This window comes from Chiloscyllium punctatum, chromosome 13 (genome assembly GCF_047496795.1).
Source record: "Chiloscyllium punctatum isolate Juve2018m chromosome 13, sChiPun1.3, whole genome shotgun sequence".
In the NCBI taxonomy this organism is placed as follows: Eukaryota; Metazoa; Chordata; class Chondrichthyes; order Orectolobiformes; family Hemiscylliidae; genus Chiloscyllium; species Chiloscyllium punctatum.
Window position 1 is genome coordinate 92,900,783 of NC_092751.1, and position 60,948 is coordinate 92,961,730.

Consider the following 60,948-nt stretch of genomic DNA (forward strand, 5'->3'; position numbering starts at 1 on the left):
TCCAGCAGTCAGCCTGCAAACCTGTCTGATCCAGCAGTAAACCTGCACTGCTGCCTGATCCAGCAGTGAAGCTGCACAGCTGTCTGATCCAGCAGTGAACCTGCAGAGTTGTCTGACCCCACAGTCAACTTGCACAGTTGCCTGACCCAGCAGTGAACCTGCACAGCTGCCTGATCCAGCAGTCAACTTGCACAGCTGCCTGACCCAGCAGTGAACCTGCACAGCTGCCTGATCCAGCAGTCACCCTGCACAGCTGCCTGATCCAGCAGTCAACTTGGACAGCTGCCTCACCCAGCAGTGAACCTGCACAGCTGTCTGACCTAGCAGTCATCCTGCACAGCTACCTGACCCAGAAGTAAACCCGTAATGCTGTCTGATCCAGCAGTAAACTTGCACAGCTGCCTGACCCAGCAGAAAAGCTGCACAGCTGCCTGACGCAGCAGTGAACCTGCACAGCTGTCTGATTCAGCAGTAAACCTGCACAGTTGCCTGACCAAGCACTAAACTGCGTAGCTGCATAATCCAGCAGTCAGCCTGCAAACCTGTCTGATGCAGCAGTCAGCCTGCACAGCTGCCTGACCCAGCAGTCAACTGGCAAAGCTGCCTGACCCAGCAGTGAACCTGCACAGCTGTCTGACCCAGCAGTGAACTTGCACAGCTGCCTGATCCAGCAGTCAACCTGCACAGCTGCCTGACCCAGCAGTCAACTTGCACAGCTGCCTGATCCAGCAGTAACCTTGCACAGCTGTCTGACCCAGCAGTGAGCCTAAACAGCTGCCTGACCCAGCAGGAAACCTGCACAGCTGCCTGTTCCAGCAGGAAACTTACACAGCTGCCTGATCAAGCACTAAACATGCACAGCTGCCTGATGCAGCAGTAAACCTGCACAGCTGCCTGATCCAGCAGTCAACCTGCACAGCTGCCTGATCCAGCACTAAACTGCATAGCTGCCTGATCCAGCAGTCAGCCTGCAAAGCTGTCTGATCCAGCAGAGAACCTGCACTGCTGCCTGATCCAGCAGTGAAGCTGCACAGCTGTCTGATCCAGCAGTGAAGCTGCACAGCTGCCTGATCCAGCAGTGAAGCTGCACAGCTGTCTGATCCAGCAGTAAACCTGCACAGCTGCCTGATCCGGCAGTGAAGCTGCACAGCTGTCTGATCCAGCAGTAAACCTGCACAGCTGTCTGACCCAGCAGTGAATTTGCACAGTTGTCTGACCTCACAGTAAACCTGCACAGCTGCCTGATCCAGCAGTCAACTTGCACAGCTGCCTGATCCAGCAGTGAACCTGGACAGCTGCCTGACCCAGCAGTAAACCTGCACAGCTGTCTGACCTAGCAGTCATCCTGCACAGCTACCTGACCCAGAAGTAAACCTGTAATGCTGTCTGATCCAGCAGTAAACATGCACAGCTGCCTGACCCAGCAGAAAAGCTGCACAGCTGCCTGATGCAGCAGTGAACCTGCACAGCTGTCTGATTCAGCAGTAAACCTGCACAGTTGCCTGACCCAGCACTAAACTGCGTAGCTGCATAATCCAGCAGTCAGCCTGCAAACCTGTCTGATGCAGCAGTCAGCCTGCACAGCTGCCTGACCCAGCAGTCAACTGGCAAAGCTGCCTGACCCAGCAGTGAACCTGCACAGCTGTCTGACCCAGCAGTGAACTTGCACAGCTGCCTGATCCAGCAGTCAACCTGCACAGCTTCCTGATCCAGCAGTCAGCCTGCAAACCTGTCTGATCCAGCAGTAAACCTGCACTGCTGCCTGATCCAGCAGTGAAGCTGCACAGCTGTCTGATCCAGCAGTGAACCTGCAGAGTTGTCTGACCCCGCAGTCAACTTGCACAGTTGCCTGACCCAGCAGTGAACCTGCACAGCTGCCTGATCCAGCAGTCAACTTGCACAGCTGCCTGACCCAGCAGTGAACCTGCACAGCTGTCTGACCTAGCAGTCATCCTGCACAGCTACCTGACCCAGAAGTAAACCTGTAATGCTGTCTGATCCAGCAGTAAACATGCACAGCTGCCTGACCCAGCAGAAAAGCTGCACAGCTGCCTGATCCAGCAGTGAAGCTGCACAGCTGTCTGATCCAGCAGTAAACCTGCACAGCTGCCTGATCCGGCAGTGAAGCTGCACAGCTGTCTGATCCAGCAGTAAACCTGCACAGCTGTCTGACCCAGCAGTGAACTTGCACAGTTGTCTGACCTCACAGTAAACCTGCACAGCTGCCTGATCCAGCAGTCAACTTGCACAGCTGCCTGATCCAGCAGTGAACCTGGACAGCTGCCTGACCCAGCAGTAAACCTGCACAGCTGCCTGACCCAGCACTAAACCTGCACAGCTGTCTGATCCAGCAGTGAGCCTAAACAGCTGCCTGACCCAGCAGGAAACCTGCACAGCTGCCTGTTCCAGCAGGAAACTTGCACAGCTGCCTGATCCAGCACTAAACATGCACAGCTGCCTGATGCAGCAGTAAACCTGCGCAGCTGCCTGATCCAGCAGTGAACCTGCACAGCTGTCTGATCCAGCAGTGAACCTGCACAGCTGCCTGACCCAGCAGTGAACCTGCACAGCTGTCTGATCCAGCAGTGAACCTGCACAGCTGCCTGATCCAGCACTAAACCTGCACAGCTGACTGCCTCTGCTGTTTGGTTTCAAGTATCAATAGACATCTGAGTTATCTAAGTAGAATAAATGAACTGAAATTCAGAGCTGACCTTGAAGAACCCTGTTTGGGGGAGCTCAGCGTAGGGGAGTGACTAGTTTTTAAAGGTAACCTTACTGTTTATGGAATGAGCTGCCAGAGGAAGTGTTGAGGCTGATACAATTCCAACATTTAAAAGGCATCTGGATTTGTGCTTGAATAGGAAGGGTTGAGATGGAAAAGGCCAAATGCTGGTGAATGGGACCAGATTAGTTTAGAATATCTGGTCAGCAATGAATGAATTGGACGAAAGGGCCTGTTGCCATGCTGCACAGCTCTATGATTCAATGACTGGCTATTTTTAACAATCTGACATGATTAACTTACTGGACAGCTCCTTCTGCCTCCCAATTCATATCCCACCCAAAAGAAGCACTCTTTGTTCGTATTCTGGGAGGACTGGAAGGTTAGTCAACTACGCTTGGTATCACCATAAAGTTCTATCTTTTCATCATCTTCAATGATGCAATCTTCCAACTGGAGTCAAAAAAATCAGCCAAGGTTTTGGCTCCTGACTGTCACTAATGCCCACTGCAGATGGATATCGGGAGGCAGCGAGGCAAGTCTTGACTCTAATGCCACCTGAACCAACAACAACTTATATGTAGTGCCTTTAAATGTCCATAGGCACATGACAGGAGTGTTATCACACAACCTTTGACACTGTGCCACATAAAGGAGAAGGATGGGTAGACATTAAGCAATGAATTAAAAAGAAAGAAAGAGTTGGAGAGTCTGAGAGGTTAGGGAAGAGAATTCCAGAGATATGAGACACGACAGTTGAAGGCTCAGCATCCATGGAAGAGGAAACAAGGGATATGTAACAAGCCATGTTCAGAGAGTTCAGAGATCTCCAAATGTTGCAGGGCTGGGGAAGCAGGATAGATCATTGTTACTTATTGTCTACAGCAATGTGTGCAGTTTGGTCACTTGGGTATTTGTGCTGGGATGCGTCAGAAAACATAAGAGAAATTTGTAGAGAAAGGAAAGGAATGGGCTATCTAAGCAAACAAACCAAAGGCAGAAGTTAACCTTTAGGATACATAATCATCAGCAAATAATGTAACTTTTAAAAGCTGAAAAGCCTAACTGAAATTATGGAATGCCTAGAGTCTATCTGGGAAATCCAAAGCCAGTATCACATATAATAAGAAGTAATGTATGGAAAGAATTAGGAAACTTATTATCATGCATTCTCAATGTTCTGACTTGTCAAAAGATCATATATCTTCAGGAAATCTCTCTAAGCAGCAGCAAAGAATTTGTACTGTCACTTCCTCCCTGGAAGTATCTGCTCCTCTGCTCTTAATAAATGTGTCAGAGGAGAATTTGGAACTTGCCACCAATATCCCCAGAGTTGAGCTGAAATGAAGCTGCCAGTGAGATTTATGGGCAACATGTCAAGGTCACTTTAATTAAGAAATGAATAATACTGTATGGTGAACAGAGGAAGGAGAGACACCCACCTGTGATAATATCGCAATATTCTTCTGTTAAATGTCTGTACATTCATAAATAATCATATCCTGGTGCAAAAGGTTCACAGTAATTATTGCTGGCCTTTGCCTTTGATTGTGGCAAAAAAGCAATATAAAGGGACAATTAAAATGAACAATTTGAAGAGGTTATGTGGTAATTAGTAGTTGAGATGAGCAGTTCATATGGCTTTGATCTGGATCCTCTGGGATAGAGGTCTTTGGATTTGAGTTGAACTTGCCATCATTAATAGTGCTGAGGAAAAGGCGTACAAAGCACTTTCTATTTGTTTGGCTATTTTCACAGAATCACAGAAAGATACAGCACAAAAACAAACCAATCAATTCATTAAGTCTGTCCTTTTTTTCTCTCTCCTGATTAATTTAATCCCATCAATTTAATCCCATTGCCCTACTCTTTCCCCACAAATTTAAAGATTCTTCTTTTTCAGTCAATGCTCTCGTTTCTTTTAAAGAAGTTTGAGGGACTGCGACTGATTTCGGGGTAGAGGGCATTTTTTTCAAGTTTTTGCTCACTTCCTCTCCCATGCACTCCTCTTGTGTCGGCTTTCCAGGTTCAACTGGGTTCCAATCTGGATACCACTTAATTCCCTCTGTGTCCAAAGCAGAGGAGACTTTTTAAAGCCAGTCATGTGGGAAGGTCTATATAAAAGCTATTCCTTGTTAACTGAAATCTGAGGAAATGTCACTCAATCAGAAATATTCACTCTGATTTCTCTCCACAGATGCTACCAGACCTACTGAGATTTTCCAGCAATTTCTATTTTTATCTTTGATTTACAGTGTCTGCAGTCCTTTCGGCTTTTATTCCAATAGAGTCTGGGTGTTGGTTAGTTTAGATGGCTGCTTTATAATATAGAGTGATACCAACAGCATGGGTTTAATTCCCTCACGTTAGCTGAGGTTACCATGAACGCTACTCTGTCTTAACCTTTCCCCTTACTTGAGGCTTGGTAATCCTCAGATTAAACCATCATCAGTTGTTCCTCTGTAATGAGAGAGCAGCTCTATGGTCTAATAGGACTAAGTGACTTTACCTTTAGAGACCTGTGTACCAAATCAATTGTTCACATAATGGGTGTAAAATCCCGTCACACTATTTGTTGCAGAGCAGTGGAGATCTCCCAAGTCTTTGAACTGGTATTCAATCTATAATCAATAACATGCAACAAGTTATTTAGCCATGACTCATAGCTGTTGGTGGGATCTTACTATGTGTGGTTGGCTGCTATGTTTCTCTGCATTCAAAAACACTCAATTATGCTGGATTCCAGCATTTGATTGCACTGAACGTCCTGTGATCATGAAAGCTGCTCTATAAATGCAGATCTTTGTTCCATCATTCAAAGACTGATCTGAGTTGAATGCTACACAGGATCAGGCGGCACGGTGGCGCAGTGGTTAGCACTGCTGCCTCACAGCGCCAGAGATCCGGGTTCAATTCCCGCCTCAGGCGAATCTCTGTGTGGAGTTTGCACATTCTCCCCGTGTCTGCGTGGGTTTCCTCCGGGTGCTCCGGTTTCCTCCCACAGTCACAAAGATGTGCAGGTCAGGTGAATTGGCCATGCAAAATTGCCCGTAGTGGTAGGTAAGGGGTAGATGTAGATGTAGGGGTATGGGTGGGTTGCGCTTCGGCGGGGCGGTGTGGACTTGTTGGGCCGAAGGGCCTGTTTCCACACTGTAAGTAATCTAATCTAATAGGAACTGCTCCTGTATGTTCTTGATGAGCCATGAATATAATCAAGAGATTCTTTAACAGGCCGCTTGGCAAATTTCCTTCAGGTACAGGAAAGCAATTGCCTGCTTCAGACAGAATACAACCATTAGATCCAAAGAATTTCTTCCAAAGGGTTTTCAACTATTTGCAAAAGCTGGTAACAGAGAGAAATATTGTTGGTGATGTGACAGAATCACCACTGTTAAATCCGTGCCAGCAGTTTTGTCATTTTTGTATGTACCTCATCATTTACATAGTGAAGGTTTGTCAATTGTCTGTTTGCATCCATGCATCGCACTTTAATACAAAGAGAAATTGAGGGAGGAGGAATTATAGAAAAGAGATATTCAGGCCATGTATTAATTGCCTGAGTTATACTATTAAAGAACAAAGAACAAAGAAAATTTACTGTCCAGGAACAGGCCCTTCGGCCCTCCAAGACTGAGCCGATCCAAATGTACTGTCTAAACCTGTCGGTCAATTCCTAAGCATTTGTATCCCTCTGCACCCCACCTATTCATTCATCTGTCCAGATGCATCTTAAATGAATCTACCTCTGCTAGCAATGCCTTCCAAACGCCCACTACTTGCCACGTGCACCCCCCTTAAACTTTCCACCTCTGACATTGAAAGCATGACCTCTCGTTATTGAATCCTTCACCCTGGGAAAAAGCTTGTTTCTATCCACCCTGTCTATACCCTTCACAATTTTGTAAACCTCAATCAAGAGCCCCTTCAATCTCCTTTTTTCTAGTGAAAATAAACCTAACCTACTCAACCTCTCTTCATAGCTAGCACCTTCCATACCAGGCAACATCCTCGTAAACTTTCCCTGCACCCTCTCCAAAGCGTCCACATCCTGTTGGTAATGTGGCGACCAGAACTGTACACAGTATTCTAAATGCGGCCGAACCAGTAAGTTGAGCAGTAATGAGAGGAGAAATGCTGGAAATCCTCAGTGGACCACTACCATCTGGAAGGACAAGGGCAGCAGATATATGGGAACAATATCACCTGCAAGTTCCCCTCCAAGCCATTCATATCCTGACTTGGAAATTTATCGCCATTCCCTCAGTGTCACTGGGTCAAAACCCTGAAACTTTGTCCCTAACACCATGTGGGATTACCTACACTAAATGGACTGGAATAGTTCAAGAAAGCCCCTCATCACCACCTTTTCAAAGGCAACTAGAGATGGGCAATAAATATTGGCCATGCCAGCGATATCCACACCTCATGAATTCATTAGGGAAATACTTGAGCACGTATCTAATTTATTCACATGGCCTGGCTCTGTTGCCATTAGCAACAACTTGGAATTATAGCACCCTTTTTTTAATGGAGTATAACATGCCAAGACATTTCACAGCAGCATTAACTGAAGTGGAGCCACATCTGGTGACATGGTGTTTTCTTCTATTCATTCATGTGATGTTGGCACCACTGCCAATCTCAAATTACCCAGAAAGCAGTTAAGAGTCAACCATATTTTTTTGGATCCAGTCACAGATAGGGCAGACCAGGTAAAGTCGGCAGATATTATTTTCCCTAAAGAACATGAATGAAGCAGATGAGGTTTTACAGCAATGACTATATGGTCAACATTAGACTAGCTTTTTAATCCCAGATTTGTTTAATTGAAATTTCACCGCCTGCCTCAGTGAGATTCAAACCACTTTCATGCCCCCATCGTGGGGTTCTCGATTACTGGTCCAGCTGACATTACCATTACATCGCCACCTCCCCTTTTAATAAAAGCTTCGTAATTGAAGTAGATTTGAAGGAGCATTTAAGGAAGAAGATAAGCGTAGAGAGGGAACACCAAAGCTTAGGGCTTAGGAAACTGAGAGCTTCCATTGGTACAGCCATTAAAATCAAGCAAGAGACTGGAAATGGTGGAGTGCTCAGATCTTTGAAAGCTGCAGGACTGGAGGAGGGAAGTGTGAGGCCCTGAAGGAATCAGAAGACAAGATTGAGAATTCCGAAGTTTGACAACAGGAACCCACTTGGGCCTGCGAACCTACAGGGTGGATGGTGAAGCAGGCTTGGTGTGAATTACGATACAGCCAGCAGTATTTTGCATAGGGTTAGGGATGATTTGCAAATCACAGTTTTCACTGGGCTAGAATGAGGCTAAACGGGAGAACATTTCAACTCTTGTGCATGTGTACTAACATAGAGAATTAACTGCAATATTTTAATGAGAGCTGTAAAGCAGCAGCCTTTCCTGTAATATTAATATTCATGTTGCTTCTTCTGCAAAGAACATTCAGTTCTGAATGGTTATTACACTAAGCTGCATGATATTATCCAGTGACTTCAGCAATCTCATATTATCTATGGTGTTATTCGGACCAGACCTTCCCTGGAGTAGTCTTATTGAGTGGCTTGCTCATTAACAGTCAAGGTCACCTCTGCTGTGTTTTCAACAGAACCTTCAGAATGAGAAGGGAAGTTTAATTGATTTTCTCAAGAGCATTTCAATTGATTCATATTATTGGTGGGGGGAGGAAATTAATTTCCTGCACAGCTAATGAAGTAATACTGAGTGTTATAGGGGAGCAAATCTATCTAATTACACATTCATTGCTTGGCATGTTGCTTATCTCCAGTTTTAGTTTTTTCTGCTGCCTATACCTTGATTCACATCGAATATCGATCCACTGTCATCCCTACTGACCTACCATTTCACATGCTCAAGCACTATCTTGATTTTAAAATTCTCAAATGCCTCTATGGCCTCACCTCTTCCTATCACTGTAATCTCCCTCAGCAACACCCCACTCTATCACTGTAATCTCCCTCAGCAACACCCCACCCTATTACTGTAATCTCCCTCAGCAACACCCCACTCTATCACTGTAATCTCCCCCAGCCACACCCCACCCTATTGCTGTAATCTCCCCCAGCCAAACTCCACCCTATCACTGTAATCTCCCTCAGCAACACCCCACTCTATCACTGTAATCTCCCTCAGCAACACCCCACCCTATTACTGTAATCTCCCTCAGCAACACCCCACTCTATCACTGTAATCTCCCCCAGCCACACCCCACCCTATTGCTGTAATCTCCCCCAGCCAAACTCCACCCTATCACTGTAATCTACCTCAGCCACACCCCACTCTATCACTGTAATCTCCCTCAGCAACACCCCACCCTATTGCTGTAATCTCCGTCAGCAACACCCCACTCTGTCACTGTAATCTCCCTCAGCAACACCCCACCCGATTGCTGTAATCTCCCCCAGCCACACCCCACTCTATCGCTATAATCTCCCCCAGCCACACCCCACTCTATCGCTATAATCTCCCCCAGCCACACCCCACTCTATCACTGTAATCTCCCCCAGCCAAACTCCACCCTATCACTGTAATCTCCCTCAGCAACACCCCACTCTATCACTGTAATCTCCCTCAGCAACACCCCACTCTATCACTGTAATCTCCCTCAGCAACACCCCACTCTATCACTGTAATCTCCCCCAGCCAAACTCCACCCTATCACTGTAATCTCCCTCAGCAACACCCCACCCTATCACTGTAATCTCCCTCAGCAACACCCCACTCTATCACTGTAATCTCCCTCAGCAACACCCCACCCTATTGCTGTAATCTCCCTCAGCAACACCCCACCCTATTGCTGTAATCTACCTCAGCCACACCCCACTCTATCACTGTAATCTCCCTCAGCAACACCCCACTCTATCACTGCAATCTCCCTCAGCAACACCCCACTCTATCACTGTAATCCCCCTCAGCAATACCCCACCCTATCGCTGTAATCTCCCTCAGCAACACCCCACCCTATTGCTGTAATCTCCCTCAGCAACACCACACCCGATTGCTGTAATCTCCCTCAGCAACACCGCACCCGATTGCTGTAATCTCCCTCAGCAACACCGCACCCGATTGCTGTAATCTCCCTCAGCAACACCGCACCCTATTGCTGTAATCTCCCTCAGCAACACCGCACCCGATTGCTGTAATCTCCCTCAGCAACACCGCACCCTATTGCTGTAATCTACCTCAGCAACACCCCACTCTATCGCTGTAATCTCCCTCAGCAACACCCACTCTATCACTGTAATCTCCCTCAGCAACACCCCACTCTATCACTGTAATCTCCCTCAGCAACACCCCACTCTATCACTGTAATCTCCCTCAGCAACACCCCACTCTATCACTGCAATCTCCCTCAGCAACACCCCACTCTATCACTGTAATCTCCCTCAGCAACACCCCACTCTATCACTGTAATCTCCCTCAGCAACACCCCACTCTATCACTGTAATCTACCTCAGCCACACCCCACTCTATCACTGTAATCTCCCTCAGCAACACCCCACTCTATCACTGTAATCTCCCTCAGCAACACCCCACTCTATCACTGTAATCTCCCTCAGCAATACCCCATCCTATCGCTGTAATCTCCCTCAGCCACACCCCACTCTATCACTGTAATCTCCCTCAGCAACACCCCACTCTATCACTGTAATCTCCCTCAGCAATACCCCACCCTATCGCTGTAATCTCCCTCAGCCACATCCCATTTTAGTGCTGTCATCTCCCCAGCCCCATGCCATCCTATCGCTGTAATCTCTCTCAGCAACACCCCATCCTATCACTGTAATCTCCCCTAGCGACACCCCACTCTATTGATTTAATCTCCGCATTCCACATCCTCTTGCTGTCTCTGTAATTTTCCCCAGGATCAACCATCCCCATCTCTCTTATCTCCCCAGGCATACTTTACTGTCTAATCTCAGCCAATTTAGCTGCTCTAATTCTAACCCCCTTGAGCATTACCTCTTTGAATCACTTCACTATTTCTGTCTTCAGGTGCCTAGGTCCTATGGTCTGGAACACACTCACTGTGCTCTTTCTCACACTGTATCAACATTTTGTTTTAAGACCCTTACACAAAAACATTTTGTGTAAGAGCTATCACTTTGGCCACCTGACCCAACATGTCTTTCCTTATGTGCCATGTTTGGTTTTATAACTCTCTCTCAAAGTACCTTGAGACATTTTATTACTTAAAAGGCATCATGTGAATATAATTCATGTTGTTATTTTCAGTCACAAGTATGGAGGGTCTTGCAGCACAGTGATAGTGTCCTTACCTCTGAGATAGGAGACATAGTTTGAGTCACACCTGGTCTGGAGGTATGAGATAACATACTTGGCCAATTTTTTTTTAAAAAGCACCAGTCACAACTATAAGGTCTTTGTGGTGCAGTGGTACTGTTTCCTTTTGGGCTAAGAGTACCAAGTTCAAATCCCACCTGCTCCAGAGGTACAGAGTCACAGAGATGTACGGCATGGATACAGACCACTTGGTTCAATTTGTCCTTGCCAATCCTCAATATCCTTAATTAATCTAGCCCCTTTTGGCCCATTTCCCTAGAAACCTTTCCTATTCATGCACCCATCCAGATGCCTTTTAAACGTTGTAATTGTACCAACCTCCTCTGGCAACTCAATCCTTGTGCATACCACCCTCTGCGAGAAATGGTTGCCCCTTAGGTCCCTTTTATATCTTTCCCCTCTCACCTTAAATCTATGCCCTCTAGTTTTGGACTCCCCTACCCTGGAGAAAAGACCTTGACATTTCACCCGATCCATATCCCTCATGATTTTATAAACGTCTGTAAGGCCATCCCTCAGCCGTACCATCTCCGAAAACATAGCGGAAGCAGAAGTTGTGAGAGTTCTTGTGAGGGTGGCTGTGTCCCTATCTGTGAGCTAGGTGGCCTGAGTTCAAGTCCCTCCTGCTCCAGAAGTCTGTTGTAACATTTCTGAATAGGTCAGTTAAAAATATCTATAAAATGTTTGAAAGGATTTAATGAACCATAACAGAATTTCCAGCACTGGCACTCCTTGTGCTCAATATCTGGACTTGATCAGAGGGAAGCTTCAAATGCTGCCCGCTTTTAAAGGAGTGAGTGCTATTTTGCTGTTGTTTATTTTTCCAGCATCTTTTCCATGCCGATCTGTATTCTTTTATTGCTGTTTCATTTTACCTTATTCCCAATCGTTTTTTTGGCCCGAACATTATGAGAGACATCACAGGGTAGCAGGTTGTCAAACAGGCCAGGAGAAACTAAATGATGAAGGGCTTATGCCTGAAATGTCGACTCTCCAGCTCCTCGGATGCTGCCTGACCTGCTGTGCAGCGCCACACTTTTCAAGTCTGACTCTCCAGCATCTGCAGTGCTCACTTTCTCCCAGGCGAAACTAGATGACTCATGGCAGGATCTTAATGTGAAGTGAAGCAACTAAGTAAGAAATAATAGAGAAAGAAACAAGCCAAGCAAAACAAAACATGAAACAAAATCAGGGGGTAGGGGTTATGAGTTCATTCCTTTTAGGTGCTGCCATTCAAATCTCCCTGAGACTGATCTTCAATTTCTTTACTTGTCTCATTAGCTCTCCCTTTGGCCTGCATCATGACCTTCTTTGTCCTTTAATCTCTACTACCCATCAATCTAGCACAGACCTTCTCATTTCTTCTCCTTTCTGCCCACCCTTTTTTCACTTAGAACACGGAACATAGAAGAGTACAGAACAGAACAGGCCCTTCAGCTTACAATCTTGTGCCGAGGATTAATCCTAATCTGAAACAAAATAACCTAACCTACTCACCCCTCAATTCACTGCTATCTATGTGCATATCCAGCAGTCGCTTAAATGTCCCTCATGACTTTGCTTTCACCACCACCGCTGGCAATGCATTCCATGCGTTCACAACTTTCAGCATAAAGAACCTACCTCTGATGTCTCCTCTATATCTTTTTTCTAATATCTTAAAATGATGACCCTTCATACCAGGTAAAAACAATGACTGCAGATGCTGAAAACCAAATACTGGATTAGTGGTGCTGGAAGAGCACAGCAGTTCAGGCAGCATCCAATTTCGCTGCTCGTTGGATGCTGCCTGAACTGCTGTGCTCTTCCAGCACCACTAATCCAGACCCTTCATACCAGTCAATCCTGCCCTGGGGAAAAGTGTCTGGCTATTGACTCTATCTATGCCTCTCATTACCTTGTACACCTCGATCAGGTCACCTCTCTTCCTCCTTCTCTCGAGAAAGAAAAGTCCGAGCTTAGTCAACCTCTCTTTGTAAGACAAGCCCTCCAGTCCAGGCAGCAACCTCGTAAACCTTCTTTGCACCTCTCCAAAGCCTCCATATCTTTCCTATAATAAGGTGGCCAAAACTGGATACAATATTCCAAGTGTGGTCTCACCAGGGTTTTGTAGAGCTGCAGCAAAACCTTGTGTCTCTTAAACTCAATCCCCTGTTAATGAAAGTCAAAATACCATATGTTTTCTTAACAATCCTATCCACTTGGGTGGCAACTTTTAGGGATCTATGCATTTGAACACCAAGATCCCACTGTTCCTCCACAATGCCAAGAATCCTGACTTTAATCCTATATTCAGCATTCAAGTTCAACCTTCCAAAATGCATCACTTTGCATTTATCCAATTTGAACTCCATCTGCCATTTCTCAGCTCAGCTCTGCATCCTGTCAATGTCACGCTGCAGTCTGCAACAGCCCTCGATATTATCAATGGCACCTCCAACCTTTGTGTAATCGGCAAATTTACTAATCCACCCTTCAACCTTCTCATCCAAGTCATTTATAAAAACTACAAAGAGCAGAGGCCCAAGAGCAGAGCCTTGTGGGACATCACTCACCACTGACCTCCAGCAGAATACATTCCATCTACAAGCACTTTCTGCCTTCTGCCAGCCAACCAAATTTGAATCCAGCCAAATCTCCCTGTATCCCATACCTCCTGACATTATGAATGAGTTTACCATGGGGAACCGTATCAAATGCTTTGCTGAAGTCCATGTACACCACATCCACTGCCCAACCTTTGTCAACCTGTCTTGTCACCTCTTCAAAGAACAATAAGAGTTGTGAGGCATGATTTGCCCCTCACAAAGCCATGCTGACTGTTTTTAATCACGCTGTGCTTTTTCAAATAGTCACAAATCCTATTCCTCAGAATTCTTTCCAAAACCTTGCTGACTACAGACGTAAGACTGACTGGTTTGTAATTGCCAAGAATTTCCCTATTTCTCTTCTTGAAAAGAGGAACATTTGCCTCCCTCCAATTCTCCGGTACAACTCCCGTGCTGAAGCAAAGATCTTCACCAGCGGCTTAGCAACCTCCTTTCTCGCTTCCCAGGGCGACCTAGGATAAATCTGGTCTGGTCCTGGGGACTTATCAATTTTAATATTTGCCAAAATTCCCAGCACATCAACTTCATCAATCTTGATCTGCTCAAGCCTGTTTCCCAGCTCCTCAAGTTTCTCATTCACAATAAAGTACCTTTCCTTAGTGAACACCGAGGTACAAAGCTCATTTAGGGTTTCCCTTACCTGCTCAGACTCCGTGCATAAGTTCCCTACGCTATCCCTGACTGGCCCTACCTTCTCCCTGATCATTCTCTTGTTCTTCATGTATGAATAAAATGCTTTTGGGTTCTCCCTAATCCTCCCCGCCAAGCCTTTTTTGTGCCCCCTCCTGGCTCTCCTCAATCCATTTTTGTGCTACTTTCTAGTAAGCCTGTAATCCGCTATAGCTGTGTTGGATCCTTGCTTCCTCCACCTTATGTAAGCTGCCTTCTTCCTTTTGATGAGAAGCTCCTCTGTTCTCGTCATCCTAGGCTCCTTAATCTTACCCCTTCTTACCTGTCTCAGAGGAACAAATTTATGCATCACTTGCAACAACTGCTGCTTAAACAGTTTCCACATGTCTTTTTTTTTAGATTAAATTCTCTACAGTGTGGAAATAGGCCCTTCGGCCCAACAAGTCCACACCGCCCCTCCGAAGAGAAACCCACCCAAACCCAGTCCCCTACCCTATATTTACCCCTAACTAACGCACCAATACAATGGGCAATTTAGCATGGCCAATTCACCTGACCTGCACATCTTTGGATTGTGGGAGGAAACCCACGCAGACACAGGAAGAATGTGAAAACTCCACACAGACAGGCGGGAATCGAACCCAGGACCCGGTGCAGCGGGGCAGCAGTGCTAACCACTGAGCCACCGTGCCGCCCATATGTGCCCTTTCTATGGAACAATTGCTCCCAATCTGTACTTCCCAACTTCTGTCTGATAGTGTCATAATTTCCTTTTCCCCAATTAAATATCTTCTCTCGGTAACTGCTCCTTTCCCTCCGCTGCTATGGTAAATGTGAGGCAGTTATGGTCACTGTCACCAAAGTGTTCTCCCACCACGATATCTGACATCTGTCCTGGCAAATTGCCAACACCAAATCCAAAATGGACTCTTCCCTCGTCGGCATGACTAAGGAAACTCTCCTGAACACACCTGACAAAAATGGCTCCATCCAAACCATATACACTAAGGAGGTTCCAGTCAATATTGGAAAAGTTGAAGTTACCCGTAATACCGAATCTGCTACACCTGTTTTTTTCCAAAATCTGCTCCCTTGCTGTTCCTAACTTCCACCATACTGACTCAGTAAACAAACCTTCCTCAACAACCTTCATTTCTGTCGCTGTGATGCACTCTCTGATTAGCAATGCTACACCCCCTCCTATTTCTCAACCCCCCACTCCCCCCCACTGTTCCTTTTAAACATTCAAAACCCTGGAATGTCTAGCAACCATTCCTGCCCCTGTGAAATGCACATCTCCATTATGGCAGCAACATCATAGTCCCAAGTACTGATTCCATACTCTAAGTTCATCACTCTTATTTCTGACACTCCTTGTGCTAAAGCAGACACACTTTAACCAAACCTTTTGTTTCATCACATGAAAAACCTCCCTAATAGATTCACACATCCTGTCACTGCCCCACCTACAACTAACCCCCCTCTCAGATATGTAGCTCTGGTTCCCACCACTCCTGCCAAACTAGTTAAAACCCTCCCAAACCACACAAAAAAATCTCCCACCAGGATATTGATACCCCTCCAATTCAGGTGCAACCCATCCTTCTTGTACAAGTTCCACCTTCCCCAGAAGGCATCTCAATGGTCTAAGCATCTGAAGCCCTACCTCCTGCACCAGCCTCACAGGTTGTGTTTAGCTGCACTCGCTGCCTGTTCCTCACCTCACTGTCTCGTGGTACCGGTAGCAAACCTGAGAAGACTACTCTACTCATCCTGCTTTCCAGCTTCCAACCTAGCTCTCTGTATTCACTTTTCAGATCCTCAACCTCTTTCCTGGCTATGTCATTGGTGCCAGTATGTACCACAATTTCTGGCTGCACACCCTCTCCCTTCAGATTTCACCCACTTAAAAACAATCACTTACCTTTCCCAGTAGCCCTCGCTTCTCTCCACCCACTCTCCTCGCCACTCTGTGAAGAAAACGGGGCCCAAAACGTGCTCAAAACCCATTCCATTTCTAACTTATCTCTGTCCTGACTAAATGTTCCTGCCTGTCTCTCTTTCTCTTTACACTGATGCTGCCAGCTCTGCTGAGTGCTTCCAGCATATTGGCTTTTACTTCAGATTTCTAGCATTAGCAGTATTTTGCTTTTGTAACTATGCTGCTCAAAACTGACCTCTCTGGCCATGCTTTCGTTTATCTGTCCCACTATCTCTTTTAGTTATTTGACCCAGCTTATAGTCCAACAGGCTCATTTTGAACTTTCCCACATAGATGAAATAGTCAAGAAAGCACAATAATGCCTCTTCTTCCTCAGGCAGAATCCAAACTGGCTGAGGGGAGCGGCCACAGAGGATCCCTGCTCTGACCGTCGGTTCCCTTTCCTCCACCGACAGTAACCCAGCTGTCCTTATCCAGCCAAAATGGCTGAGGGGAAATTTGGCATGTCCATAAGGACTCTCACCAACTTTACAGATGCACCATAGAAAGCGTGATGCCTGGGTGCATTACGGTCTGGTCCAGCAGCTGCTCTGCCCAGGACTGTAAGAAACTGCAGAAAGCTGTGTGCACAGCCCAGACCATCACAGAAGCCACCTCCCATCCATGGACTCCATTTACACTTCTCAGTGCAGCAGGAAAGGCTGCCAACATCATCAGGAAGACCCCTCCCACCCTGGTAATGGTCTCCCACAACCCGTCCATCAGGCAGAAGAAAGAGAAGCTTGAACACACGTGACAATAGGTTTAAGAACAGCTTCTTCCCTGCTGTTATTACATTGATGAATGGAGTCTCCAATTTCAAATAATATCGATCTCATTAATGTTGATCTTGCTTTGCACATGTCCTGTGCAGTGTAACTTATATGGCTCACTTTGTCTAAACACACTATGATCTGTATGTCCTTGTTTGCTATGATCTGCCTATATTGCTCACAAAACAAAGTTTTTCACTGTACTTAGGTACACACAACTACGATAAATCAAACCAATCAAATAAAATCATAAGCTTTTGGTGCGTTGCTCCTGTCGAAAGGACCTGTTGGACTTATCACTTAGTGCCATGTTACTTCTAACTTTGTCCACTCCAGTCGAACAGCAGCACCTCCACAATGTAGTTATTTGCCCAGCCATTCAATTTTTGTAAACCCTGTTAAATTACACCTCCTCTTTCAACATAATATAGTAATTTTAACAGCAAACTTAGACATTTTGTTTGTAATCATTTCACCAAGGTCATGATTAAATGTATGAACAGCCCTTGTATCAGGATTTATGTTTTTACCATTGCTCTAGTCACCCCTCTCTTGGACTAAGTCATCCTTATTCAAAGACTGCTCTCCGTTTTATTTTGTCAAATCAATTTTCTATCCAATTTACTGCTTCACCTCCAAATGCACAAAACTTCTGTTTTTTGCTATAAATCTCTGTAACAGACTGCTCAAACATTGTTTGCAGAGACAGAACACCAAGCCCATTCCCTTCGTCCGGTAGTCCAATTACATCTCTCAACTCCATGCTGAAAGAAAGAGAAGGGCCAGATCATGGAGCAACACAATAAAGAGACTGGAGATCTGAACTAAAGACTGAAATTGCTGGAGAAACTCAGCTGATCTGGCAGCATCTGCAAGGAGAAATGAGAAATAATGTTACGATTGGGAAATTGTGATACGATTAAAACACAAAGGTGAGATTGAGGTATTTCTGGTCTGGGGGTCAGTGTTGCTTAGTCCAAGAAATATGTGAGGCATAATCATCATTTAATCAAGAAGAGTTTTGTACTTTTAATCAAATCAATCATTTTGCATTCCTCTTTTAACAATAAAGATTAATGATTAGCATAAAAACCAAAGGAACTCAGATGCTGGAAATCAGAAACAAAAAACAGAAATTGCTGGACAAGCTCAACAGGTCAGGCAGCATTTGTGGAGTGTTCTGTGGAAGGATCTTGGACCCAAGACATTAACTCCACTAATTCGCTCTACTAATGAGTAGCATGTTCCATTATTGATGTCTAACTAATCTGCAATTAGCAGATCTGCACCTCTGATTTACCTTAAAGAATTTCTGGTCCTCCAGTATAATCTATGTTTTCAAGAAGTGAGTAAACAAGTCACAGATGGCACATTACCAACTCTCAATGAATGTTTTGGAACTTTCACCTCAACACTCAACTGGAGATTTATTAAATCAGAAATTTTATAATTGCTTATTCATCCAAACTTTATTTCTACATGAGGTAATTGCTCTTACAGATATAAATCTTGAGGAATTTACTTGAAGGTTGATCCTGGCAAGGTTTTGTTCTTCCTTCATGCTTTTCCAATATGAAGATACCCATATTGAAGTCCTTTGTAACTTTGGGTGATGACACGTAAATGTGTAGCAATGAATTAGTCACCCATTACATATAACGCTCAATTTTCACCATGGAAGTGAAAGGTTGAAAAATTAGGTATATTTTCTCCAAGCAGCCATAGTTATAATCTGCCATATTAAATCACAGCAATTTTTCTCACATTAGGAAACTACTCCATTTATTTTTAATTTATTTTATATATATGACTAATCTCTGAAGTAACACAAAAAGTACTCTTTCTTCTTGTTTTCGATTTCTTTTTCAAGCACATAAGACTAGGTTCAAATATTTCTTCTGTCTGCCTAAATATTTTCCATTTTTGTCATATATGTTTCTCTTTCAACATGTTCTGTAATTTGATCTTCCTCAATTCATGTGTGATGATCTACATTTGCAGTGACCGCTTTTGTGTTGTAGCTTAAAAATGTGTTGCTGGAAAAGCGCAGCAGGTCAGGCAGCATCAAAGGAGCAGGAGAATCGACGTTTTGGGCAGAGGAATCCTGAAGAAGGGCTTATGCCCAAAACGTCAATTCTCCAGCTCCTTTGATGCTGCCTGACCTGCTGCACTTTTCCAGCAACACATTTTTAAGCTCTGATCTCCAGCATCTGCAGTCCTCACTTTCTCCTAGTTGCTTTTATGTTGTAACCAGGTACATTAGCCTTCATTAGTTTCTGCCTTTTGTGCCCATTACATTCAACTTAATGACCCTTCGTCTTACGATTGTTGAAAGTCACAAACACTCCATCTGCTGCTCACTTCTGACAGTCTGGGAAGTATCACTGTCATTAAGGCTTCTGTCATGGTCTGTTCCTTTAATAAACTGAGGTAGGAAGCAGTCTTGCGTAATATTGATAATATTGTATGTTTTCTTCCTACTCAATAGCTGACTACTTATTACAAATGAAAATCTAATTGATTCACAATGTATTTGTGACATAACCAATGTGCAGTATGATTATTTTAGAACATATCAATTTCATGTAGTCTGGTTAATATAATTGACCAAAGTTAATCCTGGTCACTAATCAATAATGCCTCCCTGCTCATGACCTTGTGAACATTCTGTATTGCTGATGCCCTCTTGTCATGGCTGACTGTACTAATTGAATGTCTAGACTAGATTGTAAACTGAGAGACAATGGCAACAGTTGCAGTGAAATGGTGCCTGCACATCTCTAGACGCTACTTTTGCTTCTGCGGGTAGCAATATCAATTATTACAAGGCTACTGGACCAGGCTGCTACATAACAGGGTGAGGAACCAGAAAAGGACCCACATCTAAATCAGTTGGAATGAGGAAATTGAATCCCTTGCCGTCGAGCTTTCTGAGCTAACTGATTTCATCAGAGACCCTATAAAGACTGTTGTGGTAGCAGTCTGTGTGATGACAAGGTCTGGTGTGTGGGAGAAGGTGCTCAGGTCATGAAATTTGTAGGGTTCCCAAGTGGAAAATGAGATGCTGTCCCTGCAATTTGCACTGAGCTTTGCTGAAACACCGCAGCAAGGCTGAGACGGAGATAGTGGCCAGGGAACAGGGTGGGGTGTTGAACTGGCAGGCAACCAGAAGCTCAGGGGCATTTTTGCAGGCAGAGAGTGGGTGTTCCACAAAACAATTCCGTTTCCCTCCTACAACAATGATACGGTCCCCCTGGTCCTCACCTACCACCCCGCCAGCCTCTGCACCCAAAGGATTGTAAGCTACCATTTCCACCACCTCCAGAGGGATGCCACCACCAGACGCATATTCCCCTCCCCTCCCTTGTCAGCCTTCTGCAGGGACTGTTCCCTCCTTGGTCCACTCCTCCTCCATTTCCAAAGTCTTCAGACAGCCCCATGGGACATTCCCTTGCAATCGCAGAAGGTGTAAAACCCACCCATTTACCTCCTCCCTCCTCACCATCCAAGGGCCCAGGCATTACTTCCAGGTGAATGCAGCGATTTACCTGCACTTCACTGAATGTAGTCCACTGTATTGGCTATTCTCTACATCCGAGAGACCCAATGTAAACTCAGGGCATGTTTCGCCGAGCATCTCAGCCAGGCCCACAGGGGCCAACCTGATCTCCCAGTCAGGGCCCATTTTAATTTCCTTTTCCACTCACTTTCCTTGGCCTCCTCCATTGCCACAGTGAATCAGACTGCACATTGGAGGAACAGCACCTCATCTTGAAGAACTGAAGAACTCAACATGAGACCTCAAATTTCAAATAGCTCCCTTCCTATCCCCTGACCCTCCCTTCCATTCCTCTGATCGACCCTTCCTTCCAGCTACCAATCAGATTCATTCCTCGAATTGACCATCCAGATGGTACCATCTACCTGTTGATGGACTTATCCCTACCTCACCACCCTGCCCTCATTACCCCTTTATTTGCAGCTCCCCCGTATACCCACCCCCATCCCGAAGAAGGGTTATACCTGAAACGTTGACTTCTCCACCTCCTGATGCTGCCTGGCTTGTTGTGGTCTTCCAGCCTCCTGCTTGTCTACCATGTGGTCTGGTCTACATTGGAGAAACAAAGTGCAGAACTGCTCAGAGTGAAGACGGCCTTGGCCAGGTGGAGGAGGGGGCTGGTGGGGCCTTTCTTTCCAGGTAGAAGCAGAGAGCCCTGAGGCCATCTTGACCGTGTACAGACGAACCTTGATTATCCGGCATTCGAATAACTGAATTTCGGATCATCTGAGTAACAACGCAACGTCCTGCTGCATGGCTAACAATATTATCCAGCATTGATTAGCCGGCATTTGATCAATCCACCGAAATACTCCCCGTCTGTGTTCTTTGGATAATCGAGTCTCCTCTGTAAAGGGAAAAGGAGATGGCTGGAGCCCACAAACTAGAAATTCAGAAACTGGTGTAAAGTGTCAGAAGAATATGGATGGATGAAAGTGGGAAGGGACTGGACAAGGAGAGAAAATTCCTCTCACGATAGGAAGAGATGAGTCCTGTGGGACAGGAGCAGGCAGAAACAATGGGTCTGCCCAGAGAGAACTGTTAGTGGATTTTGGGAAGGAGGTAGAAGTGAACTGTGTGGGTTTGGGGGCTTGTGAACTTGGAGGCAGCAGGAGGGAGATTACCAAACGAAATGAGTGTAGTGACCATTGTGGACATGATAGCCTGGTGCCCATGGTGGAGTCATGGTCCGGGGGAGATAGGAGGAGGCATCTGTGAGTTGGCACTCCACCTCCACAGCTTGAAGGTGAGTACATCAGAGAACAACAGCACCACCCTTGTTAAATGGTTTGATTACAAAAGTCAAGGTTGGATCTGAGAGCATGCAGTGCAGTCAATTCAGAGGGAGATAGGTCATAATGGTTGAGGGGGTCAGAGAAATTAGGGTAACCAATGTCTTGTCGACAGTTCTAGATGAACAGATCGATTGCAGGTCAAAGGCCAGAGGGAAGTGTCCAGGTGAAGGGAGAGGCCTGGAGGTGGGTGAAGGGGTTTGTGGGACAGGGAGAGGACTCTAGTTCAAAGAAATAGGGCACAAAAATGGATCCACACTCATATGCACATTCTGGGCCAGTGTCTCCATCAGCACTGGCTCAGAGCTGCTCTGTCACATTTCCCCACCATCCCAGTTCCACTTCATCCTCCTGCTCATTTGAGGTTGTAACAAGGAACTTTTTCTCTTCCTTTCAGGCATTGACACCTTCCTCCTCTCCCCTTCCCTCTGGCTCCATCTCCTCTACTAACCCCACCTCCTGTTTATTTATTTTCCCTTCTGACCTTCCGCCCTCTGATGCTAAACCTTCTGTTCTCAGCAACAGTCTTAGTTTTGTCCCTCTGTGCTCCCACCTTAATGAATCTTGAGTAAAACCTGACATTGAACTCTTCTTCCATTGCCTTCACCTCCTGCTGAATTTCTCCAGCAATTTCTCTTTTTGTTTCTGATTTCAGTTCTTTAGGTTATTCTAAAATCTTACCAATGACTGAGGTCAGGCTAACCAACCCATAGTTTCCCATCTTCTGCTTCCCTCCCTTGTCAAACAAGGGTGTTGGATTAACCATTTTCAAGTTCTCTGGGACCCTCCCTGACTCCAGTGATTCCTGAAAAATCACTGCCAATGCTTCTACAATCTCCTCAGCTATCTCCTTCAGAACTCTGAGATAGAGTCCATCTGGTCCAGGTGATTTTAGAACTTCCAGCTTCTCCAGCACCTTTTCCTTTGTGATGGTCATTACACTCACCTCTGCCCCCTGACTCTCTTGAAGTTCTGGTGTGTTACTGGTGTCTTCCGTTGTGAAAACTGATGCCAAATAGTTATTCAGTTCCTCCACCATTTCTTTGTTCTTTACTACTATTTCTCCAGCCTCATTTTCCAGTACAGGTATTTCTTCTATACGTGATGGTTACGTTCTTGTGTAACCTTATAGAAAAATCCTGCTTTAGAAACAGCGCTTAAAGAGTTGGCGGTGTAATCAAGTTAAAGTCAACACATGTTTTAAAAGTTTGTGCTTTGGAAACAATGTCCCCAGTTTGTCTAATCACATTACAGAGAATTTGTGTTAATGAACCGCACATTATAGAAAAATGACCTTTAGTCAAATGTCCACTCCTGCCCCGTCTTATATTTTAAAAAGTTAAAAAACTTTTGCAATCTTCTTTTATGTTACTAGCTAGTTTACCTTCATATTTCATTTTCTCCCACTTATAGCTTTTTTAGTTGCCTCTGTTGGTTTTTAAAAGCTTCCCAATCCTTTGGGCTTCCCACTAATCTTCACCACATTGTATGCTTTATCTTTTGTCTTTATGCTATGACTTCCCATGTCAGCCATAGTTGCCTCAGCCTCCCCTTATTATGTTCCTTCTTCCTTGCGATGAATTTCTGCTTTGCCTGCTCCAGACACTCCTGCTATTGCTGCTCCACCATTTTCCCAGGTAGGCTCCCCTTCCAGTCAACTCTGGCCAGCTCCTTCCTCATGTCTTTGTAGTTAGCTTTCCTCAATTGTAATACTGTTACATCTGATTGCTGCTTCTCCCTCTCAAACTTCAGGGTCAATTCTATCATATTATGGTCAGTACTTCCTAGAGGCTCCTTCAACTTAAGCTCACCTTAATCAAACCTGCCTCATTACACATCACCAAATCCAGAAATCAAGTGGGCTCTACCAGAAGCTTGAAAAAAACCATCTCGTAGACAGTCCACAAATTTGTTTGTTTGAGATCCACTCCCAATTTGATTTTCCCAGTCCACCTGCATATTGAAGTCCCCCATGGTTATTATAATCATCCCCTTTTTGCATGCATTTTCAATCTCCTGATTTACTTTCTGTCCCACATCCTGACTACTGCAAGGAGATGTTCTCAAACAGTTACAATAGATTTGTAGGATAACCAAATCAAAGGAAGATTAAGCAGGTGAAAGCTGTTGTAATTTAACTCTGATTGAGCTAATTAATCTGTGTGTATGTATATTATCACGAATCTTATTATCTTGTGGTCATAAATAGGATAATCTACATATAGCTGAATGGTGTTTACACCCTCGCAGATAATTTCTCATTTGCTTTTAACGGTTTACCACTTGACTATCAAATAGTCAGTTCATGATTACTTATTCATGGACATCATCATTTGTTATTAAGTGCAAATTCCTTTAAAGTCCCATGGGATTTTTACATTTGATTGTCCCATAAATCTGCACAAAGCCCTCAGATTATGGAATAACCTATTATAGGAGAATGCAGACTTTTGAGATGTGATTTCGTTTTGACAATTTCAATGATTTAATAGCATATAGACTGTAAGAGAGGATTGTTTCCAGCATGCTTTATGGGCACTTTGTGGTTTCCATGTTAATCTATTGGGTCATTGATCCCTTCACAGATTCTCTACTTCCTGGTACTCAGGGGTTTGGGTGACTGCACTTACACGCTTCAAAGGTTACTCTGTTTTTACTGAGTTAATGCTAGGCTATCCTTAGTGTCTAACATACCTTGATTGTCCTCATGCAACAGTAAGGTTCTGTCTTTCACTACTGCAACACTTTATTTAACCATTGAAAAAAACACACTCTTAGAACACAGGTGTAGAACATAGAACAATACAGCACAGGAACAAATCAAACTAATCCCTACTGCCTGCCCCTGGTCCATATCCCTCCATTCCTTGAATATTCATGTGCTTATCTAAAAGTCCCTTAAATGCCCCTATTGTATCTGCCTTCAACACCATGCCGGTAATACGTTCCTACATCTCTCTGTGTAAAAAAACTTGCCCTTCACATCTCCTTTGAATTTGCCCCCTCTCATCTTAAATGCATGGTCTCCAATATTAGACATTTCAACTCTGGGATAAAGATTCTGACTGTCAATCCTATCTATGCATCTCACAGTTTTACAGACTTCTATCAAGCCTCCCCTCAGCCTCTGCTGCTCCAGAGAAAATAGCCTGAGTTTTCCTAGCCTCTTCTTATAGCTCATACCTTCTAATCTAGACAGCATCATGGTAAACCCCTTTTGCACCCTCTTCAAAGCCTGCACATCCTTCCTGTAATGTGGTCACCAGCACTGAATGCAATACTCTTCGACAGTGTTTTCCTTTATTGTGCTCTTCTCTCTAGACATTGTCCATTCATTTGTGGGATATATGCATCACAGCTTGGCCATTTATTCATTTATTGCCAATTCCTAATTGCCCAAAAGGCAGTTAAGAGCTAACAACATTGCTGTGGGCCTGGAGTCACATGTGAGCGGATTGGATAAGGATGGCAGATTTCCTGGTTTCTGTTTTGCCACAGATGAGAATTATTCAGTTGTAGACAGGTTTGCAAGGCAACAAGACTATATGTCTCTCTTTTTCTCAGTGAGGACCAAAAGAATCCTTAAAATAAACCTGTTAAAGAAATAGCTCAGTAAAGCCTTTCCTAAGAATCAGCAAAAGTTCCAGGAATCAATATTCTAATCTCCTCATAAAATCTGAAAACTGATCTTTCTCACTTAATCATAAGATCGATGTCTTGCAAACCTGCTCCACGTTACCAGAACCAATGTTCTTCCATTGTTCTGGAGCTGCTGCCAACACGATCATGTTGTCAAGAAACCGAAGGAACAATGGAAAAAGACTGGTCTCTTGATCAACAAGGTTTCCTTATTTTTTTCCACTCACAATTGCTCTATGGAACTGTGTATCTTGCCCTCTCTGTGTAGGAGTATTTGTGGATTGGGATTAAGGCACGGTGGCTCAGTGGTTAGCACTGGTGACTCATAATGCTCGGGACCTGGGTTCAAATCTCAGCCTCAGGTGACTGTGTGTGGAGTTTGCACATTCTCCCTGTGTCTGTGTGGGTTTTCTCCCACAATCTAAAAGATGTGTAGATTGGCATTGGGAAAATTTAGGGTCAGAGGGTGTTGTTTGGAGAGTTGTTGGGGCAACTGGCTTGTTTCCACACTGTAGGGATTCTAATAAAAAAAATTCCTGTAGTTTACACTTCTGGCACAGATCATGGAATAATGGGGTTTGATTTCCGGTGCGCTCTTCTCACCCCAGTTAACACACTACAGTGCATTGGCTCTTCACAATCTATCCATCTTACATAAACTAAGAAAGCCTGTGACAATCAATACTATATCTCAGAATACATGCAATGTTTTTGTATTTAATTTAATAATTCATCTGCATTCATCATTATATCTGTATCCTGATTCTTTATATAATAATTCAGTAATTACATAGCAAAACACTCGACTGACTTCAATAAATTGTCAGGGTTCAGAATAAGTCGCATAAAAATGGCCTCAATGAAGAAGACTTATTTATGAATAAAATTTTAATTAGCCAAAGTATTGTGAAATTGCTTTCCTGATATGTTTATGCAATATTTCCTCACAAACTCTGAGGTAACACTCCAAGGTAAGAATTTTAATTTCATGCTGTTTTGACTATTGTTGCAACCTCCAGCATTGATCTGTTTAAATATTAAACCATATTAACAAGCAAAGTCATATCACATTCTGGTGATCCTGGAGATATACCTATTCAAACAGCTGTTTGAGCAGCATAAAATTGAAGAGGTAGGTGGACTGGGAATGGGGAAAATGTACAGTGGATATTGTGAAGGAATGCAAACAGCATTGGATGTAAGGGGTACTCTATTGAATGAAAGGGATATGAGAAAAACAGTGAGATAGATACTTCTTAGATACTGGAACACTCAGCCAAATGGATCATAGCGATCTCTGGTTCTTAAGACAGTATCTTTTTGAAGATAAACAACTTGCTAGAAATACATGTTCAATGAGATCTTGCACTTTGAAAAATCATCATTATTTTATCTCTGAGAAATGTATCCAGATGTATCCAGAAATAGCATTTACAATAAAATCATGGCAAAATTGCCAATGAAATATGCTAGAGGTTTGATGCATTAATATTTCCAACTTCCTGGAGTATTGGAGCCTGAGGGGTGACCTTATAGAAGTTTATATAGTCATGAGGGGCATGAATAGGGTAAATAGTCAAGGTCTTTTCCCCAGGGTAGGGGAGTCCAAAATGTGAGAGCATAGGTTTAGGGTGAGAGGGGAAAGATTTAAAAGGGTCCTAAAGGGTAACTTCTTCACGCAGTGTATGGAATGAGCTGCCAGAGGAAGTGGTGGAGGCTGGTACAATTGCAACATTTAAAAGGTTTCTGAATGGGTATATGAACGGGAAGAGTTTAGTGGGATATGGGTCAAATGTCGGGAAATGGGATAAGATTAACTTAGAATATCTGGTTGGCATGGATGGGTTGGACAGAAGGGACTGTTTCCAGTCTGTACAGCTCTATGACTCTATGATTATTAATCGGTTTATTCCTCCTATATACTCCCATGTTATTCATTATATAATATGCTTTCAGTTTAAAAGCAATCTCACGTAACATATCAAGCCTATTTTGTTGTTTTTAGGTTTTTATATTCCTTCATATATATTATGGCTTATCTTTTGCCTAAAAGTTCACTGCTGTACTTGAGCATTCTCCAACAGCACATTAAGACCATTCCTTAAGTATAGATTATTACCAGATGTTTCAAATGCTTTATCTCCTTCAAGTGATAAGAGTTTGCCAATGGGCTTCATGTTTCCATTTCTAAAAGAACTGGCTGGCAGTCAGAAGAAAATCCTCAAGAAATAATTCAACTTTTAAAAAGCAGAAGGACAAACCTGGGTTAATAGTGATGCCCAAATTAACAGCTCCCAGATACAGCATTATATTATAACATGGTGGCAGTGTGGAGCTAAGCAGCAGTGCATGGCTGTAAGATCTAATTTTCAGGCCTTGAATAGCCCACTGAAGATACACAAACCTGGCTCTCCAAACATTTGGGAGACTAACAGCAATAAGTTTATGTAAACACTTATCTCTGAATTAAGTAGCCAGGAGTAGACTTCTAGTTAAAGGTCAAAACCACAACATGTGGAGCTCCATGGTACAACCTACAAACGACTGTCTAACAGAGAGATCCTCAATTCTGTGCATTGGCACAGTCACAGTGAGGTGCAAAATTGCAAGTTCAGCTCAGAATCTCAAAATTCTCTACAAAAATCCATCAGCAAAAGGTCTACTGGTCTGAACATATCTCAGCATCACTACCATTCACGAGATTTGCACCAAACCCACAGTGGTGAGAACAAGAAAGCCGCAGGACTCTCTTCTTCAAAGATGGAAGAGAATGAAAGAGATACACCACCAATAAGCAGGTAGGAAACTACCACAAGCACCCAACTATCAGACAGAGAGTGCAAGGCAGAAATACGGTCACAGATACCTGGATACAAGCAAAGATTTTGAAGACATGCAATCAGCCCAAGTTATATAATCATGACTGATCATGGTATTGTGAAGGCTGAGAAGCCAGCTAAGAACAAACAATACACATAGGCAGTGAGGGAGAAAGGTCCAACGATGATGATGGTGCGATGATGTTGACTTGCAACTACCAACAGCAAGAGAACTGGGAGGTCAGCCAATATTGAGAGTGTGGTGCTGGAAAAGCACAGCAGGTCTGGCAGCATCCGAGGAGCAGGAGAATCAACATTTCAGGCATAAGCCCTTCATTGGGAATGAGGCTTCTGGGCCAGGAGCTGAGTGATAACTGGGAGGGAGGGTGGAGCTTGGGGGGAGAGGTAGCTGAGAATGCAACAGATAGATGAAGGTGGGGGAGAAGGTGATGGGTTGGAGAGGAGGGTAGAGCGGATAGATGGGAAAGATGATGGAGAGGTCAAGATGGCTGTGCCAAGATGGAGGCTTGGGACTGGGATAATGGGGGAGGGGGGGGGGGGGGGAAATGAGGAAACTGGTGAAATCCACATTAATCCCATGTGGAGCAACCAAGAATAGTGCAGAGCCCTCCAGGTGAATACAATATTACCAAATCAGAACAGATTACCAGAATTCCAAAACATTAAGGCAAAACAAAAAAGCATTCTACAGGGACCATTTCTTTCATGGCACCCTCCAGGTAAAAGCAGCAATTTATATGGCCTTCTTTCAGTCGAGTCTATTACTGCTTAAAATATGGTCTCTTTACATCGACAAGGCCAAACACAGACTCGGTGACTACATTGGAACACCTCCGCTCTGTCTGCAGAAATGACCCTGACCTTCCAGTTACTTCCCATTTCAGTAAACCATCTTGCTCCCATGCTGATATTCCCATCTTGGGCCAGCTACACCATTCCAATGAAACTCAACATAAGTTGGAGGAACTTTGACACTTTAAGGCCTCAACAGAGAACCCCACAGCTTCACAGCATGAACTCCATTACTCTCCTCCATTTTTCTTATTCCTTTCAACATCCCCCAGCACCCCAAACCCTACCTGTGACTTGTTGACTTTGCTAGACCCATTTTCTCCTTTTCGCACTTACCATACACACCCATTCTACATATCAATCTCTCCTTTACCATCATCATCACCCTCTTTGTCTTCTACTCTGGGCACCCTCACAATCTGTTCCACATCCCCATATCAACTGCATAAAAACTATTACTTTCCAACCCTTCACATTTCTGAGGAAGAGTTATATTGGATTCCAAATGTTAACTCTGTTTTTCTCTCTCCACCCATGTTGCCAGACATGCCAAGCTTTTTTTTAATTCATTCATGTAATATGGCTGTCAATGGCCTGACCAGCATTTATTGCCCACCCCTAATTGCCCAGAGGGCAGGTAAGAATCAGCTGCTTTGTTGTAGGTCTGGAGTTACATGAAGGCCAGAACAGGGAAGCACAGTAATTTCCTTCCCTAAAGGACGTTAGTGAACCAGATGGTTCCTGACAAACAGCAATGGTTTCATGATCATCATTAGATTCCTAGTTCCAGACATTTATTGAATTCAAGTTCCACCATTTGCTATGACAGATCCCTGGAACATTGCCATGGTCTCTGGATTAATAGTCTAGCGATAATACCATCAGGCCATACCTCCTCTGTCTCCAGCTTTCGATTTCTCCCTTTCTATTTTTACTCCAAAATATTAAATGCAATTTAAGTTGCAAATATTTTTAAAGGTTTCACCTGTTTGAGTGATTATTGAATGAACAGCGCATGCCTATGGATAACTCTCTTTGGAATTTATTTCTCTTTGGAAAAATGAGGACAGTAGGTTATGCCTTGCAGCTCGTGACGTCATCACTGTATTATGGCATGTTGCATCTTGGTATAAAGGAATCAAACTCCATCTTACTGAGTCCTCTTGCAGCATGACATACCAAGGGAAGCATACCACAGTTTACATCTGAATTTCTTAGATTGAGCCCAAACAGACAAATGCTTGTGATTATCAAATACATGGATGCCAAGAGCTGGAATAAAAGACTACTGGATCCTTCAGTACTAAGCAGCCCATAGCTTATACTTATGTGTTGGGAGCTAACATAAGTGTCACCTCATCAGTTATAAATGCCCTGATAGACAGTCCATCACTGCATCAACAGGGGATCATGTGGGCAGAAAGATCTGGGTTGTCAATGGTGGCTATATATAAAGAAATGAATCCCAAATCCCATACCATGCACACCAACTAACCAGTAATTTCCCTACAACAACTGGTAGGAAAATTCCTCCATGATTTTGGCACATTACTTTAACTATCTACATTTGACTGACTTTGTTACTTTTCAAAGCTAATCTCTAGTCCCTTTTAATATTTTATCTCCATTTCTCACTTGCACACAAAAGCAAACACCAAATGGGCATTATTTCCCCTTTGCCCTGAATCATCTCACACCATTAACTGATTGTATTTTTTTATTGTAGTTAGTTCGTTGGCTTCCTTTAATCAGATGTCTCCACCCAGTTTCTATTATTCAGATCCACATGGGTATGGTTTAATCTCCCCTGTTTGGTTCCGGCTGTGATAAACTCCTTTTTTCTCCAATTTTCTTCAGCAGGATGTAGTTGATGTCCTCCTTCCTTTCCTTGACTCTGAAAATGAGCCCTCTTCCTTTGGTTTCTCATTCAGTTAGCCTTCTGTAGCATTTATCAAGAAGCAATGTTATTCTTCGCTGGCGTGCTTTGCAGAGTGTTCAAAATTACTTTCTTAATGAGAGTCACATTTGCTGTTGTTCCTGCATTCAATTTTGTGATTATATCCTCAGGTCCTTTCCTCCTGTTGTTGCATCAGTTGTTCTTTTTCTAATATTGCACCATTTTCCTAATGTCTGTGAACAGTTAACTCTGTGACAGCATCCATCACTGGTTATAAATTCAATCACTAGGAGTCAGTTTTTTACTCATTCCTGGGATGTGGATGTCACCAGCTAGCCAGCATCATTGTCCGTCCCTAGCTGCCCTTGAGAAGGTGACAGTGAGCTGCCTTCTTCAGCTGCTGCATCCACTTGTTGTGGGTTGACGCACAATTCCCTCAGAGAGGGAATTCTAGGCTATTGACCCAGCAACTGTGAAGGAAAGGCGATATATTTCCAAGTCAGGATGGTGAGTGGCTTGAAGGGGAACTTGCAGGTGGTGGTGTTGCAATGTATCTGCTGCCCTTGCTCTTCTAGATGGTGGAGGAAGTGATCATGGGTTTGAAAGGTGCTGGCTAAGGATCTTTGGTGAATTTCTGCAGTGCATCTGGTAAATAATACATGCTACTGCTTCTGAGCATCAGTGGTGGAGGGAGTGGATGCTTGTGGATGTGGTGCCAATCAGGTGGGCTGCTTTATCCTGGATAGTGTTGAGTGTTGTTGGAGCTGCACCTATCCAGGCTAGTGGGATTAATTGGCCACGAAGGTTGTAACCAGTGAAAAATTACTCATCAAACTATTACTTATACACTTAATGGTAGGGCCTTGGATGGGATTGTAGAATAGAGGGACGTAGGTGTTCAGGTTCACATTTGTTTAAAGTTTGCGTCGCATGTAGACAAGGTGGTTAAAAAAATGTTTAGCACACCAGCCTTCATTGCTCAGTCCTTTGAGTATAGGAGTTGGGAAGTCATGTTGAGGTTGTGCAGGACATTGGTGAGGCCTCTTCTTGAATACTGAGTCTAGTTCTGGTCACCCTGCTATAGGAAGGATATTATTAAGCTAGGGAGGGTTCAGAAGAGATTTACCAGAATATCACCATGTATGGAAGATTTGTGTTATAAAGAAAGGCTAGGTAGGCTGGGATTTTTTTCACTGGAGTGTAGGAGATTGAGAAATGACCTCATAGAGATGTACAAAACCATTATTCAGTCAAAAGTTGACAGATCATTTTTTTATTATACATAAACACGAGCTAACATCAAGCGTTACACTGAGAACTCACTGACGTAGATTCTATTTAATTGAGTCCAAACAGTAATAATAGACCTTCTCATGATATAAATATTCATGTACAAAGCACATTATGTAAGCAGAACCACTTGACTAAGTGATAAAATGAGATAACAAATTAGCACCACACATTCAATCCCATGGGTTATTAATTCTGAACTCTTGCACCTTCCTAACTGTAATATACTTATATTAGCCACCCATAGGTTGCACATGACAAAACTTTGAACTATTCATAAAAATAAACCCAGGAATATTTTTCCTATGTGACTTGCTGCATACAGTAATGGAATAGCTCTCCAGTCGGCAGTGGTTGTTTCTTCAGCATCCTCTGTCAGATCAAGGAAAGCTACCCAACGTCCACTTGCTGCTTACACTTTCATTGATAGAAGTAAAAGATCATTGAGCTTTGTCAAACAGAAACAGTTTCACACTGCTTGTTAGAGATCGCAACTGGCTGATTTCAACCCCATCCAATTCCACTACACAGTTTGCATAAATAACATACTTTTCACTGACACAAATGATGTAACTGTCCTATAGCTATTTTCCCAATGAACCTGTTCAGAGATCTTATTGCACACCTCTGGTGCAGGTGGGATTTGAGCCCAGGTACACCTGACTCAAGAGGTCATAGCCACTACCACTGTACCACACTTATAGCCCATGGTTTAAATGGTGGTCCAGTTGCTGGGAAAGCACTGCTGTAAACATCACGTTATTTCAACAGGTCAAGTCGGATCTGCAGCCAGTACAGATACAGAGTTAGAGTAATCAGTCTAAAATGTAAACATATTTCTCTCTTCACTGATGCTGTCTGACCTGCTAAGCATTTTTGGCATTTTCTGTATTTATTTTAGGTTTCAAAAATTCACAGTATTTTGTTTTTGTGAACATGTTGGTTAGTCATCTGCTAATCAGTCACATCTTTTACATTGATGATCATTTTGTGCACAAGCATTAATATTTAGAAAAATGTCATAATGAGTACTATTTCATGAAAAATTGCAGTCATATAACAGATATTTTAAAACGCGAGAATATAAGTGTAATTACCAGATGTACTCATATCACACAAATCAATTTCACCCTGAGAGCTACCTCTATAATTATGGTGAAGCAAAATGATTTATAAAGGGAAGACTTGTTTTTCATTACACGTCACCTTTTCTTCACAATACATTAATACCTTGTGCCATCCATATCTCATTTACACTGTTGTTTTAGAATATGGAGCATTGCGATTGGTTGGCACTCATTCCCATGGCGTTGCATGCTGCTGTTGAGTTCATAGCTGTTTGGTGATAGTGATCAGACCAGAATGAAATGGTGAAAGTTCACACTGAGAACGCTGCAAAAGTTTTAATCTTTAAAAAGAACTTGGCAACTCCTCTGAATGTCAAATGGTGGGAGAGCATGGTTCAGCTGTTTTCCAACACCAGCAAAATTAACAGATCAGCAGGGTTCTGCTTAGCATATGTGCGAGGTTCTGCTTTCTCTACCTTGGGAGACATGTTACTCAAGAGATCTCCAGAGACTGCACTGCTTGCTACAACATAACCGGGAACATCCATTTAACATGTAACTGCCAGTCAATGGGACTGTATTTTTCCTAATCACACTTGACAGTATCTGTGTAAAAAGCCATTACTGTACTTGCAGACCCATTTTTAGCATGCTTCTACTCAGGTTAAAAAGCTAAGTGTTTCTTACCACTTTTACTAATAGATGAATTGTTTCTTTTTTTTTTTGCTTTTGGTTTCTTCAAGGATTTGGGGGGGATTGAATAGAAAAAAAATATTCTGCAGACATGTGAGGTAAATTTCCCTGTACACACCCGGTAATATTCTAAGCCAACCATCTTCTGATATTCTGCATGGAATGCCCTACTAATGACAAGAGGTCCCTGGAGGTTCATGTGTATATTTTTAGTAACTGTGGAGCATGGACAAGTCAATTCAGCTGATGAGCTGCATTTATACTGTTAGCAGGAAAATTGCAGACAATCAAATCGTGTCTATTCAGCCCTAGTTTCCTACTTTACAGATTGGATGTCATGTGGACCTTTGCCACAAAAATCTTTTCCTTTTATAGAGGTGCAGCAGACTAACTTTTTAAGTCTATCTGTCAAAGTGATAGCTGGCAGAAACTAAAAATTATCATCATGTGTCGTTCTTTCCCAATTAGTGAAATAACTATAAACATAACAAGCACTACATCGTGGATCATGAGACAGCAGACATTGTTTACAATGGACTTCCTGACTATAACGTTATTCATAAATTCTAGTTGCTTTTTAGAGGTTTGTTGACTGTTGCCTCTGAAACCAACATTGAACTTATGCCCCTTATTCCTAGTTTCCTTTTGCTTTATTTTCCCTTTCATTTGCACTTTCTTTGTTACTGCTTAGTACTCCAGCTACTTTTAAAGACCAGTATCTCTCTTCCCAATGTCCTTCTCCACTGCCTCCTCCACTCTCACCACTATTAACAATGAAAGGAACACCTGGATTTCTTGCCATTTAGATCATTCAGCTCCCTCTGCTTTCTCAGCCCAAGCCCTGAATTAGCGTCTACCTCTGTGACTTTTTTTCCCTCGTGCTCCCTCCAAGCTCATCAGACACTCAAAATCCCCCTGTTTCTCACTTGTCCCCATTACTGCCCACTCTCTGTTATACCTGCCTCCATGACAATTGAAATTTCAAAAAGTTCCCAGTCTTCAGGTGCTGTCCCCTCCCTTTCAGATTTACCATCATAACCCTCCCAAAATGATCAACCCTGACCCCTCTGACCTTGCAGACTACGAATCCAAGTCAACTTCCCATTCCTCCAATGTCTATGAACAAGTTTTCACTTCCAAAGTTTGTGTCCATATACCCAGCAACCCCACATTTGAACCTCTGCGTTCGGATTTCTGCTTCACCCCCATAGTGAGACATCCCCTTAACCAAGATCACAGTTTACATGATAGTGATTATGTCCATAATCTTTCCTCATTCTACTCCTTTCCTCCATTCTCCAGCTACGTGGGACTTCCCTCCCCGGTTCCTCTCTTCCCTAACCACTCAAAGTTAGAGAGCTTCCTGAAATAACTTCATTTCTCATACCTTAAAACCCAAAGACTACAGAACATAGGAACAGGAGTAGGCCATTCAGGCACTCATGCCTGCTAGATCATCAAAAGGATCATGGCTGATCCGACCAACGTTCTTCACGTCCACTTTCCTGCCGTTTCCCCGGGAACTCTTGATTCTCCAACTGATCAAGAATCTTTTTATCTCAGCCTTAAATATACTCAAGGACACTGCCCCCACAGCTCTCTTTGGCAAGAAGTTACAAAGACTCTCAACCCACTGAGACAAGAAATTCGTCCTCATCTCAGTCTTAAATTTGCACCCCTTTATCCTGAGACTGTGCCCACTGATCATAGATTGTCCTGTGAGAAAAACATCTTCTCAGTATTTACCCTGTCAACCCCCTAAGAATCCAATATGTTTCAATGAGATCACCTCTCACTCTTTTAAATTCCAGTGAGTAGAGTCCTAACCTGTTTAGCCTTTTTTTCCCCTTCATTCACAGGATGTGGGCAACTCTGGCCTGGTCAGATTTTAGTGCCCATCCCTAATTGCCCAGAAGGCAGTTGAGAATCAGCCACATTGTTGTAGGTCTGGAGTCACATGTAGGCCAGCACAGGCAAAGGATGGAAGATTCCTTGCTAAAAGACAGTAGTGAACCAGATATGTTTTCCCTCTTGATAATCACCTTGTGGTTCCCATTAGATTCTTAATTCCAGGTTTTTATTAAATTCAATTAACTAATTCCACCATCTGGCATGGCAGGATTTGAAGCCAGGTCCTGAGAACATTGCCTGGGTCTACTGAATTAACAGCCCAGTGACAATACCACTCAACTATTGTCTCCACGTTGACAATTCTGCCATACCAAGGATCATCCTAGCGAACCTTCTCTGAAATGCCTCCAATGAATTGATACCTTTCCTTAAACAAAGGGACAAAAATTGCTCCAGATGTGGTCTCATCAGCACCTTGTACAATTGCAGTAAGACTTTCCTACTGTCATGCTCCAACCTCCTTGGAATAAAGGCCAACATTTCATCAACGTTCCTGATTACCTGCGTGCTAGCTTTCTGTGTTCTGTGCATGAGTTCTCTTTGCGCTGCAGCTTTCTGCAGCTTTTCTCCATTTAAATAATACTCTGTTCTTTTGGCAAGGTGTAAACCTTTCACTGTATTCATGTGAGTGCATGTGATAATAAATCTAATTCAACTTAATCTCCACCTGCTACATGTTTTGTCCACTTATCTAACCTATCAATATCTGCATATAAACTGTATCCCTCTCAGAACCTGCCTCTCCACTTACTTTAGTGTCATCTGGAAATTTGCCCATAGTATATTCATTTCCTTCCTCTAAAAGATTAATAAATATAGTGAACAGTTGTGGTCCCAGCACTGATTCCTGTAGAACCCATTGGTCATTGAAAAAGATCTCCTTAGCCCCACGCAGTGTTTTCTGCCCATGAGTCAATTCTTTATTCATGCCAATATACTATCACTAACATCATGGGCTCGAATGACTTAACCTTTCGTGAAGCAGTTTGTCAAATACCTTGTGGAAGTCTAAATACAACACATCTACTGGTTTCTCTCTATTTACTCTAGCTAAGATTTCCTTGAAAAACTCTAACATATTAGTCAGACACGGTTCATTCCTGAAATTACCATTTTAAATAACATTAATTTTCTGAAATCAGTCAATGTTTAATTCTTAGCCCTCTCCTCTTCCTCATTGACATTTTGACCCACAGCAAAATAATTTGGAAGTACAACACCGTGTTGTCCTTTGTTTACGCTGACAGTATCCAGCTCTAGGAGAAAGTGAGGACTGCAGATGCTGGAGATCAGAGCTGAAAATGTGTTGCTGGAAAAGCGCAGCAGGTCAGGCAGCATCCAAGGAACAGGAGAATCGACGTTTCGGGCATCAGCCCTTCTTCAGGAATGAAAAAGGGCTGATTGCCGAAACGTCGATTCTCCTGCTCCTTGGATGCTGCCTGACCTGCTGCGCTTTTCCAGCAACACATTTTCAGCTCAGTATCCAGCTCTATCTCACTACCATTTCTCTCAACCCCATTGCCTCTTGTTTTCACGGTGTTTAACACATATTGAGGCTCTGATAAGTACTCCCAATTAAAACTGAGAATACTGTAGTCATTGAGTTTGGTACCTGCCACAAAACGGAGAAAGTCAGGACTGCGGGTGCTGGAGATCAGAGTTTCCTGATGAAGGGATTATGCCTGAAACTTCGATTCTCCTGCTCCTCAGATGCTACCTGACCTGCTGTGCTTTTCCAGCACCACACCCTCAACCTGCCATAAAATCCCTTTGCTTTCCACCCTCGATTTGTTCACTGTCCAAGATTAATCCAGACATTTCTATGTAGCTGTGCTTCTAAACTCCTATCATTTCCATTACAAAGACCATCAACATTGACATCTGCAACATGACCACCTTCAATGCTGCTCCAACCCATGTGCTTCTGAAACCCCTGTCCGTGCTCATGTCACTTCCAGACTCTGATGTTTGAATGTAACCTCCCACCTTACAGACTCTGTAAATATGGCCTGTTCTAAACTTCTGCCCTCAGTATCCTAAATTTTACCAGATCATATCAACCCATCACTCCCATGTTTCACTGCATTAGTTCCCAGTCCAACAACACCTGAATTTAAAATTCTCACTCTTGCATTCAAATCCTTCACCACCATTCCCCCACCCCACCCCGACTCAGGCAGCTCCTCCTGCCCTGCAACCCTTCAAGTATTCCACACTCATCTCTCTGGTACACACCATTCCCCTCATCCCAATGCTCTATCTTCAACTGTTCTGGAGGGCCCTCTACCTTTAAGTTCTGGAGGGCCCTCATTAAACCACACCACTTTAATTTCCTCCTTTCTACATGATTCTTAAAAACTACCTCTTTGTCAATTTTTTTTGTCCTCCTGTCCTTCTTTGAATTGGTGTCAACTTTAATTTTCTGTGAATGGCTTGAGAGGTTTTATTGCATTAAAGGTGCCATATAAAAGCAAGGTGTTGTTGTATTGAGGCAGGAACTACATGAACAGCATGTGCTGATGCGAATTAGAGTTATGCTGTTTGGCATTTCAGTCATTCTTTCTGAAGGTTAGCAATAAAGCAAGCTGGCCTGTAGGGGGCAGCCAGGTTCAGCACTATGTACTGAACTCAGGACAAGCAATACGTTGAACTGTTAATTACACAGTACATAACATACAGCATTGCGTTATCAGTCTGCTACAGCTAAACTGGTGGCAATTTCTCAATCTTAAGCTAACAGCTCCCTCAGAGCTTCCCACATCCAGGGCCCTGATTATTCAAACAACCAAAAAACGTGCAGTTGCTGGAAATCAAAAACAGAAATTAGATTACTTACAGTGTGGAAACAGGCCCTTCGGCCCAACCAGTCCACACCAACCCTCTGAAGAGCAACCCACCCAGACCCATTCCCCCTTCACCTAACACTACAGGCAATTCAGCATGGCCAATTCACCGAACCTGCACATCTTTGGACTGTGGGAGGAAACACACGCAGACACGGGGAGAACGTGCAAACTCCACACAGACAGTTGCCCAAGGCAGGAATTGAGCCTGGGACCCTGGTGCTGTGAGTCAGCAGTGCTAACCACTGTGCCACCATGCCACTGGAAAAACATTCAGCAGGTCTGGCAGCATCTGTAGAGAGAAAGCAGAATTAACACTTTGGGTGCAGTGACACGTTTTCAGAACTGATTGTAGCTCAGAAAAGGGTTGGTATATGCTAAACATCGGGTGAGGAGTAAACGGTACATGGAGATGGAGCCCAGGGAGAGAGACAAGCATTTGGACAAACAAAACAGTGGGTAAGCATCAGCTTGGTGGAACAAATAGCAGTTAATGGGGACCATTAGGGGTGGACATTGGACTGCTCGTAGTAGTAGCTGGTGTGATGACATGGCCTGATATGTGGGAGTTGGGGTGAGGACAGTAGGAGGACTTGCTTAAGCTCTAAAATTGTTGAACTCGATATTGAGTCCAGAAGGTGGCAGGGTGCCCGAGTGGAAAATGTGGTGGTGTTCTTCCAGTTTGCACAAAGCTTCGCTGGAGCACCACCAGCAAACCTGAGACAGAGACGTGGGCCAGAGGGAACAGAATAGTGTATTGAAATAGCAGGCAACTGGAAGCTCAGGGTCATTCTTTGTGGACAGAATGTGGGTGTTTTGCAAAGTGGTCACCCAGTCTGCCCTTTGTATCGCCAGTGTGAGGATGTATACAGAGGAACCTCAATTATCCGGCATTGGATTATCTGAATTTTGGATTATCTGAACGAGATCACAAGGCTGAATTATGTTATCCAGCATTCCACCATCCGGCATTCGATTAACCGAGCAAAATATTCCCCGCCCATGGCCTTCGGATAATTTAGATTCCTCTGTAGTTAAAGAAACTTTGGGAGTCGCTGGGTTGTAGTGGATATTGGTGGCCAGCCCAGGAAGGGAAGGGAGAAGTCAGAGATGGCCCAGGCAAAAACCGAAAGAACTGCGGGTGCTATTAATCAGAAACTAAAACAGAAATCGCTGGAAAGGTTCAGCAGGTCTCGCAGCACCTGCAAAGATAAATCAGAATTAACATTTCAGGCCTGGTGACCAATCCTCAGAACAGAAATTTCTGAGATAGAGTCACTGGATCCGAAACATTAACTCTGATTTCACTTCAGAGATGCTACCAGACCTGCTGAGCTTTTCCAGCAAATTCTGTTTTTGTTATGGACCATGTGAAGGTGAGGGCAGAGTGGAAATTGGAAGCAAAATTGAAAAACTTTTCCAATACTGGGCCAGAAAGGGAAGCAGCACTGATTATGTCATTGATGATGTCATTGATGATGTCATTGATGTATCGGAGAATGAGTTATGGATTGGGGGTCGGAGGCGGTCTGGAACAAAGAATATTCTGCGTGCCCGACAATGTGACAGGCATAACTGGGGCCCATGTGGGTACCCTGGCAACTCCTTAGACCTGAAAAAAAGTGGGAGGAGTTACTCAGAGTGACGACGTGTTTGGCCAGGCAAAGGAGGGTGGTGGTGGGTGGGGACAGTTCAGGTCTCTTGTCCAGGAATAAGCAGAAAGCCCTGAGACCATTGTGATAGGAGATGGATGTGGAAAGGGATTGCAAATTCATGTTACAGAGGAGGCGGCTAGTGTCCGCAAACTGGAAATTCTGAAAGTGGCATAAAGCCATCAGGAATTGCAAATGTAAGAGGGAAGTGACTGGACAAAAGGAGAAAAAGTAGAGTCAAGGGATACGTTCTCTTGGGCAGGAGCAGGCAGAACCAATAGGTCAGGGCGGTCCTGTTAGCAGATTTGAGAAGGAGGTGAAATGGACTGTGCAGGGTTGGGGAACTATGAGCTTGGAGACAGTGGGTGAAGTCACCAGACGAATTGAGATTAGTGACCATTATGGACTGAATACTCATTTGTTTACTGTTTGTGGGATCCTGCTGCACACATTGGCTTTTGACATGGGTCTACAAATCGTTTGTGTCTACACTTCTAAAGTAATCCCTCATTTCTAAAGCGTGGAAGGCAATAGTAAAAAGTGAAGAAGTGAGGCACTAAATGAACAAATCAACGTGCATCCATCGTTCTATTTTCAGGGAAGATCAGGTGTCTGTAACCCAGAACACGAGGAGTGTTTCACAAGGACTTGCCTCCCTCACAATGTTTGCAAACAGCAGCGCTGTACTGTGCAAGTCGAGACAATTGCAAATATTCCCACCCTTATTCTGACACTTACGTGTAAACATGAACCTAACTTCAGCCGTCCTACAACCTCATAGTGGCATTTTGTAAATACAACCTGGGCAACTGGCACCAACAGTGGTAAGAAGTGCACATATTTTTCTTGAATCTCTGTTTACAATTTTAAGGATATTCATGGTAACTGTTTCACTGTTTCTAAATTCACTGTCCTCTAAACCGCTCCTTGTCAGTCAATTCAAGGAGCTCATTGTCCTGACCATCTGTTTCAATGACAGATGAATAATAATCTTCCCACTGGAGAGGCTTCTTCTGCTTAGCTTGTGGTACTGCACATTCAGATTTGGGTTGTCTGAATGTCAGTGACAGAGTCCAGTATCTGCAGGAATGAAGTTATATAGTCTTTTGACTGCAGTCAACTCTAAACATACAGAGGCACTGAAGAGTACAAACTAAGCTAATAACTATCGGGAAAGATTGAACAGGCTGGGGCTCTTTTCTCTGCAAAACAGCAGCCCAAGAAATGACCTGACAAATGGTTTCAACCTTACAAAAAGGTTCAGTAAGACAGATGTTGAAAAATGTTTCCACTTCTGGGGAAATCCAAACTAGAACCAGAAATATGGTTAATAAGTCCATTCGGGAATTCAGGAGAAACGTTAGGCAAGAGGCTGGGAGAGTATGTGATATTTTACCATATGGCATAGTCAATACCATAGGTGTGGTTATGAAACGGTATAATTACATGAGAGGGAAGGATACAGGTCAACAATATATTAAGTTATAGTCCAATGTCTTCAGGTTTCCATAAATTAGACTTTAGACTCAAACCACTGCTTCTTGAAGCTTATTCATATGGTTTTCCACTTGACTGGCAGCTGATGCTACAAATTCACATATCAGGTTCAAATTGAAATTCAAGGTATCGAGTGAATCCCTGGAGGAGTATAAGGACATTAGGAGCATACTTAAGAGGGAAATCAGGAGGCAAAAAGGGACATGAGATAGCTTTGACAAATACAGTTGAGGAGAATCCAAAGAGATCCTATAAGTATAATTAAGGACAAAAAAGTAACTAGGGAGAGAACAGGCCCTTTAAAGATCAATGTGGCCATCTATGTGTGGAATCACAGGAGATGGGTGAGATACTAAATGAATATTTTGCGTAAGTATTTACTGTGGAAAGGACATGGAATCTAAGGAACTGGGGGAAAATAAATATTGATATCTTGAAAAGAGTTCATAAAAGAATAATGCAATTCTTTTATTTATTTTCTCTATTTTTTGTACCTAAAAATTGTACTTAGGTACTTTGTACCTGAGATGGTGCTATGTGCTGGCAACATTGTGCATTTTTCACCATACTCCTATTCTTTTGTAACTTGAGTATTCATGACAATAAACCTAATTCTAATTCTAATTCCCAATTCTGTTACAGACGAGGAGGTGCTGGACGTCTTAAAGGTGATAAATCCTTGGGACCCAATCAGGCATTTCCCAGAACTTTGTGGAAATCTAGGGAAGAGATTGCTGGGCCCCTTGCTGAGATATTTGTAGCACCAACAGAGACAAGTGAGGTGCCAGAAGACTGGAGGTGGTCCGTGATGGTACCATTATTTAAGGAATGCGGTAAGGAGAAGCCAGGGAACTATAGACCACTGGGTAAGTTGTTGGAGGGGATTCTGAGGGTCAGGATCAACATCTATTTGGAAAGGCAAGGATTGGTTAGGGATAGTCAAATGGTTTTGTGTGTGGGAAATTGTCTCGCTAGCTTGATTGAATTTTTTGAAGAGGTGACAAAGAAGATTGATGAAGGCAGAGTGGTAGATGTTGCCTATATAGACTTCAAAAGAACGTTCAACAAGGTTGAATGTGGTGAACTGGTTAGGAAGGTCAGATTACATGAGATCCAGGGGGAGCTAGGTCAGATTGGGGTATCTGGTCAGCGCAGACAAGTTGGACTGAAAGGTCAGTTTCTGTGCTGTATGGTTCTTTGACATGACTGCAGTGAATGTCATTCCCAGGATATTGATTCTTTCTTTAATTCATTTACAAGTTGTGGGCATTGCTAGCACTTGACATCAATTCCTAATAGCCCTTGAACTGCATGGCTTGTCAGGCCATTTCAGTTAAGCATTTGTTGTCAGTCTAGAGTCAATTATAGACCAGACCAGGTAAGGATGGCAAATTTCCTTCCCCAGCTTAGAGAGGAAAAGCAGGGCTGAAGGTACGTTAATCATGGAACAATCAAAATTACAACTGGTCAAGTGGACATAAATGGAGCCACACCAAAGATCCTCTAGGCTTGGAGAATATTGGGAGGGATGCATGGATTTGTAAACTAGGATAAGAACCTTAAACTTGAGCTGTGGCAGGACCAGGAGCCAGTATCGGTCAGTGGGCACAAGGGGGGGAAATGGATGAACAGGACTTGGTGTGAGTCAGAATCCAGGTCATTTTGATGTACGTCATTAACCATACTGATTGAGTGAGTGAGGTCAAGGGGAGGAACTTGAGTTTATTGTTCATTCTTTCGTCCAAGAGCAGGTCTGCACAACTGCAGCAAAGTGAGGAGTTAAATTATAGCCTCCAACATTGATTTTCCTTGGAGTATTCCGTCTGTTGGCAGCTTTACCAGTTTGTAAAGCCCTGTGGGCTATTTCAGGTAAGGAAGGGAACTACAGCCAATTAATTTTTTCCAAAGTTCAATCTGTCACTGATCCAAGCCTAATGAATAGTGTAATTGGAAGCATTCTGTACAGCAGTAATGCTAAAGACAGTATACAGACTAGGCATTGTTCGAAATCTGTTTCTGGCATCGTCAAATTAGAATCGTGTCAGCGTTTTGAATTGAAATACTATTTCTTTATGCAGAGAATGATAACAAGCTGAAGCGCACTACCACAGGCAATTGCTGGCATCAAATAGATGTATTTCAGAGGAGGCTAAATAAATGCATGAGTGAGAAAGGAATAGAGGGTTGAGAGTTAGATGAGGAGAAAAGAGAGGAGACCCAAAGACTGCGAACACTAGCCTGGGATAGTTGAACTCCCTGGTTTTAGTGTTGTATCCTCTGTGTAAAATAGACAGCATTGTGACAGCATTGAAATAGTCAGGACTATCTGTGTGGAGTTTGCGCTATCTCCTTATATCTGCATGGGTTTCCACCGGGTGCTCCAGTTTCCTCCCACAGTTCAAAGGTATGCAGGTGAAGTGGAATCACCATGCTAAATTGCCCGTAGTGTCCAGGGATGTGCAGGCTAGGTGCATCAGCCATGGGTGGGATGCGCTTCAGAGGGTCAGTGTGTACTCGATGGGCCAAATGGCCTGCTGCCACACTGGGATTTCTATGATTCAGTCACCTCTCCTATTATCTCTTTCTTGTCACTCGATATCCAAATTGTGTTTCATAATCACTGCAGAGAAACACCATCAGCTTTTACTATACTAAAGGCTTTGCAAAAAGCTAATGTTGAGATAGTTTTGAAAAACCTTCCATCACTGGTGCAGGGATTAGTGGAGAAAAAAAACCCCTTCACTGGTAACTGCAGCAAAAAGAAGGCTCCCAGGAGATGAATGGTTGATTCTGCAAAACAGTAGCAAAGGCTGCAGATAGATTTACATTGCCTGCTGCAATACTGTAGAAGAACTTGCACTCATTGTAAAACCGTTACAGTGATCCTCAAACTTCAGAGAAAATTAAAGCTGAGATCCATTTTTTACCATGAATTAATCAAAAGAATGTAGCAAAGCAACAATTAACCCAAAACAGGAAAGGCAGGATGGATGAGAAATCCTCTTACTAATAATGGTACATTTAATCTTTGTGCTTTGCAATCAAAGTATCTCAGAAGTTCCATTCATGGTGTTCAGTTACTAACAGTATTCTCAGAGGAATTTTCCACAATATGTTTTTCTCTCTCTCGAGTTTTGCTTTCTTTGGGAGATCAGGTATATTTTCTTGTTGTGTAAGGGTCCAAAAGAGTTAGCGTCTGGAAGGTTCAGAGTCACATCGCCCATTAGAATAATGTCAGAGATCACAGGAGAAGGAAACAACATGCAATTGAATGCAGTCAGATGTATTACTGTGAGGAAGTGTATACTTTATAAGTATTGCTTTCCGTTAACATACAGCAAATTCTGTAATTATCCTCAGAGTAAATAGCCTCCTTTCTACCCCTTACAAAAGAGGTGGGTAGGATGCAGAAGATGGCCTGAACGAGGCTGGAGGGAGTGAGGCAGAGGGCAGCAGTGTTTAATCACTGTCCACTTCTCATGGTCTGGTAGAGCAAGTTTGATGGACAGGTACTCATTTCCATAAGGCCATAGATATAGGATCGCAAGTGGCCATTCAGCCTATTGAATACGATCATGACTGACAACATACTCCTCAACTCCACTTTCCTGCCTTTTCCCCATAACCCTTACTGATTAAAAATCTCTCTTTCTCAACTTTGAATAGACTTTACAACCCAGCCTCTCCAGCCTCTGTACTAAACAACTCTACAGATTCACCACAAAATATAACATTCTATAAAACTCACAATGCGCTCCAGTAATCATGTTTTGTTTTTAGCCAGCTCATTGCACAACCTCCTTCATTTAAAGCAATAATTTCATGTTTTTGGTCCACTGACCAAAAGTAAAAAATAAAATTGCAGGCTTTACCTCAAATAGTGCCAGCAAGTCTCACATTGCCAATGCTCTCTGACTAAAAAAGTTTTTGAATTCCAGTTTCTGATTCTGTGATGATCATTTAATATTGATGGCCCCTTGTTTGTTTCTTTCCCACACATGTAAACATGTTCTCACAACTCTATCAACACCTTCCACAATTCTAAAGGTAATCTATTGGGAACCCCTTAGCCTCCTTGTCTTGCCAGGAGGAAGAAGTGAAGTCCCAACTTGTTCATCCTTCTCTGATGGGTTTAATCTGGCAGTTCTGTTCGCTTCCTTACTAATCTGCTTTGCACCCTTCCCAGTGTCTCATAATTTTTAGCTATTATAGTAACAAGAACTGGACACAGGACTGAAAGGGTGCTATAATCAAGATTTGATGCAGGGTTACCACACCTTCTCCACTCTTCAGCTGTATATAGAGTCATAGAGTCATGGAGATGTACAGCACGGAAACAAACCCTTCAGTCCTACTCGTCCATGCCGACCAGATATTCTAACCTAAGCTAGCCCCATTTGCCCATATCCCTCTAAACGCTTCCTATTCATATACCCATATAGATACCTTTTAAATGTTGTAATTGTACCAGCCTCCACCACTTCCTCTGGCAGCTCATTCCATACACGCACCACCCTCTGAGTGAATAAGTTTCCTCTTAGCCCCTCTCACCCTAAACCTATGCCCTCTAGTTCTGAACTCCACCTGAGTGTTTAGTTGGCTTTTATGAAGACCTGGTTGAGTTGTATAACAATTTTTAAGGACTTACAGGTAAGACTTTCCCTCATCCCTTTTCTGCTCAGATTTTTATTTTCCAGCAACATGTTTTGCCTTAGTTTTTGAACCAATTATCTATATTTTAACCTAAAAAAAGGTTAAATTTTGCACTGTAACCCACTATACCTTTGGAGAGGCCATAAAAAAAATTGGTTGTGACATTAAGGTCAAATTGATGAGAAAATGTCATCACAAAATTCAAGCAGAATCCCACTGAGCCTCCCTGTGCAAAACTGAATAAAACAGACAGGATTACTGGAGTCTAACATCCACCTCCAAATGACCTTCCTTCTCATAGATAACCAAATTTATTGAACCTGACTGTGTGCACAAAATTCTAACAATGCTTCTCAACCGTCTCTCATCTGTTTGTCTTATAACTGAGCAAAAGATTCCCTTTCTACAAAACACAATCAATTGGTTAAGGGAATGTGAATTTGGAAGGTTTGGCAGAAACAAAGGTTATTTCTGAGGCTGCCTGTGAAAGTCTGTCTACAGCCAAGTTGAAAGATCCTAAGGAGGAAGACAATGGGGGATGCTGGGAAAGGAGAGAGAAGGAGAAAATGAGGGAAACATTCAGCAGCATCTGTGGAGAGTGATAGGCAGTTAGGTTTCAGGTCTACAATGCTTCAGCAGAACTAAATCATCAATACTGTCAAGCCTGCTGACTATTCCCAGTGTTTTCTGTTTCCTCTCGTGAAAGATTCTGAAGTTGGATATGATTTGCGCCATTGTGTTGTGATCTGACACAGTGAGGAACACTGACTGGTGAGATCTGTCTTTGTCAGGAATTCTGAGGAGTGTAATCTCTCATTGTGAGGGACACTGACTGCTTAGAATTCTTACTGTGAGGGAAACTGATTGCTGAGATTTCTCATCATAACTGGTGAGACCCCTCATCACGAGGGGACACTGAGTGGTGTGATCTCTCACTGTGAGACCCACTGACTGGTGTGATTGCTGATAATGAGGGACACTACCTGGTGAGATCACTCATCACGAGGGACACTGAGTGGTGTGATCTCTCATTGTGAGACCCACTGACTGGTGTGATTGCTGATAATGAGGGACACTACCTGGTGAGATCACTCATCACGAGGGACACTAACTGGTGAGACCCCTCATCACGAGGGGACACTGAGTGGTGTGATCTCTCACTGTGAGACCCACTGACTGGTGTGATTGCTGATAATGAGGGACACTACCTGGTGAGATCACTCATCACGAGGGACACTGAGTGATGTGATCTCTCACTGTGAGAGTCACTGAGGGTGTGATCGCTGCTAGTGAGATACACTACTGATGAGATCACTCATCATGAGGGATACTGACTGGTGTGATCTCACCACACATGCTATTACCTCTGTGACAAAGCTGCTCCCTTAACAAGGTTACTTCCTCCCTGATTTTTTTCAGAGATGCTATAAAAGACACAGACTCTGAAAAGTCTAAGTTGAAGGGATTTAGGGCCAATTTGATTATAGCTAACAGATACTGCCTCAGACAAAAGTATTTAAGTTTTAAATAAATCTGCTTGTACAAGGAAATGGGAGTGGCCAGTTCTCTCAGCTCAACTTTTCTCTGGTTTGGTTTGGTTTTAGCACAGTACAGTTGAAAAGCTGCTGGACCCAAGTAAGCAAGTCCAGGCTGGTCCTCTCTGTCTGACATCTCTCCTGTAAGACTCTGGGTTTGATTTTACCTTTTGTGCCAAGGGGTGTTGCAAGTATTGGGAACAGCATCATTCAGTTGGCTTAATCTGTTAGGTTTTCAGAAAGGTTAAGTTATTTGGCATTCTGCTCTCTTTTGTTTGTGTTTCATTTGGTAACCTTGTAAATATGTTCTGTTTTGCTTAAAACTAAGTGGTGGACCAGCTGCATCTCTCCTGGATTATCCACTATACACCTGCTTAAAACAACTAGCAAAGTTAGGGTCTGGGCTACTTCCTTGAAATATTTTGAGGGGTCTGGCCTGGTCCATAACATATCCTATGGACTCAGATCAATCTATACAAAACATTCAGAATAGTTAATATTCAATGAATTATCAATATCGGGTGCAAATGTTCTGAAACAATTGGAAAGGTTGATTGATACATGAAAGTAAAAAGAAGCTAATCATAAAACATTAGATTACACTTTTACTAAGAAATTAAGTCAAAAAACACAATCAGCTCTTAATTCTGTTACTCAAGTCAAAGGATCTATTAATTTAAACAATGTATTGTTAAATTTTGAATTTGCTCTGTTAATAATTAATTTAAATTATTGGTGTTGTCTTATTTCATCAACAGCTTTGCATTATCAGGATCTGACAGTCACAGGCAATTATTACTTTGTCAACAGAACATTTGTAAAGGGCCAAAAAAAGAAGCATTCTAAAATTAATAATTCAGGTTCAGCATCTGTAATACTCTCCACTGAGAGTAACATGCGGAGTTCTCGCTAGAAGTGACTATCGGGAAGTTCTAAGAGACAAGCAATTCCGCAGAACAGTAAAAGATAGAGTAAAACTCAATAGCAAAAAAATCTGATGCCATTTTATCTTGTTGACATGACACACAATTAACTAAGATACACAATTGTACTGAATTGCTATTTGATGCCATCTCCCATGTATCTTTTAGACACTAGGGACACTTACAACACTACAAGAGCCAGAAATGGATAGTCTTCAGAATGCGGAGAGCATCTCTTCCATTTGATACAATCTATTTGCAGAATGAAGATGTGTAAACTATTCAGACAGATGATGCTGGCTGGACATTCCAATCAGTTTCTAAGTATAAGCTAATCGGCATTAGCTACATGTGGACTTTGCAAAGTGAATTTAATCTTTGAAGAAAATTGTACCGGCTGCATTTTCTTAAAGCAAATTTTGGAAATTACATGGAATATATTTAAAAAGAGAATAAAAACAAAATACTAGGCAGCAGGGAATCAGGAATACAAACATGAAATGCTGGAAAGAGTTAACACTGACTTATTAAGTGTTTCCAGCATTTTTTCATCTTTTAATCAAAAAGATGTATTCTTTTAAATTATTGTCACATTATTTTACTATTCTGTAGAATGTACAGTGCTTAAAGCATCTGTCTCATGATGGCTGATAGGAAATAGGACAATTCCTGCATTATTATCAATGTTCACCTCAGGAATGAACATGACAGTAAGTTGATATCTTTGCTGAACCATGATCAGGACTCTCAGTGTTCAATGCTGCATTAGCAATGCTTTGAGAGGTTAGTAATGGCACACATCAACTCCAGCCTCCCAGGTTGGCTTGATCCACTACAATTTGTCTACTGTTGCAATAGGTCCATGGCATCTCCTTGCCCCTACACCTATGTCAGACTTCTAGTTATTGACTCTAGCTCTGTCTGGCAAGCCAAACAGAGAACAGCCAGGGAATTCCTAGAGGCATGGCACTCATCCACAGACTCTATCAACAAACACATCGACCTGGACCCAATATACCGGCCACTACAGCGGACAGCTCGAACTGACAACCGGAAGCGGCAGAGACAGGCCACTATAAATGCTGGAGGAAACAGCACAGAAGCGCTTCACAGGAGGCTCCCAAGCACTGAGAATGTCACCTAGACAGGGGACGAAACGTTTGCAAGACAAATTCCCAGCTCGGCGAACAGAACCACAACAACGAGCACCCGAGCTGCAAATCTTCTCACAAACTTTGAACTCTAGCTCTGCCTTCTCCACCATAATTCCAACCAAACTCATCTCCAAACTCCGAGATCGAGAACTTTGCTCCCCCCCCCACCCCGCCCCCCCCCCCCCCCCCCCCCTCCTACAACCACAAGTGGATCCTCGACTTCCTGACCCACTGACTGCAATCAATAAGGAAAAGCAACAACACATCCTCCACAACAATCCTCAACACTGGTGCCCTACAAGGCCACGTGCTCAGTCCCTTACTATACTCCTTACACACTCATGACTGTGTGGTCCAACTCTAACTCCATTTACAAGTTTACCACTGCAGTGGGTTGGATCTCAAATAATAACGAGACGGGAAAGAGATAGACAGCTTATGATGTAAGAGATCAACAAATGATGTAATGACAACAATCTCTCCCTCAATGTCAGCAAAATGAAAGAGCTGGTCATTGACTTCAGGAAGCGCATTGGACGACCATCCCCCTCTCTAATGGTATTGAGGTGGAGATGGCCAAGAGCTTCAAGTTTCTAGGAGTGATGATCCATCCACATCAATGCTACGGTCAAGAAAGCACAACGAAGGCTAAAGAAATTCAGCATGTCCACAATCACTCATCAATTCTTAAACATGTACCATAGAAAGCATCACATCTGGTGCATCACAGCTTGGTCTGGCAACTGCTCCACCCGAGACTGCAAGAAATTAACAGAGTGTTGTGAAAAAAGCCCTGTCTATCAAGCCTTCCATCCACTGACTCAATTTACACTCACGTTACTGCCGGGAAGCAGCAGCATAATCAATGGCATCTCCCACACTGGTTATACACTCTTCCAACTTCTTCCATCAGGCATAAGATGCAAATGTTTGACACCATATGCCGACAGATTTAAGAACAGCTTCTTCCTTTCTGTTAGGAGACCTATGAATGGACCTCTCACATATTAAAGTTGATCATTATCTGCACCTTCTCTGTGGCTGCAATACTGTATTCTGCATTCTGTTCTATTGCCCTGATGTACTTATGTAAAGTATGATTTGTCTGGTCAACAAACAAATCAGTACTTTTCACTGTATCATGTGACAAAAATAATAAATCAAATCAAGGAGTCAGAACATCCCAGATCTCTGCATTCCTGGGAGGCCTGTAGCTAAGCTCACATTTCCTTTGCGTTCTTCATGTGCACAACCTAGATGAAGGGCAGATACTGGAGTTCAGTCAGAAGGGGTTTCGTGATGGAAGTGCATGTGGTCAGAAGCTCAATTCAATGTTAAATAGGATGCCAAGTCCATGAACAATCTGGATTATGCGGTTGCCAAGGAAACGTTGTAATCAGTGATAAGGGAACAGGGTTTGTCAGGGGTCCAATGCTTCACCTAATTGGAGAAAATATTTTCTCATACAGAACTGAAGATTGGACAAAGTAAAGTCAGTGGATGGATTGAGAGAGGGATTAGTGAAGCAGGTGGGTCTATGTACTTGTAGAATGTAGTTCTAGAAGACAACTGTACCCATGAGTTGTACTCACAATGATTCAATACATTCAGGAGAGGAGAGGAAGGTGGAAAATTGAAGGGGCAGAGTAAAACTTTTTTTTTTGTTGAATACTAGCAGTGACCTGAGAGTGTGGTACAGTTGCCAATAAGTGCATAATTCAAAGTAATAGGTTTTTCATTAGATTGCTTCTTTCAATGAAATAAATGTCCAAATTTTGGCAAGATACTACAAAGGGATTGCTGTCAGCTCTTGCAATTTGTGTAGGTAAACAGAGTTTGACACCTCAAACTGTTTATGGAAATTCGTGGCCGGAAATCTGTGTTATATGCCAGTTCTTTGCTGACGGCCCCAAAACAACATTTTTTTAAAAATGTTTGTGGACTCTGATTGATAGAGGTGCTGCCATGGAGAATGCACCAGTTAATGATGATTGGCAGTTAACTGCCAAGCTTTCTTTAAATTATTAACAAGGTTAGCTGACGCTGATTGGTCAGGGCATGTGGCTGTTACCTATTTTGTTGAGTTGAAACAGGTGCAGTGCGTATACATGTCTTTTTTTTCCCTTGTCTCAATAAAACAAGGCTCCGTGTATTAATACATACACTGCGAACATGACTCACAATATGAAATTGAGGGTCAGAATAATTCTGCCCACACTCAGGATTATCCAGCAAACTGAGAATCCACGAGCCAACTAAACAGCATATTGTTGTTATACAGTATAAATGTAGGTTCTCCCTTTAAATTCACATCTTGTGTGACTCGTCCTGATGAGAACAAGATGGAATGCTTCCACAAAATATGTATTTTATCAGCATTAATAGATCTGTTACTGCTGCATAGTCCTGCTTACCAATGGGTGTCTAATGACAAAACTAGGAGAGCTGTCTCACTGACTAATCAAGCAAAGCCTGATATAGTCACACTCATGGAATCATGCCTTATATACGTCACAGGGAACAAGCAACAGGGAAAAACATATTTGACTTTATCCTCACTCATCTGCTGGCCATAGATGCACCTGTCCATCATAGTACCAGAAGGAGTCACCACTACGTTGCCCTTGTGGAGATGACTGGACATCTTCACATTGAGGATATCTACCATTGTATTTGTATGGCATTAACTGGGATAGACCTCAAATGGATCTAACTCCCCAACACTGGATATCCATGAGGTACTGTAGGCCATAAGCAGAATTGTACTCCAGCGCAATCTGCAACCTCATGGCCCAGCTTATCCCCCACTCAACCATTACCATCAAGGCAGAGGACCACTCTGATTCAACAAAGAGTGCAGGATGTCCCGCCAGAAGCAGCACAAGGCCTCCCTAATAATGAGAGGTCATCCTGATCAATCTACACATCAGCTAAGCAGTTCGGCAACCAGGTCAGTGTGAAACTCTGCAATTCTGCCACTTTCAGTCAATAAAGTACCTGGAGCAGGAGGCTCCACAAGCATTCCCATCCTCAATGATGGAGAGCCCAGCACCTCAATGCAAACGCTAAGGCTGAAGCATTTGCAACAATCTTCCATTGAAGGTGCCGAGTTGATGATCCATCTTGGCCACCTGAAGGTGTCCACAGCATTACAGATGCCAATTCACCTCACATGACATCAATAAATTGCTGAAGGCACTGGATCTGTAAAGCCTATGAGTCTTGTCAACATTTGAGACATAAGACAGAAGGCATGTGCTCCACAATTAGCTGTTTCAGTACAGCTACTAACATCTAGCCAACAATGTAGAAAGTTTCCCAGAGATATTCTATACACAAAATGCAGGTCAAATCTGACCCAGCCAAGTAATGCCCCATCAGCCTATTTCCAATCATCAGTAAAGTGATGAAAGAACAAAGGACAAGAACAAAGAACAAAAGTGTCACAAACAGTGCTGTCAAGTTGCACACTTCAGTAATGCTGAAGGGCTTATGCCAGATACGTCAATTCTCCTGCTCTTCAGATGCTGCCTGACCTGCTGTGCTTTCCCAGCACCACACTTTTCATCTCTAATCTCCAGCATCTGCAGTCTTCACTTTCGCCACATCTCAGTAATAACCTGCTTAGTGACACCCAGTCATGAGCTCTGCGAGGGCTACTCAGCTCCTGGCCTCATTACAGCCTTGGTTCAAAAATGGACAAGGGCTGAATTCCAGAGGTGAGGTGAGAGTGACAGTCCTTGACATCATAGCTGCATTTGACCAAGTGTGGCCTCAAGGGGCCCGAGAAAAACTAGGGAGAATGGGGAGGAATTGGGGGGAAATCTTCCTGTTAATTGGAGCAATATTTGGCAGAAACTAAGATAGTTGTAGTTGTTGGAGATCAGTCGTCTCAGCTCGAGAACATCTCTCCAGGAGTTCCTCAGTGTAGTGTCCAAGGCCCAGCCATCTTTAGCTGCTTCATAGGGTAGGGATGTTCACTGCTGATTGCACAATATTGAGCACCATTTGTGACTCCTCAGATACTAAGGTAGTCTTTGTCCAAATGCAGCAAGACCTGGACAATATCTAGGTATGGGCTAGCAAGTGACAAATAACATTCACACTGCACAAGTGCCAGACAATAACATTTTGAAAAATAGAGAAATCAAGCACTGTCCTTTGACACTCAATGGCGTTACCTTTTCCTGAATCTCCCACTATTGATATCCTGGGGCTTACTATTGTCTAGAAACTGAACTTGACTGGTCATAGAACTATAGCAGCTATAAGAGCAGGTCAGAGGCTAGGGATATTGCAGTGAGTAACTCAACTTTTGACTTTCCAAAGCCTATCCATTATCGACAAGGCACAAGTGAAGAGTGTGATAGAATGCTCCCCACTTGCCTGGATGAGTGCAGCTTCAACTACACTCAAGTATTTTGACATTATCCACGACAAAGAAGCCCACTTGATTGGCATCACATCCAGAAACATCCACGCGCCCCCACCATCAAGACTCAGTTGCAACAGTGTATATTATCTACAAGACTGATTGCAGAATTCACCAAGGGACTTTAAACAGCACCTTCCAAACCCACGACCACTTCCATCTGAAAGGACAAGGGCAGCAGGTACTTGGGAACATCACCACCTGCAAGTTCCCTTCCAAGCTACTCACCATCTTGACTTGGACATTTTTTTATTTTATTATTCATGAGGCTGTGTCAACATTAATTGCCAATCCCTAATTGCCCAGAGGGCAGTTGAGAGTCAACCACGTTGCTGTGGGTCTGGAGTCACATGTAGGACAGACCAGGTAAAGATGGCAGATGTGTTTTTCCAACAATTGACAATGGATTCATTTTCATCATGAGACTCTTAATTCCAGATTTTTATTGAATGCAAATTCCATCATCTGCCACAGCAGGACTTGAACTTGAGTCCTCGTAACATTCCCTGGGTCTCTGGATTAATCGTCCAGCAATAATACCACTAGGTCATCACCTCCCAATATATTGCAGATCCTTCAGTGTCATTGGATAAAAATCCTGGAATTCCCTCCCTAATGGTATGCTGGGTCTACCACCAAATGGGTGCAGCAGTTCAAGAAGGCAGCTAACCACCACCTTTTCCACGGCTATTAGGAAGAAGTGATAGTTGCTGTCACAGCCAGGGATGCCCACATCCTATGAATCAATAAAAATTTCTCAAGGACAAGGAAGTGAAGTTGAGGTAGACAATCAGCTTTTACCTTTTTGAATAGTGGAGCAGATTCAAGGTATGATATGGCTTATTCCCGCTCTTATTTATCATCTTTAAGATTACAACAAGTATGTTCTAAATTCTTAGTTCATTTACTGATTCCTGTTGTCAGCAGATTCTGCTATTGCTGATTCAATAACACTCCTGGTGGTCTTTTTCTCCCTGTGTGCTTTTTGCCACATATTGTACTGAAAATAATTTCTGAAAATAATATGACCAGATCAAAATTAACACTGAAAACAACCAACACCCATAAAAAAGATAATGCTTCCCTCCTTTACAACTCCCATTTAGTACACAATGAAGCAACAATCTGAAGGCTTTTTCAAAATCTACATCCCATGCTTCTGTCTTCAAGGGAAGAACAGGATATGAATCAGAGTCATAGGCAAGGGCAGCCCTGAGCAGAGAAATTGCTGTTTGAAGTTAGGACAACATAGACTGCTCGCCCTGCAGCCATTCTTTATTTCCCCGACATCTTTGACAGGTACAGCAGCTATGAAATATTGGTTGAGTGTAAGAAGCAACACAACCTTCTACCTCAAGTATCCCGTAAGTTTTAAATTATGTAATGCTACCATTTACAAAGAATATTCCATGTTTTTGATGGGACCATTCCACATGAATAGAAATTGCTATGAATTTTTGGTTCCATTGAGATGATAGCAAGGACCATTCGTACAATATGTAACTACAGATTGCTGATGTTTGCATTGTTCACTTAATCGACTGGAATGGAGCTGAACCAAATAGTAAGATATAAGACTTTTACTTTGATTCATTTTTAGTTCTTTTAAGAAATATTTGGTGGGTGGGATATGGGCCAAGTGCAGGCAGGTGGGATTAGTTTAGTTTGGGATTATGGTTCGTTGGAAGGGTCTGTTTCCAATGCAGTATGACTCTGTATACAAGAACAGAAGTGCTATATCCCTGTATCCTGTCATCACAGTCTAGAGACCTTCTTAACTACGAGTTAGCTTCCTTTCAGTTCTTTGCTTACTGCTAATTATTTACAGATTCGTTGAACATAGGAAGATTATATTAATTAGTTTGCAAGTAGAAGCATTCAAACAAATTGATTAGAAATAACAGATTGGGTGTACTCCTGGGCTTTCAGTCATAACGGCCAATTGGAAGTCTTTGCCAATTTGCCAATTTGCCAACTTTGAGACTGGCTCAGAAATCTCCTAGTTTGCTTTTGGGTTAAGGATATCAGACAGGCTCGTGACACTGCAGGATCAGTCAGAGGCTTCACTGCTCTGGAACCTTAACACTCCCATTGAGAGAGGTAGGTAGGAGACAGTGAGGGAGCAAGACATGGAACCAAATTGATGGATTTTCTGAAGTGAGAAGTTTATTGCCCCCACTGACAGAGCAGCAGTGTGCAGGGCGATGGCTCTTAGCAGTCAATGTGGTTGGTGCTTCTAATGGGGTTATGTTGTAGGCTGAGGTGGGGGGCGAGGGGGGGTTGAGGTGGTGGGAGGTGGTGAAAGAGGGTGTTGATGGTCTTGTGCCTTGTCACAGAGAAGCTGTGACAGAGTCTAGCCTCAACCAAGAAACCAATCATTATGGAAGCATCACTTTTACGTTAATTCAGTAATGGGTTGTTGACATCACTGGCTGGCCCAGTATTGATTGTCAACTCTTAATTGCCATTGGGAAAGTGATGATGAGCTGCCTTCTTGAACTGCTGCAATCTTTCTGTTATAGATACAGCCACAAAGCCATTGGGGAGGGAGTCTAAGATTTTGACCCAGCAACACTGAAAGAAAGGCAGTATATTTCTAAGTCAGGATAATGAGTGGCTGAGAGGGGATCTTGCAGGGGGTGGTGTTCCCATGTATCTGCTGTCCTTGTCCTTCTAGATGGTGGAGGTCTTGGGTTTGGAAGGTGCTGTCTAAGGAGCCTTGGTGAGTTCTCTTTAATTGAAGAAGTTTATCCTAAATTCTCTGTTGGATTTCTTGGTGGCTATCTGATATTAATGACTTCTTGTTATATTCTTTCCCACAGGAGGAAACATTCTAAGTGCATCCATTCAAACAAAACATTCCAACGTTTTGAATACCTCGATTGCTCAGCCTTCTCTTTTCAAGACAAAGGAGACCCAGCTTGCCAGTCCTATCCTGCTATTTACTGTACACTCACAAATTTCTGGCATAGTCCTTGTGAGTTTCACATTCAACAATGTGTAGCCCTGCTTTAATTGTGAGCAGTAACCCTTTAAGAAATGTTGGTTCGCCGCACATCCTGAACAACACACCCGCTTCATTCCAAACTAATCTTTTATTTATTTGTACAGGGGATGTGGGTGTCACTGGCAAGGCCACCATTTATTGCCCATCCCTCCGTGCACTGGAGATGGCGGTGGTGGACTGCCTTCTTTAATCACTACATTCTCTGCAATTTAAGCATAAGACCATAAGACATAGTAATGGAAGTAAGGCCATTCGGCCCATCAAATCCACTCCGCCATTCAATCATGGCTAATTTCAATGCCACTTACCCGCACTCTCCCCATATACCTTAATTCCTATAAGACCATAAGGCATTCCCACGGTGCTGCTAGGTATGGAATGCCAGGATTTTGACTACATGTGTTTATATTTCAGCTGATGTGTGACTTGAGGAGGAATATAAAGGGAAAGGTGGCATTCCCAGGCACCCACTGCCCTTGTCCTTTTAGGCAGTAGTGGTCACTGTTTTGGAAGATATTATTAAAGAAATCTGTGCTAAGCAATTAAAACGAGCTGACATTGCAGGACAGTGTGAGGCACAGGTACAACACCAGACAATAGTATTCGGATGACCCCAACAGGCACGACCTTCAGTGTTCCATTAAAACATAGCAACAAAAAGCATATAGCCTCACAAACAACCCAAGCAATGAGGCTCCCCTCTGTGTGTATGGCCTCAAGTTATTTAAAGGTTAGCACAGGTTTGAATTTTAGTGATTCGAACTTGGGTAAGGTAAATCTGAATCAGCCTTTTTGTTCTATCAACAGTTAATATATGGAGGCTTCCTTTTGTTTTAAATTTCAAAATGGTTCACTGCACAACCTGACTTGTCTCTGTTCTCAATGACCTTGGCAAACTGAAGCTGGCAATATTCAGTCCGACACAACAGAGAGCTTGGCTTTCCGACTGCTCCACTACAGTCCCAAACAATATGCTCCTAACATCAAGGGATATCATTAGGTCAGCTTAAACTGAAAAATCAAGATTTACTCCCAAGGATTCTAGCGAATTTTATATAAAAAGGAATTGGTCCTTGCAGAGATGACTTCATTTTCTTTGAAACACTGCAAAGTATTGATATAAATATTCAGAATATAATGCTTACGTCAGAGTCAGATAAATAGTCATTTTTTTGCAGTAGAATGTTAATGGGTTTGAACATAAAGTACCTGCAGATCCAGTAGAGTAATTCATAGCTGCAGACTTCCTTCTCAGTCAAAATTGTCCAAATGTCGTGTTAATTCTGAATCCCTGTAGACATATGAAGCAGATTTTTCTGACAGTAGAATCTCTAAAAATGAAAGAGAGAAAAGCAGTGAGGCAGCATCTCAGCCAGGATAGATAAGCATCTATAGACTGATATTGTGATCATCCCAACAGCTCTGTTTTAAAACAGGCTCTGAAAATAATTGCATGCAGATAGAAAAAAACGTTTTATTTATCTACAACATTAGTGTGACTCATCTAACTAGTCAAGAGTATTAAAGTTCTGTTTTGGCAAAAGGTTAATGACCAACAATTTAAAAATATTTGATGGGTGCAGGGGGAGAACAGTCCTCCCTGGTTACCATCTCAATCCCTGCCCCCCATCAAAATAAAGTTCTGCTTCATGTTCTGTACAAAAACACAGAAGCGAGGGTAGCACACACAGAGGTGGCCACAAGGGTGAATGCTCAAATTTTCCAGTTTGTCTTCCAATCCACAAAGCCTGTCTCCAATGCACTAGCTCTCCCCCTCAAAGGTGGCAGATCCATTTCAGAGGTACCTCAAATGGCAGGATGCAGCTGGGATCACACCTTCCCAAACAGTAAGTTCCCAAACTTGGGCAAATGGCAATGTTGAGCAATGGGGCAGGAACCAGGCTGCCTCAGAGCCTGTCTCCCCACATTCTGGGAGGGGATATCACAGAAGCAGCCTGTGACTCCAAGTTGCTCTCACTGACCTATTGCCCACCTGGGGAGTTGCACTGAGACCTGAGCCTACTCTTCCTGCTTGGGCAGGTAGATGACAAGTGGGCGCTGGACTATGGCAACTGTTGAAGCTTTTCACTGTATTTTGCTGTGTTTTTTTACTGTAAAATGCAAGTGACAACAAATTAAACATTCATTCACACGAATCACAATGTTCCGGGAAAACTTTAAAATGGAAAAAACCAACACCAAAGCAGAATACTGCTATATGTTGTCAATAGCTTTAAATAGAGTTGGATAGTTAAATAAAGTGACAAGTGCATAGCTTTCATTGAAGATTACTGCACTAGTTCAGTAATAATTAAATCTTAGCAGCGGTTTGCAAATAAAAATATACCAAAACTGACTTTCTAAACTTTGACTGGTATTTCTTTAACTTGGGATCAAGTGTTGAAGGCATCCTGGATTTTTGTGTGTTATCTGGATATGACCAGACATACAGTCACTCACTCACTCACACACGTACACAGTCTTGCAGACAGGCACATTGTCAAGAAGCAAGGATTGATTATACTGCAGATCTATAAAATACTTGGCAAGTTGACACTCACCACTGTATAAATCTTAAATCTGAAAAGGTTAAGCCCATTTCCATGGATGTTGAATATCAGCTGAGCTGTGAGCTTTCCCTTTGTTTAATTCACAAGGCTATCATAAACCTGAATATGATGAAGTTAATGTGTGGAAGGGTAGCAAACTGTAGCAGACCTTGAAAATGTGCAAAGTGGAAGGAGAGGGTAAAAAACTGAATGAGAGAGAGAGAATGAATGAGGCCAGAGAGGAAGATAGAAAGGAGAGAGAAGGTGGAAGAAGATGGTGAGAGGAGAGAGACAGATGGTGTGAGGAAGATAGAATGAGCAAGTGGAGCGGTAGGGAGAGGTGGAAAGGGAGAATGGAGTGAGTAAGGGCCAGAGGGAGAAATAGAACGTGAGTGAGGAAGAGAGACAGAGTAAGTGTGAAAGACGTGGTCAAAGAGAGGGGGTATCGATAATGAGAGGTGAGGGAGACAGTGAAAGAGGGAGAAAGAGCAAGGTCTTGGAGGGGGGGAGGGGGAAGTGTTGGAGCTGCTAGTGGATTGGGCTGTGCAGAGCTGATTGCTGTCTCTGTACAGCCTCCCTCTGCAGAGCTGGCCAGCGTAGATCCGCATTTTATCTGCATTAGATCAGCAAATGCTGCAGTGTTCCTGAAGGCTCACCAGAACCACCT

General features: G+C 43.1%; 1 long non-coding RNA gene across 1 annotated transcript; it reads right to left on the reverse strand.

Moving 5' to 3' along the window:
• Positions 1–21,376: 21,376 nt before the first annotated feature.
• Positions 21,377–60,740, reverse strand: LOC140484663 (uncharacterized). The gene is made up of 4 exons (XR_011962311.1): positions 60,294–60,740; positions 58,942–59,063; positions 22,854–23,032; positions 21,377–21,462 (listed from the first exon to the last, which is right to left on the reverse strand). It is a non-coding gene; the product is annotated as an uncharacterized lncRNA (long non-coding RNA).
• Between the last annotated feature and the right edge of the window lie 208 nt (positions 60,741–60,948).